The sequence below is a fragment of the Lactuca virosa genome, chromosome 2 (assembly GCF_052849685.1).
Source record: "Lactuca virosa cultivar CGN04683 chromosome 2, Lactuca_virosa_CGN04683_v6, whole genome shotgun sequence".
Taxonomy (NCBI): domain Eukaryota; kingdom Viridiplantae; phylum Streptophyta; class Magnoliopsida; order Asterales; family Asteraceae; genus Lactuca; species Lactuca virosa.
The window spans coordinates 207,163,863-207,235,951 of NC_136427.1; the positions used below are offsets into that span (position 1 = coordinate 207,163,863).

Sequence of the window (72,089 nt, forward strand, 5' to 3'; positions counted from 1 at the left end):
GAAGTCCCGGGAACCTCCTTACCACCTGAAGCAAGCCCCGACGCCCCTAAGTTCTCAATTTTAAGCTGAAACTCTGCCCACGTGAAGCCGACTTTTAATCAAAAACTCTCAGTTTCAGCAAGAAAACTCCTTTCTAAGAAACGAAATGCTGCCCGAATCACCACCTATCAAGTGAGTTTATACCCCTATATTTTCAATATTTTTATAATGTTTTAGGGGGGAAATACAAGTAAAATACAAGGAAATCTTGTATAAATAACAAATTTTATTCAAATAGTTTACGATTGTTATTTTTACTAAAATAAACATACTATTTTACCAGTTCAGGATTTCATATAAAAACAAACATATAAACTATAATAGGTATAGTTTATGAGTCACACATACTTATCAATACAGTTGATGGAACTTACATATTTCTTTTCATATTCAGAATAACTTACGATTACGAAAACAACTATATAAATTATATTAAATATAATTTATGATATATTTACAAAATATCTATTACAAAGATATTTTTCATTATTCTACACGTAACTATCAATATAGAATTTGTGAGACACGCTTCAAGTACTTATTTAAGTATAAAACAAAAGTCCTGAAAATTATAACCAGAGTCTCCTTGATGGAGAGCGTGACACTTGTGTATAGATCTATACGGGACTGATAATCCCGCACCAGAGCTGCTTGCAACAGCTAGGTCGGCAGACCTGTGGTGACAATTGTCGTACCATATTACAACGCCTGAAGAACGTCGTGTTTCAGGCGAGGCTTAGGTCATCAAGCTGATGGGTTTTATACAAAAGAACATCATATGTGCTCATGCAAACCCTAAAGCTTGGATCTAGGTTTCTCTATTGTACATGTAATTCATCCAAGACTTAATAACCCTAGATCTAGCATGTATATTTCGAAAATAAAATATGAAAACAGATCTAGAAGATTACCTCTTCAACAATGGCTTGAATATTCTAGTCTTGGAGCTTAGGGTCACAAATGTCACTCATCTAATGGCTTAAAAACACCACACAAGCAAGAGGATGATATTAGAGAGAGGGGAGAGGCACAATTTCGGCTATGAACTCTTCTAGGGTTTCAAGTGGCCGAAAACTGATGCCCTAGGGGTTCTATTTATACTTGTGCTGCTAGGGTTTCAGTCAAAACCCTAATGGACAGCTTAGGCCTAAAGCAATCCAAGGAAGCTTCTGGAATAGGGCCCTTATGGCCGAAATTAAGATCGACACATCCTTAATTTCGTCCATGCCTAATCCATAAGGCTTCTCAGCCCAATATTCAACTATCACACAATGAAGTTCTTCAACCATATCGCCTCCTTTGACGCTTCCCTCGCCGTTATGTACTATGATTCGCACGTTGAATCAGCTACGGTCTCCTGCTTGGAACTTTTCCAAGTCACTGCTCCTCCATTAAGGGTAAAGACCCAGCCCGACTGCGAACGGTAGTTGTCCCTATCGGTATGAAAAATGGCGTCACTATACCCTCGCACCCTTAATTCATCATTCCCACCAAGGACTAGAAACCATTCCTTGGTCCTCCGAAGGTACTTAAGAATATTCTTGACTGCGGTCCAATGTGCTTTGCCAGGATTCCCTTGATATCTGTTGACCATGCTCAAAGCGAAGGCCACATCAGGGCGAGTACAAGTCATAGCATACATGATTGAGCCAACTGCGGAAGCGTATGGTACTCGGCTCATCTCTGCTATCTCGACTTCGGTACTCGGACTTTGAGTCTTACTCAACTTGGCATTACTTTGGATTGGTAACTCTCCCTTCTTAGAATTCTCCATACTAAAACGTTTTAGTACCTTGTCCATGTAAGTATTCTTACTAAGTCCTATTAGTCTTTTACTTCTGTTTCTCACTATCCTTATACCCAAAATATAGCCAGCCTCTCCGAGGTCCTTCATAGCGAAACACTCCCAAGCCAGGTCTTGACTTCCTGCAGGGTTGGGACGTCGTTTCCTATGAGTAGTATGTCATCGACATACAATACGAGGAACTCACTATACTCCCACTGGCTTTGACATATATACATGCTTCATCCTCGCTTCGCAGAAAACCAAACTCTTTGACTTTCTCGTCGAAACAAAGATTCCATCTGTGAGATGCTTGCTTCAATCCATAAATGGATTTTTCAAGCTTGCACACTATTGGGGTGCTTCGCATCGACAAAACCCTCTGGCTGATTCATGTAAACATCCTCAACCAACTTTCTGTTGAGGAAAGCGGTTTTGACATCCATTTTCCATATCTCATAGTCATGAAATGCAGCGATGGCCAGCATCACCCTAATAGACTTTATCTTCGCAACCGGTGAGAAGGTCTTATCATAGTCAATTCCGGGAGTTTGAGTAAAGCCCTTCGCAACCAATCGCGCTTTATAAGTGTGCACATTCCCATCCATGTCGGTCTTCTTCTTGAAGATCCACTTGCAACCGACCGTCTTACGACCTGGCACATTGTCAACCAAATTCCAAACTTGGTTGTCATACATGGACTGAATCTCGCTGTCCATAGCCTCTTTCCATTTCGCAAACTCCGGGCCTGCCATGGCTTCCTTGTAGTTGTTAGGTTCATCCAAATTTATTAGTGTACTATCACTAATAAACGTATCACCCTCACTCGTTATATGAAAACCATACAACACGGGTGGAACACTCACTCTACTGGAACGTCTAAGAGGTAAGGATTCGTCAATCGGTTCAACCGGAGTTTCCTCCTCCGGTTGAGCTCCAGCGTTAGAGGTTCCTTCATCGGTCGACTCTTGAATCTCTTCAAGATCGATTTGCCTCCCACTGTCCCCTTGGCTTATGAGTTCTCGCTCTTGGAAAATCCCTCTCCTCGCAACGAAGACAACATTGTCACTCGGTTTATAGAAGAGGATCCAAAGGACTTATGCGGGTAGCCGATGAAAATACATCGCTCACTACGAGGTTCGAGCTTGTCGTGAGTCTCTCGTCTTACAAAAGCCTCGCAACCCCAAACCTTGATATGTTCCAACGAGGGAGATTTCCTTGTCCACATCTCGTGAGGTGTTTTGGCAACCTTCTTGGTAGGGACTAAGTTAAGGATATGGGCGGCAGTCTCTAAGGCATACCCCCAGAATGAGATAGGTAGTGAAGCACGACTCATGAAGGAACGAACCATGTCTATCAAGGTTCGATTACGCCTCTCAGCCACACCATTCAACTGCGGTGTGGTAGGTGGCGTCAATTGCGAAACAATTCCGCATTCCTTGAGGTAGTCGTGGAATTCAAGACTTAGGTACTCTCCACCTCGATCGGATCGAAGCATCTTGATTTTCCTGTCCAACTGATTCTCCACTTCTTGTTTGAACTCTTTCAACTTTTCAAAGGTTTCTGACTTATGCCTGATTAAGTAGATATAGCCATATCTGCTATAATCGTCGGTAAAAGTCACGTAGAAGCGGCACGCATCCCTTGTGGTGGATCTAAAGGGCCCACATACATCGGTATGTATGAGATCCAATAAACCCTCACCCCTTTCACAAGAACCGGTGAAGGGTGACTTGGTCATCTTTCCAAGTAAACAAGACTCGCACACGTCATCGTCCCTTAGGTCGAATGACTCCAACACTCCATCCTTTTGGAGTTGGGCTATGCGCTTCTTGTTGACATGTCCATGACGACAATGCCACAAGCATGCTTTATCCAAACTATTGGAAGAATCAATACACAATACATCATTTTCTAAATTATCTACAATCATCACAGTTTCATATATTCAATTACAAGGCAATGCTTCAAAATAGAAAGCACCATTAAGATAAGCATTAATAGAACCCTTTTCATTATCAAATGAATATCTAAATCCTTGTATATATAAACCATGAAAAGAAATGATGTTTCTTGCCATATCTGGCGAATAGCAAAAATTATTTAAATCTAATCCTAATCCATTAGTAAGCACTAAAGAATAAACTCCAATCTTGGTGACAGGCGACGATCTTTTTTTCCCCATGATCAAGTTTATCTTCCCATGCTCCACATCCCTATTTCTTCTTAGGCCCTGCAAATCAGAACAAATGTGAAAACCACATCCTGTATCAAGTACCCAAGAAATAGCATGTGGTGAATCATTAGATTTAATAGTATAAATACCTGCGTAGGACGGCTTGATCTTTCCATCCTTGATATCTTGCAGATATTTCTGGCAGCTTCGTTTCCAATGCCCTATTTCGTGGCAGTAATGGCACTCTGCCTCCTTGGGGTTGGATTTGGGTTTAGCAGAATCAGCCTTGGCTCCACTAGAAGAGGTGCCATCATGGGACTTTCCCTTATGGTGGATCTTTGAGGGAGCCTTCCTCTTCTTACCCTTTCCTTGCCCAATCGCCAAGACTGGGGCAGCAGCAGGATTAGGAGATGATGCAACAGACTTGTCTTTGAGGTTGCTCTCAGCAGTCCTTAGTAAGCCTTGAAGCTTGCTCAAAGAGACCTCCTCATTATTCATGTGGTAGGTCATGCGGAACTGGTTGTAGCATGGAGCCAAGGAGTGAAGGATGATGTCAATTGCCAGATCTTCATAAAAGTTAACATTTAACTTTAGCAGGCGATCAACATATCTCTGCATCTTTTGCAGATGAGCAGTAAGGGACTCTCCATTACCCATTTTGGCAGTGATCATCGAAGTGATGATCTCGTACCTTTCTTGCCTAGCGCTTTGGTGGTACATGTCCAGCAGATCTTGAAGCATCTCATAGGGGTACATGTCCTCATAGGACTTCTGGAGTTCTGCAGTCATAGTCGCCAGCATGATGCAATGGACTTTCATAGCATCACGCTCATGGGCCTCAAAGGCAGCGATCTCTTCAGCAGAGGCAATGTTGATGTTATTTCCTCTAGCTTCTCATCGAGGACATACTCTTTGTCCTCGTAACGAGTGACCATTCGGAAGTTTCGGATCCAATCATTGAAATTGGACCCGTCAAAGATCACTCTCACACACAAGTTCATGAGTGAGAACGAGCCAGAGGAATTTGAGTTGGAAGCGTTGTTCACGTTAGACATCTGAAATAGAAAGAGACAAAGATTGATTAGATAAGAATCCCTAATTAAACACCCAAATGAAAATTTAGGGCTAGGATCCAACACCATTATTTACAACTTAAAAGAGGGATGTTGTAATTTAAATTGCAAATAATTTGAAGGTAAGTGAATGACGATTCACTAATTTCCACCATGAAAAACAAATTAAAATTAAGTTTTAAATGTATTGAAAACTCCTAGATCTTTTGAGATTCATTGAACTTTTCAATGGCATGTTTAAATCTCAATATGCCCCTCAAGTTTGTGACTGGGATGCCGAGGATCACAAAGCGGGTGTGAATAACCATGCAAATGTACATGGTGCCCCCAATGTTACAGTCACTTATTCGATGTGCCGGTTAACCACACACGCTCCATCGAACTATGACAAACATCGAGTCACCATTTTCCACCTTTGCTTAGAGCCCAACTAGTGTGCCGGTTAACCACATGCGCTCCACTAACGTCTTAGCATAGGTACAAAGTGTAATTTCATGGAATTGCATCAATTCACTTTTGCCTAAAGTAACTAAGATTGGGAATTTTTGAAAAAACATTTCGTTACTTTATAAATTCATTATACTTTTAATGAGGAAAAGTTTTCCCTATCCTACCCATTCGGCTAACGACCCTCCACCAATCAAGGAAGCGGTGGGTGAGAGTGGACACCCATTAAACGGCCATTTTATAGGCCATAACTTTATACCCCCTTATAGATCGCCTTCGTGAATGAGGCCTACTAACGGTAAGACTAGCATTTAAGTTATACATATATAATAATTATTCTTATAATATTATAATAGTATAGGGTGAATTTTAAACTTGTAAAATTCTAGGGATTGGAATTTAAATAATTCAAATTAAACTTTTAATTAAAATTTTAAATTCCAAAACTTGAGGGCAAGTTTTGAACTTTTCAAAACACATAGGATCAAATAGCAAATAATTTAAATCAAAATTTAATTTAATGATTATCTAAATTTGACCTATTCCATTTTATTCACAAGATAATTCATCAAATAATTCAAATAATCAAATTTTATCATATAAGGAATTTATTATTCGAATAATTGGTAATTATCTTTTGTTTTGGTAAGGATGATCACATAATAATAATAAAATTTGGATTTTATTAGTCAAAAACAGTTTTGGTAATTATCCTTCAGCAAAACAGCAAGAAATCCCGAGTATCCCTCTGTCTGACTCCCCGACTCGCCGAGTCACTCACTGGAGTCGCCGAGTTGGGCCGACTCGCCGAGTTTAGGTCGGGCAGAGGGTAGAAAAACGATTTTCAGCAAGATGAACATACAAGGCATTAATACAATAGAAACCAATCAAGGCTCTGATACCACTTATGGGTTTTATACAAAAGAACATCCTATGTGCTCATGCAAACCCTAAAGCTTGGATCTAGGTTTCTCTATTGTACATGCAATTCATCCAAGACTTAATAACCCTAGATCTAGCATGTATATTTCGAAAATAACATATGAAAACAGATCTAGAAGATTACCTCTTCAACAATGGCTTGAATCTTCTAGTCTTGGAGCTTAGAGTCACAAATGTCACTCCTCTAATGGCTTACAAACACCACACAAGCAAGAGGATGATATTGGAGAGAGGGGAGAGGCATAATTTCAGCTATGAACTCTTCTAGGGTTTCAAGTGGCCGAAACCTGATGCCTTAGGGGTTCTGTTTATACTTGTGCTGCTAGGGTTTCAGTCAAAACCCTAATGGACAGCTTAGGCCTTAAGCAATCTAAGGAAGCTTCTGGAATAGGGCCCTTATGGCCGAAATTAAGATGGACACATCCTTAATTTCGTCCATGCCTAGTTCATAAGGCTTCTCAGCCCAATATTCAACTATCACACAATTGACAGTTTTAGTCCCCTTTATTTAATTAATGTCTTTTAGTCACAGAATTAATTCTTAATTAATTCTTGTCTAATATTAATTAAACTATATGATTTCTCCTTTAATATAATATATTAATAAACCATAATAACCTCTCTCTTCATAAATCATCTTATCTAGTTGCTTTGGTGAAGGCAACCCAAAAGGACCATGCACAACCGGGTCAAGTACTTACCAAATATAGTTACGGGCTTAGACACTAATCCAACACAAGCATGGTTATGATAACTCACAATTTGGTATTGAATAATGCGTTTAGTGTAAGAATAAGCAAATAACTTCACATAGTTTTATATAAATAAAACTATAAATAGTGAATCTAGATATTTACAACTTCATACAAGTACAAGTACAAATACAGAATACTAGTCTAATATAGAGAAAACTTACTTTTCATAGTTTTATAGGAATTTAAAACTATATCATACTATTTCGGAACATAAATACATATACAACAGAAAATATAGGATTTTCTGGGGAAAACATATTTACATTTTTCGAAGGAACAAATTACAGAATTCAATTACAAACATGATTATGAACTCACCAACTTAATTGTTGACACTCTTTTCAAAACTACTTGTATTTTCAGGGAATCGATAAACAGGTACCCACAAGTTTTGAGGAAGACGCAGTTTCATATAATTGTGTTTTTTAATTATACTTTTTGGTGTCAAATATACAATGATTTGAACACGAATGTAACATTATATTTTATCAATGTCATGAATGTTGTACTTTGATTACTATTGTGCATTGTTGTGATACTACACATGAAGTCATCAATCCCCGAATGTTTCCTCCGTTCCGGTTTGGGGGTGTGCCAGATTGGTATCAGAGCTTTGTTTATAGTGAACTCAGTATATCAATTTATAAAATATATACAACTATAAATACAATGGCACCGTAGTGCTCTGACTACAAGTATACTTTTAAAATATAATTATTCTATAAGAAGTATACTAACACTCACATATACAGAAATAGTATCACAGTAATAACTACATAAAAGTATTTGGATGTTGAACACTGCAGTTAAACCTGGACAGTTATGTAATCATATCTGGGATAAATATAGCCTGATCAACTATATTTATTTGAGATATGATCAACATGTGTTTGAGAGTGATGGTAGTGTTGCGACAAGTCTAAAACTTACCAAACTCTACTCATACAGAAGAACTTTAGAACAGAACACAAATTTAAAATACTATAGGAGTATTTTGTAAAACTACATTATTTCTATGCATCTTACCTTTAACTCATCGTGTAGACTTTATGGCAGGATATCCTCCACCTGGAGATCCCTACTTCCCTAAACAAGGGAATAATGGTTGGGTAGAAGATGATCCTGAAGAGGATCCCGATGAGGATAGTGAAGAAGAAAATTCAGATGGCACAGACTCGGAACCAGAGGTATATAATCCACCGCAAGGAGTAAAACGCCCAGTAGCCAGACAACATGTTCATGGTCCGACCCCAGCATGGGGTGAAGAACTACACAAATGGAGCCACCAACAAGGACAACGCCCTCCATTTGGTATGAACAAAGATTTCTATGACATCGGTAATGGAGGATCGGCTGACAGGGCCCTCCCTGTTATAGTGCGCCATATTTCTCGTCAGGTTGATCAATCCCGGATATCGATCAACCGAATTCTAGAAGTCACAGATGCCTCCCAACAAAATGCCGCAAATATTCATCGTCTAGACGGAGATCACGATGAAACCAGACACCACACAGACATGCTCCATGTAGAAATGATTGCTGCTCAAATCGAAATGAGAGCACTTCAAGAGCGTCAGACTACACTGGAGAGGCGTTTGAGGGAATCAGAACCCCATGTGGCAGAGCCCAGTACTAGGAGTCGTACTCGCCGCAAGTAGTGTTTACACTACTTCTATTTTCTATTTTGTTATAAATTAGGATATTGAATGTATATACTACTTTTTACTATATGTAAAACTTCACCCTACGAATAAGTGAATACACTACTCGTAGGTAGTAATGTTGTCTAATTTCCTCTTTTTTGTTGATGTAACATAGACCTATGTCTAGGTCAAATTTTCCCAACTTCATGTATAAAACAATATATCAATAAAAATGATAAGCATTTTACTTCATTAGGAGTCATTACAAATTTCATAAATATCTTGCTTCATAAATTAAGATATGTCTTATTCAATTTCACCTGACCCACGATATTGTACTTATCACCATTTTCTTAAAACATTATAGATAAAAGATGCCTCCACGAAAATCCAACAGAAAGAACAACAATCCACCAAATCCACCACTGCCGCCACCTCCACAATATGATGATGTTGTCTTTCAAGCAGCAGTAGTTACCGTCGTGGCAGCAGCAATAACACAGATCAATGCCAGTGGCAACAGTGGGGCAGGTACTGGTGCCCATCATTCTAATCATGGAGATAGTCATAATCATATGAAGGAATGTTCACACAAAGATTTTACAAATTCTAAACCTTGATCCATTGATGGCACGGGAGGTGTCATTGCTTTAACTCGTTGGTTCGAGAAAATCGAATCAATATTCGAAATTTGCGCATGCCCCGAGTCTAGCAAAGTGAAATTTGCAGCATGCACTTTTACAGATAGAGCTCTCACTTGGTGGAATAGCCAAGTCAAATCCCTGACTCTTTTGATAGATAACAGTATGGTTTGAAAGAACTAATGCTAGCTGAATACTGCTCAAGGGGCGAAATGAAAAAGCTAGAACAGGAACTCTGGGGTCTGAAAATGAAGGGCTCCGATATCACTGCTTATACTGCTAGGTTCAGTGACCTGGCTCTACTGTGTTCCGGGATGGTCACCCCGGAAAGCAAGAAGGTGGAAAGGTATATATGGGGATTAACTCCTCCGACTCAAGGGAATGTTTTAGCTGCCAATCCCCTTACCTTTGATAGTGTCAAACCTTTGGAACAAACCTTAATAGATCATGGAGTTATTCAAGATTCCATACCGGTTGTTCCTGAAAAGCCCAAAGAAGGAGGCGGTAAAAAGAAATTCTGGAATAAACGAAAGGGGCAGCCATCACAGGAACCATCTAAGAAGCAACAAACTGTGGCAGTACACACTGCTATTGTTCCAACTGTCGTTGCTACTCCTGCATCTACCACTATTTCTGCTACTCCAGCAAACCCGAGTCGATATGCTGGAACTTTGCCAAAGTGCGATAAGTGCAACTTCCATCACACGGGAGTTTGCAAGGAATTGCACTGCAGAAACTGCAACAAGAAGGGGGCATATTGCACGCTTCTGTAAAGCACCAGCACAACTCAAGTCACCGCCACGGGAATTAGTAAAGCTTGTTATGAGTGTGGCGAAATCGGGCATTACAAGAGGAACTGCCCAAAGACGAAGAATGTTGGGGGTACAGGAAGAGTTTTAGCAATTGGCCACGTAGAAGCGATGGCAGATCCTACCGTGGTTACCGGTACGTTTCTTCTCAACAATTCTTACGCATGCATTCTTTTTTATAGCGGTGCGGAGAAAAGTTTTGTGAGCCATGAATTTAAACATCTACTAAAACAAAATCCCAAATTCTTAAAAGACACGTTCACTGTAGAGATGACTAATGGCAAGACCGAGAGCACAAACGATATATACATAGGGTGTACACTTACTTTAAACAGTTATTCATTCCAAATAGACCTTATGCAAGTCTCCATAAAAAGCTTTGACATCATCATCGGCATGGACTGGTTAAGTCCTCATCGTGCCAATTTACCAAATGGTGAATCCCTTGTTATCTATGGCGACAAACCTAGTGCAAAACTTCAAATTATTTCTTGCATCAAGGCCAAGAAGTATCTTCGCAAAGATTACTGTGCCTTCTTAGCTCACGTAGTTGATAAAACACAATAAGTGAAAAACATCAAGGATATTCCTGAAGTCTGTGATTTCCCTGATGTATTCCCTGAAGATCTCTCAGAAGTTCCTCCTGAACGCCAAGTCGAATTCCGAATTGACTTGATCCCTGGAGCTACCCCTGTAGCTAAAGCCCCGTATCGTCTTGCACCTTCAGAAATGCAAGAACTATCCAGCCAGTTGAACGAACTTCTTAGTAAAGGCTTCATTAGACCAAGATTCTCACCCTGGGGAGCACCGGTGTTGTTTGTGAAAAAGAAGGATGGATCGTTTCGCATGTGTATAGACTACCGGGAATTAAACAAACTTACCGTTAAAAACGGATACCCTTTACCACGGATAGATGACCTCTTTGATCAACTCCAAGGAGCTATTTTCTTCTCCAAGATTGACCGGAGATCAGGATACCATCAGCTACGAGTCCAGGAGGCCGATATTCCAAAGACTGCTTTCAGAACTCGCTACGGTCACTACGAATTCGTAGTGATGCCCTTTGGTCTAACGAATGCACCCGCGGTATTCATGAACTTGATGAATCGAGTGTGTCGACCTTACTTAGACAAGTTCGTTATAGTCTTCATTGACGATATACTAGTCTATTCTCAGAGTAAGGAAGAACACAGCCAACACTTGCGACAAGTTTTGGAAACCTTAAGAGTAGAGAAATTGTACGCGAAGTTCTCAAAATGTGAATTCTGTATTCGAAAGGTGGAGTTCCTAGGTCATGTAGTCAGCAAGGATGGGATACATGTTGACCCCTCTAAGATCAAAGTTATCGAAAATTGGACGACCCCACAAACCCCAACAGAAATTCGTCAGTTTCTAGGTCTCGCTGGCTACTACAGGAGATTTATTCAGAACTTTTCAAAAATTGCGAAGCCACTCACCACCTTGACCCAAAAAGGTGTGATATTCAACTGGGAGGAGAAACAAGAAACTGTTTTCCAAAAACTAAAGCAAGCCCTTTGTAGCGCACCGATCTTGTCCCTCCCAGAAGGGACAGAAGATTTTGTAGTTTACTGCGATGCGTATAAAAAAGGGCTAGGTTGTGTTCTGATGCAGCGAGGAAAGGTTATATCCTATGCCTCGAGACAGTTTAAGAACCACGAAGTCAATTATACTACACACGACCTCGAACTGGGAGCAGTGGTTATTGCTCTAAAGATCTGGAGGCATTACCTGTACGGTATTAAATGCACAGTCTTTACTAATCATAAAAGCCTCCAACACATCTTTGATCAGAAAGAACTCAACATGAGACAACGACGATGGGTAGAGCTACTAAATGATTACGAATGTGAGAGTCGTTATCACCCCGGCAAGGCCAATGTGGTAGCAGATGCCCTTAGTCGGAAAGAGTACTCGGGCCACCGAGTAAAGTCTCTAACCATGACCATCCATTCCCACCTATCCACACAGATAAAGGAGGCTCAGCCGGAAGCCTTGAAACCTGAGAACATGACGGGTGAAGCCTTAAGGGGAATGGAAAAGAACTTGGAAATCAAGGGTGACGGAGTTCGTTATCTCATGAATCGGATCTGGACACCGAAGTTTGGTGGTTACAAAGATGTTGTCATGAATGAAGCCCATAAAACTAGATACTCCATTCACCCGGGTTCAGACAAGATATATCTGGACCTTAAGAAACTCTATTGGTGGCCAAACATGAAAGCTGAAATTGCTACTTATGTGGACAAGTGTTTAATTTGTGCCAAAGTCAAAGTAGAATATCAAAAGCCCTCAGGTTTACTTCAACAGTCAGAAATACCTGAGTGGAAGTGGGAGCGGATTACAATGGATTTCATAACCAAGTTACCCAGGACAACGGGTGGTCATGACACCATTTGGGTTATTGTCGATAGATTGACCAAATCCGCACACTTCCTGCCAATAAAAGAAACTGATAAAATGGAGAAGTTAACAAGGACGTACCTTAAAGAGATAGTACGATTACATGGTGTGCCAATATCTATTATCTCTGATCGAGATAGTAGATTTACCTCCCGTTTTGGCAATCAATGCAAAATTCCTTGTGAACCAATCTTGACATGAGTACAGCGTACCATCCTCAGACCGATGGGCAAAGCGAGAGAACCATACAAACACTGGAAGACATGTTAAGAGCTTGTGTGATAGATTTTGGTAAAGCTTGGGACACCTATTTACCATTAGTTGAATTCTCCTACAACAATAGCTATCACGCTAGCATCAAAGTTGCACCCTTTGAAGCTCTCTATGGCCGTAAGTGCAGATCTGCTCTGTGCTGGGCTGAAGTGGGCGATACGCAACTAGCCAAGAACCAAGTAACCGACAGTACTCTAACCGGTCCCGAGATCATTCGAGAAACCATAGAAAAGATTGTACAAATCTGGGAACGATTGAAAGTTTCTAGAGATAGACAGAAGAGTTATGCGGACAAACGACGAAAACCCTTGGAATTCCAGGTTGGTGAACACGTCTTGTTGAAGGTTTCACCCTGGAAATGAATGATATGCTTTGGAAAAAGTGGAAAACTAAGTCCAAGGTACATCGGACCATTTGAGATTCTTTCTAGAATTGGTCCGGTTGCTTACAAACTTAATCTACCGCATGAACTCAGTAACACTCATCCCGTTTTTCATGTCTCAAATCTCAAAAAGTGTTTGTCTGACGAGACTCTTGTTATCCCACTCGATGAAATTGAATTAAACGAGAGTCTACACTTCGTGGAAGAACCACTGGAAATCATGGATAGGGAAATCAAAAGAACAAAACAAAGTCGTATACCAATAATGAAGGTTTGCTGGAATGCCAAGCGAGGACCTGAATTCACTTGGGAACGGGAAGATCAGATGAAACAAAAATATCCAAACCTTTTCCCTAGTCCGATAGTACCACTTTAGAAATAATTTCGGGACAAAATTCCCTCTAACGGGGGATAATGTAACACCCGTTATTTCAAATCAATGTAATAGTATAGATCAATTTGTAGTTCTTTTTAAAATAATAAAGAGAAACTTTTGTATACTATGTGCATTTACATAATCGACCCTCAAAAATGAAATATTAAATAAACTTGATTGGGATGAATAAAGTGGTAGAGATTGTTATAAGGAATCCGAAAATATAAAGAACACCGAAATTCGGGTTATAACGAAGGAGTTATGACCAATCGAAGTTTCGCGACAAAGCCGGCAAAACGCTGTGTAGTGTAAAAAGTGAGTTTACAATAAATGCTTTTTAGCCTTAAACATCTAAATGAAAGTCGTAGAATAATTTAAACCGTGAACACACATAAAAACAACGTCCAAATCTGACTTCGTATGAAGAAGTTATGATTTTTCTAAGTTTCGACACAGCAATACGCAGCCCGAAACTCGAAATTTGGATTGAGCAACTTTTGGCGAAAACAACCTAAATGAGAATTGGAGATCTTATCAAAAGAAATCCAACGGTAAAAAGACAGACGAAAACGGACGTCGGATGAAGAAGTTATGAATTTTTAACGGACTTTTCCTGTCCCGGCCTGTTAAAAATATAACTTCAAAAGTAAAGTCAAAATTAGCCGAAGGAGTTTAAACGAAAGTTGTAGATCATGGTCTCACCTACGCGTGGATATAAAGAACGTCAAAAACGGAGTTCGTGTGCGAAATATATGAATTTTTGAAGTTTGGAAAAAGGAAGTACGCCCCGCATACATGAGTACGCCCAGCATACTCGGAAGCTAGGCCTCGGATTGACCACGTCGCCTCTTTCCTCGTATACGACACGTATCTCGCTCAATCAACACGTCCGAAGCCAGGTGGCCACTACGCGCCCAGCGTAATGGAACTAGCCTCGACGTGTGCCTCGTAGCTTCACCACGTCCGAAGATCGGATAAGGCTCAGACTGGTACGCCCAGCGTACTGAGGTTTTCAGCTGTACGCCCAGCGTACATGAATATTACGCGCAGCATACCGAGGACCAGACCCTCCTATAAATAGAATGCGAGGCCTATGGGTTTTGTTTAGAAATTTGAAATCCTCTCTCCACTTAAACACTCCTTTAATCCTTTCTAAACCCTCCGAAGTCCCGGGAACCTCCTTACCACCTGAAGCAAGCCCCGACACCCCGAAGTTCTCAATTTTAAGCTGAAACTCTGCCCGCGTGAAGCCGACTTTTCATCAAAAACTCTCAGTTTCATCAAGAAAACTCTTTTCTAAGAAACGAAACGCTGCCCGAATCACCACCTATCAAGTGAGTTTATACCCCTATATTTTCAATATTTTTATAATGTTTTAGGGGGTAAATACAAGTAAAATACAAGGAAATCTTTTATAAATAACAAATTTTATTCAAATAGTTTACGATTGTTATTTTTACTAAAATAAACATACTATTTTACCAGTTCAGGATTTCATATAAAAACAAACATATAAACTATAATAGGTATAGTTTATGAATCACACATAATTATCAATACAGTTGATGGAACTTACATATTTCTTTTCATATTCAGAATAACTTACAATTACGAAAACAACTATATAAATTATATTAAATATAATTTATGAGATATTTACAAAATATCTATTACAAAGATATTTTTCATTATTCTACACGTAACTATCAATATAGCATTTGTGAGACACGCTTCAAGTACTTATTTAAATATAAAACAAAATTCCTGAAAATTATATCCACAGTCTCCTTCAGGGAGAGCGTGACACTTGTGTATAGATCTATACGGGACTGACAATCTCGCACCAGAGCTGCTTGCAACAGCTAGGTCGGCAGACTTGTGGTGACAATTTTCGTACCATATTACGAAACCTGAAGAACGTCGTGTTTCAAGCGAGGCTTAGGTCATCAAGCAAGGTTATGATAACTCACAATTTGGTATTGAATAATGTGTTTAGTGTAAGTACAAGCAAATAACTTCACATAGTTTTATATAAATAAAACTATAAATGGTGAATCTAGATATTTACAACTTCATACAAGTACAAGTACAAATATAAAATACTAGTCTAATATAGAGAAAACTTACTTTTCATAGTTTTATGGGAATTTAAAACTATATCGTACTATTTCGGAACACAAATACATATACAACAGAAAATATAGGATTTTCTGGGGAAAACATATTTACATTTTTCGAGGAACAAATTACAGAATTCAATTAAAAACATGATTATGAACTCACCAACTTAATTGTTGACACTCTTTTCAAAACTACTTGTATTTTCAGGGAATCGATAAACAGGTACCCACAAGTTTTGAGGAAGACGCAGTTTCATATAATTATGTCTTTTAATTATACTTTGTGGTGTCAAATATACAATGATTTGAACACGAATGTAACATTATACTTTGATTACTATTGTGCATTGTTGTGATACTACACATGAAGTCATCCATCCCCGAATGTTTCCGCCGTTCCGGTTTGGGGGTGTGACACCACATGAATAATTAATTCATACATACAGTTCGTAGTCATGTGTGTATGAGGTTCCAGCATCTACATCTACAGGTCGGAAGACGCAGTTTCATATAATTATGTCTTTTAATTATACTTTGTGGTGTCAAATATACAATGATTTGAACACGAATGTAACATTATACTTTGATTACTATTGTGCATTGTTGTGATACTACACATGAAGTCATCCATCCCCGAAGTTTTGAGGAAGACGCAGTTTCATATAATTATGTCTTTTAATTATACTTTGTGGTGTCAAATATACAATGATTTGAACACGAATGTAACATTATACTTTGATTACTATTGTGCATTGTTGTGATACTACACATGAAGTCATCCATCCCCGAATGTTTCCGCCGTTCCGGTTTGGGGGTGTGACACCACATGAATAATTAATTCATACATACAGTTCGTAGTCATGTGTGTATGAGGTTCCAGCATCTACATCTACAGGTCGGAGACTGCCCATGTATAGTTTAATAATAACTATAGGTCGTAGACCTGTCCGTGTACGATTCATCAATGCCTACAGGTCATACACATGTCCGTAAAATAATCTATTAACATCTACAGGTTGTAAAACCTATCCGTGTATGGCTTATAAACATCTACAGGTTGCAAGCTTATCCATGTTTGACCCGACTTGTCTAGAATGGTCTGTGGTCATCATCAGTACCCTACTAGGTGTATACAATGCTAGTTTGGTAGTACTTTAAAAGTTTGGGTCTCTCATCATTATTTTTATTTCTCTTTACCCTTCAGTACCCCATATATCATAAGTATGAAAATACATATATGGTTAAATAACACAGAAGGTCTTAATAACAAATAATAGGCATATATAGAACTTAATTATCTAAGTACTTCATATCTATGTGTAAGAACAAAGTAATTATGCACTCACTTGTTAAAACTGGATGACTGGATAGTTGGGCAGTGCTTCACTTCGGCACTTAGATTTCCTTTGATGTGACCTAGGTTCATATCACCAAGTCTTAGTCTTATATTCTCTAACGACGAATGATATTCTAGATTCCTCACTAATCCTAATGTCTACACAAAGATCTATCAAGTAAGGAACAACCAGGTATGATCATATCGGAGGTAGGGTCTGTTTGGTATACAGAGTATACTGTTTGGAAATCGCACTTTAAACATCTCACTAAATCTAACCTAGTCATCATTCCTGTAAGTAGATCAATCAGTATAATGACTTAGATTCACTGATAAATCTTATTTATATGTTCATAATAATGACTATGAACATAAATATAAGTTACACTTGAAATAAAATAAGTGTACCTTAACTTACAGAGATTTTAGCGAAAACTGAGAAATTGCGCGGGCAGATTTCCGACCCGAACACCTATTTTTATCGGATTCCTAGAGCTCAAGAGTTTCTACTAAAATGTTCTAAAAGTTGAGAAGAATATAACTCAAAGGCTAGAGAGTTTTTAGAGATTTTTGAAGTGGATTGCTGAGGGAAACGATCAAAAATCGTAGCATATTTATAGGGTAAGGGGGCACGCCGCGCCTAGAGAGTGAAGTTTCTCCATCAAAATCATGCCACGTGTCGTCGTCTGCTTCGCCCACGCCCTTTCCTTCTAGAAGGTGCCACGTGTCATCACGTGGTGATGCCACGAGTCACGCCAGCGTTGATCCATTTCATCTTATCTCTTGGAGAGGCGGCCTTCCGACATGCCATGTGGCGCACTCCGGTGCTGCCACATCACCCTCAACGGGAATTTTTTCGAATCTTCGTACTGCCATAACTTTCGCATACGAGCTTCGTTTTCGACATTCTATATATGCACACTCTTAGTTTTACGATTACTATGAATTTCGTTTAAATTGATTAGGCTAATAACAAACCTATCTAAAATTTACTTTTTACGACGCGCACAACCATGTCGGTTTAATCGCGAAACTTCGAAGAAGAATAACTTCTTCATACGAAATTGGATTTTAGAGTTATTTATATGTACGGAATCCTTGTCACATATAATATAACTTCGGTTAAGATTATTTATACCGAAAAACCTTCTATCAAAATGTCATTTTATCGCTTATTATATCTTAATTGTCTAGCCCGAATCTACGGGCGTTACACTCAAGAAGGTGATGAAGGCTGAAAATGCCGAAACCCTAGGTTAAATGCTCTTAAATATGTCAAAATACTTAGGACATAAGCCTAGACCCAAATAGGGAGATTCGCATTATGACACCTTAAATGTCGTGTCGAGAAGGTCCCGATCCAGCAAGGCACTCAGCTTAAGTCAAACTGCTTCCAGCCCAAAACTAACCCTTATAGTCTAAAGCCTTATTCTCTTAACCCACAAAACTCATTCCTTTAGGTCCAAAACTTCTTCCATTAAAGCTCGAGACCTTCTTTTGATCAAGTTAAAGTTTGTCTTTCCGAATATGGAAACATCCCAAAACCGGATGTTACAAAAGCATCAAGAAATCTTGGTAAGAACATGATATTACCTTTAATTAGACTTGCCAATATGATACACGATATGATTAACACTATACGAGTTTTCTGTGTGCATGTTTTAGAAATTTGTGTTTCGTGTTGACACGTACTTTAAATTTGTGTATCATGTCTTACACATCTCAAACATGAATTTACATATTTAAACACGTTTAAGACATGAAACAAATTTGTGTCGACATGGGACACCAACTTTAGAATCACAACTCAAGATACAACTAATTTTTGTTTCAACTTAATTCAACAATTCCACCATAATTATAGGGCTTAATCTCATGATTAAAACTAGTTATACTTCACGAATAACTTGTGTATAAGTCTTAATCCATCAATACATAAGCTTAATTTCACTTATCTATCAAATTACCTAAACTAGGGTTTATAGTAATTTTCTCGTTTTCAACTAATTAACCATGAATTTGAAATATAGCCCTTGAAATATGATTACCAAGCCTTATTACAAAAACATCAATATATTTTATTTCCATACAAGAATGGGGTTTCATCACTCTTTCAAATCCCACCATGAAAGCATCAAGTAAGCTTGGTAATAACATGATATTACCTTTAAATAGACCCCGCCATTTTGATATACGACACGATTAACACGATGTGAGTTTACCGTGTACATGTTTTAGAAATTCATGTTTCATGTTTATTCGTGTAGAAATGTATTTTAAATTCTTGTTTCATGTCTTACATGTATCAAACATGAATTTACCTATTTAAATATGTATAAGACACGAAACAAATTTATGTCCACACATGAAACGTATAAATACGTATAAACACATATATTCATGTAAATTCTTGTTTTTTCGTATCGACTGGTGTCACGTATAAACACATACAATAAAAAATAAACTTCTACAGATGATCTCTGAACCCAAAAAGATATGAAAAAAAGTACATTGCTATATCTAGAAAAAATCATGTGTGATAAGTAGACAAAAGAAGTAGAAAAATACTTTGCCATATTATTCAAGTAATCATCATAAATCATATGGCATATCGCTCGTATGTCTCTCCTTAATTTGTGCTTATTAGCATAGTACTTCTGTTTTAACCTTCATAAACAAAATAACATTGAACTAAAATTTAATACTTTTTACAACATTATACTTTTTATTGTGCTTATTATAGTTATGTACTTTAGTTTTTTTCGCTAATCATAACATTCTAATCCAATACATTTTAGTATCAAAAGTAAATGGAAGTGGCAAAAGTGATGCCAAAAAATTATGTGTATTGCATTTAAAGAATTGTTCTTATTATAGCAATGTATTTTAGTTTAGTTTTCATCATAACATTCCAGTTATATACATTTAACTATTTGAACGATATTAAACATTAGCCCATTTAGATAATGTTTTTTGGGGCCCGACTAATACAAAGCAGTGTCATAAAAGTCTCGACTAGTCCCCGATTAATCACTAGGTCGAATGCGGCCGATTCGGTGACACCCAACGATTAATTCATGCCTAGACAATTAGTAAAGTTGTCCAAGCCGATGAACTTTTTAGAATCTTCATCAAAGTTCTATCAAAATAAAAACTATTTAAGGAAGTATCAGTGTTAGATTTGTCATATTAACTAAATTTGTAATGATATTAGTATGTATTTACCTACTTTGTTATACGATTAGTCATATTTACTTTTTTAAAAATTTAGTTGATTTACAATTTAAGGCCATCGACTAATCTCTTGTAGCCAGTCGACCGACATAATACGGCCTACAATTTTTATAGCCCTTTTATTAGCAATAATGGTTGGTGTGCATGCATTAGATGATGTCAAAAGGGATAAATTGCAATCTTTTTCAAAGTGGGACACAAGCTCCACCCCATCTCTCGTATATGCAAAAGTGGTGAATTCTCTTATCATAGAAATTAACAAACTTATTTTTTTGCAAATTTTGAAATTTTAATATGATCTTGCATTCACGAAGACAAAAATAGGTACTTGGATCAACTCGGGATGGCTTTTACAAATAATACAACTACATATTTTGGATAAAGATTGACAAGATAAAACTATGGACTTCTTAACACTACCACATTTTCCCCAAATCCTAATTACTACATATATTTCTATCAAATTTCATTTTTTTCCAACATGTTTTGAAGGTTTTTAGCAATATTTATCCATCACTATTGGGTTCTCTACTTAATTAGGTATTGGTTAATGGGAAGACATGTTTTATCAACAAATTTTAATGGCACAAATAAAATATGGTTTTTACTATTCAAAGATTCAATAAGTAATAGACTAGATGGGATCACGTTGCTATTGATCAACCTAGATGGTATTATATAAAAAATGTCGGGTTTTTTTTTAAAAAAATGTCGCATGAAGGGGAAACTTAAGGGGTGCGAGATGAATAGAAACGAAATATTCATCAATAAATGTAAGGCTAATGAAATTTTACTAATGATTATTTAATATAAGCCGCTGTAGCACAATTCAAACATAACCTTCTAGCAGCTCGGCTCTTCTAGCCCACGAGTCCCATGTTCAAATCCTGGCAGCGGCATCAATTATTTTTTAATTATATATTTCTTGTATATCATTTTCTTTCTTATTTTGTGAATAATAATAAATTATATTGTAAACTATCCCTCTTCCTAATAAAAACCTCTCTAATGTGCCACATCTCCTTCTTATAAAAACCTACATTACACATGTCATTTTCTAAGAAAATTATTCCCGCCCAAACCATTACTAAATAATTAAACAAAAAGGTCAGAACTCGACATCTTCGCCTCCTACTCTTCAATCTTCATTTTCATTCCTGAAAATAAGGAACCAAATATAGCCGGAAATTTGGTATACCACGATCTCATAAAATCAGGGATATAATGAGATTGATTTCTTTCTAAATTGCAAGAAATCAGCAACTAAATTGTATCCAAATTTGTATTTGATGGATTAGGGCTTCAGTACGTCGGACGTGCCGATTTTTTTAATCAAATTTTTTCCACAGATGAAGTGAAGGAAGCTATGAAATAGAGCCCTAAAGACATCAAAAAACTTTAATCCTTCACCATCGCTCCAATATCGGTTATTATTGGTAAGATTTTGATTTTTACTTGATTTCTCTGCTACGATTTCACGATTTTGACGATGTCTGATCTTGATTTCTCCTGCGATTTCACAGTTAATGGGTTTGATTTCAATGATTAGGTATGGATTTCCCAAAAAGTTACATTCTTGGTCTTGTGGCCATTTACACGTCATATGGGTTGTTCTTAGTCAAGCTAAGGATGATCCTGTTGTTCTTATATATGCGTAGGGTGGAAGATCGGAAGGCTTTTCGTTCGCTTTTTCGTGATTTTGGTATATTCCAAATTTTATGAGTTATTGAGGTGTAGCCGAATTTAATTTGGAATTTTCTTTTTTATGCTTTGCATCTTGCAAGCTTTAAGGATTATTGTATCTGAAAGTCTTATTTGTACTTACAAATCCAATATTTTTCTTTTCTTACTATATTTGTAGATCGAATATTCTATTTTTTCCACCGGCTAAACACACAAGGAACTTTCTAGCAGATCCAAGTTGAATATTGATGGTGCAGGTTAGTGTTCCCTTCTACATAGATTCAATCTTCTTTGAGTTGATTGGTTATGTCTACCATGTGTTTTTTTTTCCTGAAGCAATTGATTAATTTAAAATCAAATTTCACTTGTATTAAATGTTTTAGTTTGGCATCTGGTTTATTGGTTTCAAGTTTTCATGGTTAATGATGAATTCATCGAGGTTGAAGAAACAGTCAAACAGGATCCAAAGTTGTACAATAGTACTTTAGATATATGTTTTATATATTTGTTCGAATAAATGAGACAGCAACTTTTAATTATATAGTATATAAATGAAAAAAAAAAACAGATGGTTCCCTATAGAAATTAAATTTTATAATTGCATTATTTTTGTACATCATATTTATCTTTGACTTTTGTTTTTGTATTTCCATTTGTAATTGATTTCCATTTGAAGATGCAACTATATCAGCATAAATGTGTCATATAGCCATGTTGGAAAACACTGCAACTTCATGATGTCAAGCCCTGCAATTATGCAATTACCATAAAGAAAATAGTTTTATTTAGTGGAGGAAGTGATTATCGCCGATGTACGTGTCATAGTTATGTTTCAACATCCGCAGCATCGCTTTATGATTACCAAAAATAAGGTTTGTACCTTTTACACCTCTAAAATTGCGTGGAACTCATTAAAATTTATCTTTTACATGGTGTGAAACCTCTTTCTCTCTGATACTCTTTTTAACACACATACATACACACACACACTGTGAATTCATTTTGTAAAACAAATAAAGCAAGATGTGATTTTTTTTGCAGGTGGCGAGTATGGACCGACGAAAGTTAGTTGGGTATTTGTGGAATGATGTCTTCTTTCTACTCTCTACTCAGCTTCAACAAGCTTTTGAATATTTTTTCTTCTATGTACTAAAGATTGTAGGCTAGGAATCAATCCATACATCCGAATGTATTTCTTTCCCCATTTCATAAGGATGATGTAGTTATCAGACAAGATGAAACCATTCTATTTATTTTCTCTTTTTACTTTTCTTATTTGATGGAATGTGATGAAATTAAATTACTTTTTGTGACTTTGCAGATGCATGACCAAGAAGAGCATGTTATATTTCAATTTTGAGTTTTCTTACTTTGTGTGTTATATTGATATTGTATTCTATTAAAATTCCAACTTGAAAGATTTTGTTGGCAATGAGCCGATGCTCAGCTTCACTACATGTTTGCCATATGTGATAGTTGCAAGAGTACTTGACATAACTTTAATCATCCTGAGCGATATGTTCGGTAGTGGAGAGATATGGGTACCTGATAAGAGTAAATATTTTAATGTGAAATCTCTATCTACTTCCAAGTCATGATGAAAAGACGAAAATACCCCTACAGACTTTTGTCTATTTAACGTTGCACTTCGGGATTAAAATAGAGAACCATAAGAAACTGCTCCTTTTTACATGGTACATGTTTTATGACATACATCTTAAAAATATATGTGCAACCATGGTATTATTCGTGATGATATGACTGGATTGTTTGTATGTAAACATACGATTGTCTTTTATTTTAAATTTCACATCAATATAATCATTTTGTTATTTTGTTGTAAATAACATCTTTGTTAGTTTAATTTCCATCAAATTCATGAATTGATATGTGTTCATATTTTTTATGATTATCCTTAACGCGTGTTCATGTTTTTTGAATATTTACATCACAAATTCTGATATGACTGTGTTATTAAATATTATTATGTGTATTAAGTTTAAAAGTTGTTTTACGTTGCAGACTCGTGTACTATACGGGTTATAACCTAGTTCTTCGATAATTAATATGTTAGATTGTATTTAAAGTATATATTAGGAATGGCGTATGTACGCCGGTATAGTACACTACAAGAAAAATCATGAATAGCTACGGAAAATTTTTACGGAATCAAAATCCGTAGCAATTTTAGTACGGAATATGCTACGGAATGACTTGTCGTAGCTATAATGCTACGGAAACGGTTACAAAATTACATTCCATAGCTAAATCCTAAATAGCTACGTAAAGTTTCTACGGAATCAAGACCCGTCGCTATTCTACTATGAAATATGCTACAAAATGGTTGGTCGTAGCTAATTTGCTACGAAAATAGCTACGAAATTGCATTCCGTAGCTAAATCATGAATACTTGTTACGAAATTGAAACCCGTAGCTATTTTACTATAAAATATGCTACAGAATTTTTGGTTGTAACTAGTTCGTTATGGAACTTGTTATAGAATTCATATTCGTAGCTACTTGGCTAGAAAATTCGCTACGGAATCAAAATTTGTAGCTAGTTAGCTACAAAATTGAAATCCATAGTTATTTTGCTATGAAAATTTGCTACGCAATAAAATTTTGTAGTTAATCTAAAATGAAACTTGTGACGAAAAGATTAATCGTACTTGTTACAAGAACCTCAAATAAGGATCAAATTTGCTTTTTTGGCCTAACATTGCAAAAATAGGCAATACTAAACAAATAAACGTTGCAAAAACCTCAAATACGTTAAAAAGAGCGTCATTAAAGACTGAAATTGCAATAAAACTGTTTTGGGACCAAAATTGCATAAAAATATTATTTAGGTCTAGAAATGTAGTTTATGTAAAGCTGAAAAAATCAATATCTATTTTTGCTGATCCAAACATTTTGTTTGTTTGGGATTTACAGAGGCTGAAAGGCGCAAGAAAGAGGAGGCTGAACGGAGGGCGAAGTTGGATGAAATAGCTGAAAGGCAGAGGAAAAGAGAACAAGAACTTGAAGAAAGAGAGAGGCTTAGGAAGGAAGCTATCTTACGTGGAACATCGCTCGATGACCCAACCAGACCGTTTTGAGCTTCAAAGCTAAGAATCTTAATTGAAAATTTAAATGAAAAATTGCTAATTTCCATACAAGGTAGATGATTTTATTAACATATATAAATATTTTATTATGAGAATTATAAATAATATACTTGCACTAACGGTTGTATTTGACAGAATAGCAAAGATGATGGTTCAGACAACAATTTGATTGGTCAATTTGGTGTGGGATTTTATTATGCCTTCCAAGTTGCTTGATGATAACATTATGTATCAGATAACAATTTATGTTTAATTTGTAGCATTTTGATGTATTGGATATTATTATAGTTTCTATAGAAATACTACTTTTGGTTTTATATTAATTGTATTTTTATAAATTGATATAAATAGTCGAATTCAATAACCGAATTATATAAAATAATGGTACAAAACAATTGCTACGGAATTTGCAATAGAAAAAATATTGGCTACAGAACAATTTCTACGGAATTAGCTATGAAACAATTGCTACGGAATTAACTACGGAACAATTGCTACGGAATTAGCGACGGAAAAATTGCTATAGAATTTGCTAGGGAAAAATTACTACGAAAATTGCTATGGAAAAATTGTTACGGAATTGGCTATGGAAAAATCGCTACGGTATTAGCTACGGAAAAATCGTTATGGAATATGCTACGGAAACATTGCTACGGAATTGGTTACGGAAAAATTGCTACGGAATTTGCTATGGAAAAATGCTACGGAATTTGCTACGGAAATGCTATGGAACTCAAATTGCAACGGATAGATGTCGTAGAAACTATCATAGCAAAATTGCTACGGAATTATAATTTCGTAGCTAAACAGTTTGCTACAAGAAATAAAGCTACGGAGTCTAATTGAAAATTTACGTAGCAAATTCCGTAGTTATTTGGCTTTAGCTACAGAATTTCATGTTTTTGCTATGGAATTTTTCCGTAGCTAAATCGAAATTTTCTTGTAGTGGTATAAATTTTCAACACATTCAATTTATTTTATCTTTTATAGAAAACTTAATACCTTAATTATCCATGACGTTTTAGATATATACCAGTTATATTATTTTAGTTTAATTTTAATAATACTATCTGTTTCAAACAAAGTTCAATACAAAACACATAAATTTATTAATCTATGTATCACAAACAAAAAAAAAAAAAAAAAAAAAACGTTGTACTTATTAAAATGAGCAAAAATATACAAAACTTTTGCTAATAGATAATGTTTCTCCTTACTCCATGTGATTTAAATCACATGTAACAATAAGTTTGGCTTATTATGACATTCTTAGTGAAGGCCAAAAACAATGTGCTATACTCTTGTATGTTTATAACATCTCTTGAGATTACAATTTGTCAAGCAATTGAGTAAAGACAACTCATCAAAAGAAATTTAACAACAAACACACGACATCTGTACCCCCAAAAAAAACGTCAATTTATTGATCGTTGGTTAAAATGAAAACGTTGTTTCCGCTTTATAACTTTTAGTGGATATGTATAATTATGGACGAGTGTTATCAACATACGCCGTTGTAGCACAATCAGCTGAAAGATTTCATCTTTACGGCTCCTCTAACACAGGAGCTCCAGGTTCGAGTCCTGGCAACGGCACCAATATTTTTAATTGATGTTCTGTTTTTTTTTCGTAGAATGCTCTGAGTCTGTATCAAGTTTTTTTCTTTTTTAAATGGACAGTTGGATAAGGTGAATATTTTGTCAAATTGATCCTTGTATATTTTCTTTATATAGTGTTGTATAGTTTGTGTTTTAAGGTTACTCGAAACGATTATATTATCGCATTGATTATCTACTTTTGAATATAACGATTGAGAAGGTCATATCACTACATAATATACATGTCAAATAACTTTTTAAGTTTGAGTTAATATCTCAAAAGAAATTATATTTTGACTAAACAACTATATTTCACCTGCTACAATCTTTAAGCATCCTGAAATTAAAAATTTTGATTTACATTTTGCCAACAGATTTTAAAATTTAACATTACAAAATCTTTTACTTGAACACAAATCCAACCACAAGGAAATAAAAAGTTATCAACTGTGATACAATACAACATATAAAATTTAACATGACAAAAATAATTTCATTCCTTTTGGTACTCAAAATCACATCTATATTTTGTATCTACTTTTCCAACATTTCATAAAAGAACAAAAAAAAAAAAAAAAATCATGGCTAGGAATCTAGAACAACTTCACTATCATCTTCTAGTTTATCAGATGAGTCTGTATTTGATGTCTCTGGGAAGAATTCATCATCAGGGTACAACTTCTTAAACAGCTGTTACATTTATATATGCCACAAATATACAACCCCAGTGAGAAAAATCAAAATTTTCTAGCTTATTTAATTTTCACATATCCTATTTTCTGAAAATGATAAGATGAAGATACCTTTGAAGTTGCATCAAGAAGATCATTGTAGTTTAAATTTCCATCTGGAGTAGGTGTCATAACAACAGGTCCCACTGAACCCTAAAATCAAAACAAAACAAACTTTCAATCAACTGCATAACAATTAACAATATAAAAATAACAACAAAAACACACCTCGATTAAATCTTGGATATACAATGCACTCCAAAGCAAAGTGGGCTTCAATTCTTTACTTTCACTTTCATCAGAGTGTAATGAGAAAAGGTCATCAATGGCAGCTTGTAGAGACTTTTTTCCTTCAAGGGCATTATCACATACAACTGAAATGTAGAAAACAAACCTAAAAGGTAAAAAATGAAGTAAGATAAGGCATCTGTCAATAATAGAAGTAATAAAATTTTAAATTTTTATTTAAAAAACTTACTTCCCAGAAGGAGAAACAGCTAAACTGCTCCCAAGTTGGAGAACTCGGATTGAAGTAGCCTGATCAGGGTATAAAGCTAAAGAGAGAGAATTAATCTTATTCAGATTGAATCTTGAAGTTTTCATAAATAAATAAGAATAGAGATCTTACATCTAGGAGGATATATAACCAGACAACTGGATATATCAGGTTTTAAAGCACTATTTGTGATGCATATTCCTCTAGCCAATTTAGAAACATTTGAAGGAGAATTTGAAGATGTTATGGTGAAAGATGGATCCATTACTAGTTTATCACTGGTTAATTCCTGCCCAGATACCAATTTCACACCTTTATAATTCCCATTATCCTGCAAATTCCATCAACCAAATGTTATAATATAACTCAGCGATCTGAGTTTTGCATGATGATGACAATAGTTAATTCTTGTATAGAGTAGAAACCTTGTTCAGATGTACAGATATCACTGGCATTCTCAAAACCTGTAAAATAAACAGAAGTTGAGTCAAAGTCTGTAGAATGAAGAAAGTTCAGTGAGCAAAGATTAAAGAAATTACATAAAGACACCCTTTGACAGCAGCACGTCTGCAAAAGGCTTGTGGCAATTCTCCTTGGCCATAGATGGGGTAAATCAATGCTCCAAGTGCATTTGGAAACCTAAATTGCCATATAATAATACATTATATGTTGATGAATTAAATGATACAACAAGCAGAGTGAGAAGAAACCTTCCAACTGATGAGTGGTAAAGGGCTAAACGATCTATCCCATCTTTTGTCTTGAGAATATCTTTACAGGATTCTCCAGCATCTTGATCATAATCAACCATGGCTATTGCATAGAGGATGATCCTATAAAGAAAAAGAGAAGGAAGTAATCAAATTAACTTCGTAGAGTTTAAGTAAAATGCTTACATGGATCACCAAGATAGAGGGAGAGACGCATTACGATTTTATTTTTGGAGGCAACTTCATCTTGTCCAAGAACACAACAAATGGGCTTTCTAAATCTTCATCCGAAATGATCTTCTCATCATCAACTGCAACGTCAACAGATTTAACAGCTTCAAGATGTCCCTGCACCAGCTTAAAGAAACTATTCAACTGATTCTTCTCACTGTACTTCATTGTTTTATCCTTGAATACAGCACTCTTCGAATCTGGCACATTCATTAGATTACCATTTCCATCACCTATGTAGCTCGCATCAATATTCTTAAACTCAACATACTGATTAGCAGATGACTTGAGGAGTAAGTTCACAGCACTGTCAGCACAGAACAAAACCCTAGGTCCTGCCAAGTCCAAATTGAACTTCCTGGAATGTTCTTCGAGAGAATCATCGTAAGAAGAGATCTCGACGTCCGAGTAGAGGGGGCGGGGGTTAACATCGAGAGTAGTGGTGTCATCCGATTGGGGGGGATTGATTTTAGGGATTTCGGAGTGGGAGCGGAGGAAGGATGTGAGGTCTTGGAGAGTAAGGGAAGAGTAGTGGGAGCCGTAGAAGGGGTTATGATCAAGATGGAGTACAGTTTTTCCGGCTGCGGAGGCTGCGGCGGCGATGATGGATTCAGGCAGGCCGGTGCCGACGACGATGAGATCAAAGTTTGTTGGGTCGATCGGGGGGTAGGATTCCGTCTCCGCCATTAACGATTCTTTCTCGGCGGCTATCGCTGGCCGACCACTTTAGTTTCTTATTTTCAGTCAAAATCGGGTCAAACAATCGGGCAAAATGCAAAAAAGACCCGACCAATTACATGTATACGTACAAAAACTTTTATATTATTGTTATCTTCAAGAAAACCCTTATATTAATAGTTACCATTCGAAAAAGACCAAAATACGGGTTTTTAAGAGAAATTGACAACTAAAAATCTAATGTTTCTTATATTTTTATATTTTTAATACGACATTGTTTTTAATTTTGGATAAAAACGATTAGTTAAGAAGAGAAAAATCAATCATATAGATAACACAATCGAGTGAAAGTAATCTAAATGTATGTCGATTTGACATGTTTTTTGCATACAATCGAAGAAATATAAGGTATATGTATATCATATCATATTTTTAGCCGGTCATTTCTCTTAAAAATTTACAATTTGGTTTTATTTGAAACGTAAATAATAATATTAGAGTTTTTCTGAACATAAAAATAATATAAGGGTTTTTCTGCATATACATTTATAATTGGTTGGGCTTTTTTGTAATTTTCCTAACAATCTTTGGGTGAATTGCTAGAAATTACCCCTTTTTACAATTACATATCAAGATTTTGTTTTTTATTTTTTTATTTTTTATTTTAAAAGTCGGGAGTTTTGGGACATGTATTAGACTTGAAAAAACAAAATATATATTAAAGGGGTGTTTGGGGTTGTTTTTAGAATGACTTTTGGGTTCTAACTTTTCCAAAAAGTCAAAAAAATAAACAAAAGATGTTTGGGTAATAGAAAAATCCTTTTGAAAATGACTTTTGCATAGAGGAATATAAGGGCTTTCAAAAAGTCACAAAAACCTGATTTTTTGTGACTTTTCATGTAAAAGTTAACACAAAAGTCATTTTGCTAATTCAAACACATTTTAAAGAGCTTCTTTTGTAAAAAATCATTTTATAAAAAGTCCTTTTATAAAAAGGAGTTTTAATGTTCAAAAGTAATCCCAAACACCCCTAATACTAGTATCTTGTTGTGATTGGATTATTTTTATACATGGTTAGTTGTATACATCACAAATCATAAGAAACCTCATACAGCACTGTGATCTTGTGTAGTTGTATACAATCACAAAGACCTTGGTTTCTTTTTTTTATTTCAAATCCATTCTACTTTTTATGAAAACTCTTTAAAAAGTTAAAATTAATTTTATCAATTCAATATCTTAACCAACATCAAGTTATAACAAATACAACATCAAGTTATAACAAATACCGAAAAACAAAACTTTACAACCAAATTTTATTGATTCGATATCTTATTCTTTGTTATAAATACATTTTATCCGGAGTCCATCTTTCGATCAACCTTGCTTTGCACGTATATGCTTTGCGCATATTACAAAATTGTAATTTTATTTCTTATTATCACACTAATATGCTATATTAAATCTACATACTTTTAACAATATCATTCAAATACATATAAAAAACTTTTTACTTTTAACACAACCATGTTTTAATTTCATCATACAACACAACAACACACGATCCATGTGAAACAAAACATCTAACAAAACAAAACAAAAACATTTCAGCAAACCATAATATCCATCGCCCAATAACTAAAACAAATCTACCAATTACCAAAATATACCCACAATATATAACCAAATCATCAATATCCAACAAAAACATCATCAAAAAAAAACCTAAAAAAAAAAAAAAAAAAACACAATCTTTTCACTAATTATTACTGCCTTGACCTAGACTCAGCTCTTCTAGCTTCATCATGAGTAGAAGGAAACAACTCGACATATCTTGACCCAATCATCTTCTTATCTTTGACCATAACAGCTTCCTTAGCTTCCTCAATTGTCTCAAACTCCACGTAAGCTTCCCCTGTCGCCTTCCCATCTGGCCTACAAGCAATAAACACTTTCCCTTCCACAACCTTAAAATCCTTAAAAAACTCAAAAATCTCAGATTTCTTCACAGAAAACGGCAGCCCTCTTAACTTCAATATCTCAGTATACTCCATTTCATCCTTCATCTTATCTTGAAGAAACCTCTTAGAAGACCTCGATGGTGGTGGTGGTGAGCTTCCATGGCCATAATAATCATCATAAGCATAACCACCACCACCGCCGCCGCCTTCATATCTCACCTCACTAGCCACCGCATTGTAGTAATCCTGTTTCTTGCATTTAAAAACCTCCACGTATCGCCGCCCCATGTTCTGGCGGTCTTTCTGTAAGGCCATCTCAGCCTGCATGGGGCGGCTGAACACCACAAAGGCCTCGCCGGAAAACCGGCCGGATTTGTTGACCAATAGCACATCGAGGATTTCGAGGCCGGAAAAGAACTTGAAGATGTCAGTGTCTGTGCAGTTGAATGGGAGACCTCTCAGGCGGACCACTGGAAAAGATGATGGGTGGAAGGTGGTGGTGGCGTAGTTGTATGGGTGGTGGTGGCTGTAGGCGGTGGAACTGGAAACTGCAAAGTAGGGATTGGATTCCATGATTCTTGGTCTTTTTGAGCCGATTTCGTATGCATCTGATAACCCCCCGCTCCCATACATTGCCCTTCAATTATTCATACCCAAAGAGAAAAGAAAAAAACATTCCCCACTTAATAAAACCATACCCGACCCATGTTTCTTTTCCTATTTTACTACTTTTTTTCTTTATTAATTCTCATAAGTTTAACCCTCTAATATCAAATTCTCATACGTTATATCATTCCATTCTATTGTTAAGTGCAAGAACCAGAAACAACCAGCAATTCAAACTTATGAACTGGTAAAAATATATATACAGGAGCGGAGAGTCGCTGTTAAATCTACATTTTTAATTTGTTAATCGAATTGAATTGAAAAGAAAGAGAAAGAGTGGCATGTGGAAAGAATTGATAAAGATTAATCCCCAAATCTAATCAGCATGAATACTCAAAAATGGAAAAATCAAGATTAATCCCCAAATCTATCACCTTTATTTTCAATTTTTATGGTGAATTTCATTTCTATGGAAACGCCAATTGAACAATCAAATTCACCCCGATTCAGATACTGGGATAACAAGGATATTGAACCGGAAAAACCCATGATATTCATTGAAAGAAACTTAACATATGCGCAAGCCACTAAGCTGAAACTGATTCATATAACAAAAAAAGGATAAAATTTGTTGTTGAGAGAACTTACCCCCTCGATCCGTACATGCTTTTGCCTCCAAAAGGATTCTGACACAAAGCTCTAACTGAATAACAGAAGGATAGAAAATGAATCGAACTTAATTGGCAGATGTATTGTCGACGATGAAATTGAAAACCCTAGCTAGGGTTGGAAACGACTAACGGAAGTTTGACTCTGATATACGATGGTCTATTGTCTCCCCTTGGTTTGGTTAATGGTTCGCTTTTTTCTTATATTTTTTTTGGGTACATGAACGATGAGGCTCCCTTTTCATTTTGCATCAAAATGGACCGTTTATTATTAGTATTATTTTTTTTTTTAGATATTACGAAAACGGTCCGACACATGGCGTCAAAAAACTGCTGTTAAATTGTTGTAAAATGATATTTTTACCTTTTTTATATATTTTATTATTATTTTTAGACAAAACTGCACACATGGTCCCTGTGGTTAGCTGAAAATTGTCACTTTGGTCCAAAAAAGTTTGGACTAGCACCAGAGGTCCAAACTTTTCATTTTGTTGCAAGTTTGGTCCGATTTGCTTTGAACTTTTTTATAAAGACGATTTTGCCCCTTACTATTTAATTTTTCATTTTTTTATTACAACAATTAAAATTAATTAAAACTAAAAGAAAAATAAAATACTCTCTCTCTCTCTCTCTCTCTCTCTCTCTCTCTCTCTCTCTCTCTCTCTCTCTCTCTCTCTCTCTCTCTCTCTCTCTCTCTCTCTCTCTCTCTCTCTCGTTAATGCCCATTCCTTTTTCATTACTTTACCTTTACAAAAGCTCTTTAATGGTTTCTTCCTCAAAAATTCATCAAGAACATCAAATTAGATACAAGAATTTGCCATCAGAACCAGAACAACACCAGATCTTATTTCAAGCTTTTTCCAACAAAACCCAGATCTCATGTCAAACTTCTTTTGGTGAACCTCCAAAGATACGGCTCCCGCTCATCCGTTCCTCAAAACCATCGAGACCTGCAAAATTACTCACCACTTCCATCGCCCACACCACACCACCAGTTGCTTCACCTGAAACCACAAACCATGAAATCAGATTTCTTCCTTTGTTGGGTCCATCTGGGTTTCCCCAAAATCTATCAATTCGTTGATGGGTTTTGGGGGTGAATCTAAATGGGTTACATCAGTTCAAAACATGTTGCCATCGCTACTCTTTCCCCTATTCATGATTCTTCCTGATGATGGTAAACTCGCCAGGCATTTTCCGGATCCTAATAAGAATCAGGATTATGGATTATGGGGAAGATCAAATAGGATACAAAAGACGATGTTGAAGATGGAGGATGTAAAAGATGAAGTGGGTTACTGTGTTACCAGTTCATCATCTCATAACTGGTTCATCATTCAGGGGAGATTTGGTGTTGTTGGTGGTTGTGTTTGTTCACCACCGTAACCCACCTCCTTTGGTAAATGTAACACCCATAATATTCAGACCAATTTAAAACATTTTGACCCATTCAAAAACCATTAAGTTATTACAAATCGTTTTCAAAATAGTTTAGACATCAGAGTATCCCCAGAACCAAATCGCAAAATCATGAAATATGAGGAGCGGTACGATCACGCCTTTGCCTTGCCACGATCACCTGATGTACCTGAAACAATAAACTGAAAACCGTAAGCTCGAAAGCTTAGTGAGTTCCCCCACAATACCCATACACACATAACCATACACATACAGCAATGAACAGCATACTATGGGTTCAATCAACCATCAGGTTGGAATACCCCAGGCCCTTAACCGTCGGGTTGGAATGCCAACATACTACGAGTCCAATCATCCTCGGGATGGAATACTCTCGGCCCACAACCATCAGGTTAGAATGCCCACACACCTATACATACAGTAACTACTATGGGTCCAATCATCCCTCGGGATGGAATACCCCAGGCCCTCAACCAGCAGGTTGGAATGCCCACCTACTATGAGTCCAATCATCCTACCGGGATGGAATACTCCTGGCCCTCAACCATCGGGTTGGAATGCCCACATACTAGCAAACATGTACACCTATCAAATAACCATATAACAGTCTACAAAGACAACATACTAGGGCCCTATCATCCTACCGGGATGGAATACCCTCTACTACTGCTCAACACATGCACATATAACAGGTAATCTCTTACCAGCATACAGACAGTCAGACCAACTACAGGTCACTAAGCATAGCCACATCCAATCTACCAGAATACCAATCTAACAGAGCATACCATCATATAGCCATCCTATCTACTAGGATGCCAACTAACAGAACATATCATCATAAAGTCATCCTATCTACCATGATGCTAACTAACATATCACAGCAGTAACTAACTCAAATAACAAATCAAAGGGCCGGCCTTGGTGCCTTAGACCCTTGGGTATAGTGAGGATAACTCACCTTGCAACTACCGAACCGAACCACGAAAGCACAATCCCGAAGCACTGCCCCAAACTCCAACACCTATAGCCATCAATGATCCATTGACATAAATATCCAAATTACCATAATACCCTTGAAGGTCAAACTGGTCAAAGTCAAAGTCCTGGACAAGGTCAACTTTCCTTATTGACCCTACTCGCCGAGTCAACCCGCTGACTCGCCGAGTTCCCAACTTCAGAAAACTCTTATATCACAACTCGACTCGCCGAGTCACTCCATGACTCGTCGAGTTCAACAATCTCTGAGTCCTAATGTCCAACTCACTGACTCACCACTCAACTCGTTGATCTGAGTCTTAACCAGAAGAGGTTGGGGTCTTGCGTTCTGACTCGCCGAGTCCAAGAACAGACTCGCCGAGTCCACGGCAATCTTCAACAGACTCGCCGAGTTGTTCCTCCAACTCGTCGAGTTCATGCCTATCTTCAACAGACTCGCCGAGTCCAAGAACAGACTCGCCGAGTCCCTTCATTCCTTTATTCATACAGAGGCTTTTCGAGTCATGCGGGGGCTCCAAACTGTAGATCCACTCTTCTAGGGCATGACTCTCACGTAAAGTTGCAAACTTTACGTGGAAACAAGGAGCTATAAGCCCAAATCACTCTAGGGCTAAGGTTTAAGACAAGGATGCTTCACCAACAAACCAAGGGCTGATACTTTGTGAGTTTCTGGACCAAGACAAGTCTAGATCTGAAGTAGCAACCTCAGATCTAGACCCCTAACCCGAAATAGATCCTTAACATGCCAAAATGGCCCAAAATCTCATTCTTGAATAAATATAAATGCAATAGAGTCAAGGTAACATCTTGTTACCTCCAAAATGTGCCCAAGCTGAAGTAGATTCTGGATTTACACCAAACCCTTGATGCTAGCCTCTTGATCTTCAAGCTTCCTTCTCAATATTCCTCCTCCAAAGCTCAAATCTCTTTAACAATGGAAGCTCACACGATTTTTAGGGTTTACTGACTCTCAAGGGCAATAAGGAGGCTGAAGGGAGGACATATGGTCCTTTAAATAGGGTGCAACCCTTAAGATTAGGGTTTTCTCTTTTCAGCGCCAACTCCTCGAGTCCAGCTGCCGACTCGGCGAGTTGGTCACTTAACTCGCGACCAGAACCCGCTCCGACTCGACGAGTAAGCGTACCTACTCGTCGAGTACCTTCTTCAATTTACACTTAATTCCTTCAATCATACTTCTAAATTTTGGGATGTTACAGTAAACAAACCCCACCAACCACCATCGTCACCTTCTTCTATGGAAACTACTACCAACATTCAGTTTTGGGGTTTTTGAAGAGATTTAGGGTTGATTCAATTTTCGGCTTCATGCCTCGTTTATTGGATGTCGAATTTGTCAAGAAAGAAAGATGAAGATATGCAGCTTATTTAGTTTGTTCGTGTCGGAAAAACCTTAAGGCAATGACGCCATTGATGAATGAACCAAAGCTTATCTGATGGTGATAGGGTTCCGATTTTGTCAAGAAGATGATCAGAATAGGGGTTTTCGGATGGTATCGACTATGAGAATAGTGATAGTGGGTGATTGTGGTGTTGGTGACTGATTTGTCGTGGCTGGAAGGAGAAACATATCTAGAAGAAGGAACAATGGTGAGGAGTAGAATGTGGGTTTTGAAGAAGATGTTATATCTTCTGGGTATTAAAACGAAGAGAGAGAGAGAGAGAGAGAGAGCGAGAGAGAGAGAGAGTATTTTAGTTTTCTTTTATTTTTAATTAATTTTAATTGTTGTAATAAAAGAAAAATGAAAAATTAAATAGTAAGGGGCAAAATCGTCTTTATAAAAAAGTTCAAAGCAAATCGGACCAAACTCGCAACAAAATAAAAAGTTTGGACCTTTGGTGCTAGTCCAAAGTTTTTTGGACCAAAGTGGCAATTTTCAGCTAACCACAGGGACCATTTGTGCAGTTTTGTCTAACTTTTATAAACTATATGGACCATTTATGTAAATTTCTATAGCTATTAACCTAAACACCACTGGATACACCTTCATCGGAAAACTCAACATCCCTTATGCGTCTATGTATCTTGTTCTCGTATGTGTAAATCGGATACCACCAAGAAACAAGACCACTCCTCCTTTCTGATTTGCAAGTTTGAATGAAAAATTCAAGAGCATAGGTACTAGGATTAAAAATGATGAACATTATTTTACTGGTGTAAATCACGACAACGAATAGTGATTCTCTTCTTCTTCTGCATGTCTATTCTTTTTCTCTATGTGTATTTTGGAAGATGAGTTTATGATCATAATATCGGATGATGGTGGTGTCGTGGTGAGAAAAAGATGATCAGTAGGTTTAATTTGGAATTGGGAGGAAGATGAAGATTGATTGAAAACATCAAGTGCAATGTTCTAAAAAGCTCGTCATGACTTCAAGGCTTGTACCTACCGCCAAGTTTTACCAAAATGTCGTCTTAACTCATATATGTGTTGATGTGTGTAAAATGCACTAGTTTTTAATCCTAATACTTCAAACACAAATAAAGACATGAAAGGCAGTGTACCTGTAACTTCCACAAAGGTCGAGCCAATTTAAAACTTTTTAAATCATTTAAAACCATTCAGTTATTACAATTTGTTTTCAAAATAGTTTAAACATCAGAGTTCCCAGAAATCATAATCATCAATCGAGGAAGTCTACGGTCACGTCTTCGCCTTCTCGCGGTCATCCGCTGAACCTGAAACAATAATATGAAACTGTAAGCTCGAAGGCTTAGTGAGTTACCCCCTAAATACCAACGCCATACCGATATAACCATATCATATAAACATATAAGCAAACAGAACAGCCATGCATCTCGAGTCTACAGTGTGACTGGTCCGCCCGCACCGGGACTTCAGTCCACCTGGTCCACCCTCTGAGTCTACAGTATGACTGGACCGCCCGTACCGTGTGATATCCCCTAATTTCTCGGCCAGAAAAGACTGATTTAATTTATGCTTTTAAAATAAAGTCAGAGAAATCCTTTTAAAAGATGTTGCGGAATTGGTCCCCAAAACAAAACATGATAAAAGTTTATCAAAACCTTTCTTTAAGAAATATATATTTTCATTATATATCAAAACCTCGGGATGTCATGTTCCGATACAGATCAAAAGCAAAAACAAGACATTATAAGCCTTACAACAGTTATTTACAACTACTGGCCTATAATCCAAAAATCTCTCATCATCATCCGACTATGCTCGGGGTCCACTACCTGTAATATAAAAAGCTTAGTGGGTCAGGCTTGGGAGCCTGGTGAGCATATAGGGTTTTCAACCCACAATAATAATAAACTTATTAAGTTCATCAATCAACAATAACCCTGATTACCCATTCCCATTATCCTCACTTTACGTCCCTAAACACCTATCACAAGGGACCTAGCCTAAGGAATATCATTGGGATGGACACTACTGCTAAGGGGACTCCTCAGCCATACATGTCCTAAAGGCAACCATGAGGGGGATGGAGTACGCCAATGAACATATAGTTCACCAACACCTACAAGTTGCGAACCTTCTAGTGTTCCACTGGACTGTCTAGAAAGGTCCGTGGTCGTCATCTATACTCCGCTAGACGACTACAACAACAACAACAACAACATCGAGGCTTCTCATCATTTTAACACACATCGACTATTTCGTCTACCCATGTTTTACCCAACATATTTGTAGATAAAATACATATACAGTTTAAAACTTGTATAAAACATCTATTCAACAGTCACCTCAAATAAACAATTAATATAATTACACATATCACGTATTTTAAAGAAAATACTTCATATCTATCTGTAAGGTGAAAGTGACTACACACTCACCTGATATAATGATAATCGGGCAGCACTTCGTTTCCTAAAATGATCGTTTCTAATAAAACCGGGAATTTTATTGAGAAACCGGGCTCTGCGAGGGTTGGGCTTCAAAACCGAAAAGATAAATTTCTCGGGCTTCTCGGGCACTTCGGGACGTGTTTCGGGTGTTTGGTATAATACCGGGGCTTTGGGGGAAGTTGGAATGGAAGAAATATTGTTTAAGGGTTGAAAAATGACACTTTTCCAAAATATACCCGGGAGGTCTCGCACCCTTCTATTTATAGGGGCGAGGCTTCTGATCCGAGGGCTGAGAAGCGAACAGGTGTCAGCAGATGCGAGGAGCAGGTGGCACACACGTGCGAGGCTCCAGGTGGCTGCTTCTGATTGGACCGGGGTCTAGGGTCTGAGGGGTGGAGAGGTGGCGCGCCTGCGAGACTCGGACACGCAAGGAGGGCACGCGTCGGACGGAGGCAAGGCGGCTTCGGACGGCTCTCCGGATTCGGACACGCGTCTGCCAGCTGCTCGGATGACTCATCAGAACGGACACGCGGCATGCTGCGAGCGAGGGTTACGTGGCCGAATACCAGCCATGCGAAATTCCTCGGATTTAGCATTTTTTCTCGATTTTTGTGCCAAAACTTTTAAAATCCATAACTTTCGCATACGGGCTCTGTTTTTGACGTTCTTTATATGCACGCGTAGATAAAATTACGCTATACAACTTTCGTTTAGACTTCGTCAGCTAATTTTTACTTTAATTTTAATATTATTATTTTTAACAGTCCGGGACAAGAAATCCGTAAAAAAATTCATAACTTCTTCATCCGACGTCCGTTTTCGTCTGTCTTTTTACCGTTGTACTACTATTAACGAGACCTTCGATTCTCTTTTAGGTTGTGTCGGCTAAAAATCACTCGATCTAAAATTCGAGTTTTTAGTTGTCTACTGATAAGCTGAAACTTAGAAAAATCATAACTTCCTCATACGAAGTCAGATTTGGACGTTCTTTTTATACATACTCTCGGTTTAACGAACACTACGACTTTCATTTAGATCACTAAGGCTAAAAAGTAGTTTATCAAAAACTCACTTTTTACGTCATTCGGCACCGTGCTGGTTTTGTCGCGGAACTTTGACAGGTCATAACTTCTTCGTTATAACTCGAATTTCGGTATTCTTTATATATCTGGAATCCTTGTCACGACCACTACAACTTTCTTAATAGATATCGTGTAACATCCCAAAAATACAGGCCAAAAGTTTCATTTTTAAATACATTATTATAAAACCAACAGTATAAGAAAACATCCATAATATCATGTCATGTCAAAACCCAAGTAGAAATAATCAAAACATGTTATCATAAAACAATATCAGAGTGTAATCCCAAAGATCTCGTGTGCGGAAAACCATAGTGTGATGCGCTGCGATCAAGTCGGCTCCTTTCCTTCAAAAACGAAGTTGTTGAAACCAAAACTGAAAACTGTAAGCACAAAGCTTAGTGAGTTCCCCCATCATACCACATACCATACAATCACATAGCATACATACTGCCGGGCACCGACCTACCCGATACGGCCATTCTGGGGTGCCGACCTACCCGGTACGGCCATTCTGGGGTGCCGACCTACCCGTGTCAAGCCATTCTGGTGTGTTGACCTACCCGTGTCAAGCCATTATGTGGTGCTGACCTACCCATGTCAAGCCATTATGGGGTGCTGACCTACCCATCGGTCCTAACAACCGACCCTCAGGGACTATTCCACCCCTACTGCTACTATCACATATATCATAACATAAACATACTATCAGACATATCTGGGGTGTCCGAACTACCCTTCGGTCCTAACAACCGAACTTGGGGACTATTCCCCTCCTACTACCACTATCACATATAACATATCATGCCAGCATATAAACATATCATCACATACTGTCAGACATATCTGGGGTGTCTGACCTACCCTTCGGTCCTAACAACCGAACTCTACTACTATCACATATAGCATATCATGCCAGCATATAACATATCAGGTAGTAGCAAACCTAGATGATATCACAAAGACAATCATCTAACATACAACTCCTACTGGTGGGCCGGCATTGTGGCCGTAGACCCACCGCTACTGGAAGGTAACTCACCTCACACTGCTGAAGTCTCGTAGACACAATCCCACACTGCTGAAGTCGCGCAAACTCAACCCCAACTGCTGGCTGACAGATTCCCGAACTGTCAACACCAAAATAACACCCAATTAATAATTGGGTTCCACTACATAACCATAAGTACATACTTTGGATAATTACTACATTACCCCGTGCTAGGCTTTATTCAAGCCCAAGGCCCACTCCAAGGCCCAAAAGTCCAACTATGGCTCAAAGCCCAACATATGGCCCAATTTTCCAAATTGGGCCCAAACCCTTACAAGGTCTTACCATAAGGCCCAACCATTTAGTCCAGTCCAACAGTCAACATTCTAATGGCCCAATATCACATAGTCATAAAGGCCCAAACTATGGCCCATCTATGGCCCAATTTTCCAAATTGGGCCCAACTCCTCATATGGGCCTTACCTCAAAGCCCATTAATTATTCTAGTCCATTTGCTTGATCTTGGATGGCCCACTAATAACTCAATCATCAAGGCCCAATAGAAAGGCCCAACAATAAACCCAAGTGAAATTAGGGTTTCACATCAAATGACGATTAGGGTTAAGTTTTCCTACTTAACCCATTAGGGACTTAATCCACTAAGGACTTAATCCATTAAGTCTAATATTGCTTAGATTAGTTTTGCCAATGATTATTATTTAATATCTCCAGCTATTAAATAATTCCCGTGTGTCCCGATTAATTCCCTAAATTAGGGTTTTATTGGCATAATGGTTTTCCAAACCCTACTTAGGGTTTCCAACCCAAATACTAGCTCATTTATCAATTTGTTGGGATTTTAGGTCAATTAGGGCTTTATTGGGCCCATTAGGCCCACAAGAATATCATTAAGCCCATTAGGGTTTTATTGGGCCAATTAGAGTCCATTAGACCCATTAGGGTTTTCACTAAGCCCATTAGGCTTCATTGGGCCCATTAGGGTTTCAAGCACCCTAAACGAATCAATCTCACAAGGCAAGCGCACCGCCACCCGACACGGCGGCCGGTGGCGGCAGCCACCACCCTACGGTGGTGGTTTGGGTTTCTTTTCATTATACTTTAGCTAATTACAGTTTACAATGCCTTAACCAAGAATAAACACACACACTAACTACATCAACACGCACCCATGGCGGCTTATGGTGGCAGCCACCACCTCACGGTGGTGGCAGCGGCTTTTCCGGCCAACAAGCTACACACAACACATGCTATAGAAATAACAAATACCCACACTCTTTTCTTGCTTGCAAACATGTCCAGCCACCCTCCTGGTGGCGGTTGTAGACGGCGGAAGTACAAAACCACGGCAGCAGCGGTGGCACCACTGGTGGTCATCGTGCTTGGCAGAAACCCACATCAGTGGTGGCGTACATGCTCGGTGGTACTGATGGGGTGTATGGACGACAGGGCAGAGGAGGAAGGAGGTGGCGACACCCACCGGAACAGCAGCAATGACGTCCGCAGACGCTCCTCCGACTTCTCGCTGTCACGGCGTTTGGCTCGTCGGCTTCAGTTCACGTCGGCAGTAGTGGCAGAAGACGGCGTCGAGAGAGAAGGAAGGAGAAGGACGAAGGATATTTGGTGGTCCTTGGCGGCGTAGCAGCAGCGAACGGCAACAGTAAAGATCCATTGCAGCCTCTTGACGACCTTGCTTGCTTCCGACGTAGAGGTTGGCTCCGGCGGCTGGAGATGGGGAGCCGGCAATACAGCAACGGCTTGGTGGTCGGAGGAGCAAGGGTGGCCGGTGGTGGGAGGCATAAGGGAGGAAAAAGAGGGCGACGGCTGCACATGTCCTTAGGGTTAGGGTTTACTTGACCCTTTATACCCGATTCCCTTAAGATCTATCCCATAATCGCATAAATGGTCCCTCTTTCCATTATTCTTTCCAACTAACATCCGAAATTTACGATTTAGCCCCTCCAGCTAGAAATTATTTCAAAGTAAATCCCATATTTACCTTTTAAACCTTGTCCCGGAAAATCTTTACTAATTAAGTCTGAGATTTACAAAACAACCCCTTGCTTGACAGATTCTTTTCAATTAAGGTTAAGAATTTACCATTTAGTCCCCGCCTTCATAAATACTTACAAAATCAGTCCGAAACTACACTTTTAACCCTCAACTTCCAGATTATGACAATTAGCTCTGGGAGACCATCCTTTTACATGTAATTATTTATTTTAGGGCTACTATTCGCTCATTAATTTATTTATTTATTAAATAAATAAACAGGGTGTTACATATCGGCTTTATCTAATATTTATTTTCGACGCTTATTTTTATTCTTAATTAATTAAACCCTAATAATTAAACATAAAACACATAATTCACATAATTCCTTTTCATTTCTTCAAAATGAGTTACAAAGGTTAACCTAGACTATTATGTCAATATCAATGCCTAGCCTAGAAACATGGGCGTTACAATTCTCTCCCCCTTAGGATGATTCCGTCCCCGGAATCACACATCAGCAAACAAATGCGGGTAGCGACTCATCATGTCACTCTCCGTTTCCCAGGTGAGATTTGGCCCATTCGTATGTTTCCATCGTACAAGCACTAAATCGACCATCTTGCGTCGCAACTTCTTAGTCTTACGGTCAACGATTGCCTCTCGTTCTTCAATTAACCTCTTGTTTTCATCCAACCTTCATTCAGAAATGGGAATTATGTCGGGCACATCTCCCGTGAACTTTCTCAAATAACACACATGAAAGGTGTTATGAATACCCTCTAGTTCTTCCGGTAATTCTAGCTTGTAAGCTTGATTCCCGATCCTCTAAAGAACTTTAAACGGTCCAATAAACCTTGGACTCAATTTTCCCCTTTTACCAAATCTTATAAGTCCCTTCCACGGCGAGACTTTAAGTAAAACCGAATCTCCAACTTCGAATGATATCGGTTGTCTTTTCTTGTCAGCATAGCTCTTTTGTCGATCTTGAGCTGCTAACATCCTTTCCCTAATCACTTTCAACTTTTCAGCAGTCTGATGGACTATTTCAGGTCCCATAAACTGCTTTTCCCCAGCTTCCAGCCAACATGACGGCGTTTGACACTTTTCTCCATACAAAGCGTGATAAGGTGCCATCTTGATGCTCGAGTGGAAACTATTATTATAGGAAAATTCTACCAGAGGTACATGTTCATCCCAGTTACCTTGGAATTCCAGGGTACATGCTCTCAGCATATCCTCCAATGTTTGAATTGTTCGTTCGCTCTGACCATCGGTTTGCGGATGGTAAGCTGTACTAAAACACAACTTGGTACCCAATTCCTCTTGTAGACTCCTCCAAAACCTTGATTTAAAACGGATGTCACGATCTGATACAGTCGTTAACGGAACACTGTGAAGCCTCACAATTTCCTTTACGTAAGAATTCGCAAGTTTATCCATAGACCATTTCTCGTTGGCTGCTATGAAATGCGCACTCTTAGTGAAGCGATCAACGACTACCCAAATCATGTCGTGACCGTTCCTTGTTCTGGGCAGTTTAGTCACAAAATCCATGGTGATGTCTTCCCATTTACCCATGGGTACAGGCAAAGGTTCTAAACTCCCATACGGTTTCTGATGTTGTGTCTTAACCCTAGCACATGTTACACACTCGGCCACATACTTAGCAACATCGAGCTTCATCGTCGGCCACCAGTAATAGGGTTTTAGATCCCTATACATTTTTGTACTGCCGGGATGAATCGAGTACATGGTCTTGTGAGCTTCTTCCATCAGAAGATCTCTTACTCCTCCCGTCTTAGGTACCCAAATCCTATCTTTGAATACCTTCAGTCCTTGACCGTTTGTATCAAACACTAACGTTTTGCCCAAACGTTCTTCCTTTCGGTCATTTTTCTCTAAAGCTTCCTCTTGAGCTTTCTTTATACTTTCCACAATTGTCCAGACAACTTCAATTCTCAACGCTCTTGGCCTTTTCTTTTCAAGATTTACTTTCCGACTGAGAGCATCAGCAACAACATTTGCTTTACCGGGGGTGGTAAAGTATCTCACAGTCGTAGTCCTTGAGTAACTCTAGCCGGCGCCGTTGCCTCATGTTCAATTCCTTCTGATTAAAGAGATATTGAAGACTCTTATGATCAGTGAAAAGTTTGCATTTAGTGCCATAAAGATAGTGCCTCCATATCTTTAAGGCGAATACTACCGCTGCCAACTCCAGATCATGAGTGGGGTAGTTCTTTTCATGCTCTTTCAATTGCCTCGATGCATACGCTATCACTTTATCCCTTTGGGTCAGAACACAACCTAACCCGACTCCAGAGGCATAACTATAAACTGCAAAGTCATCAACTCCTTCAGTTAACGAAAGAATTGGTGCTTCACACAATCTCTTCTTTAACTTCTCAAAAGCTTCCTTATGCTTCTCATTCCAAGTATAAGTAGCTCCTTTGTGGGTCAAAGCTGTTAATGGAGTCGCGATCGAATAAAAGCCTTGGATAAATCTTCGATAATATCCGGCTAATCCTAAAAAGCTTTGGATCTCTGTAGGACTTTTCGGTTGTTCCCACTTCATCACAGCTTCAATCTTTGCTGGGTCAACCATTATCCCTTCTTGGTTAACCACATGACCCAAAAATTGGACTTCTTGAATCCAAAATTCACATTTGGAGAACTTTGCATACAACTTCTCCTTTTTCAAAACTTCTAGCACTTCACGCAAATGCTTGTCATGCTCCTGCTTGCTTTTTGAATAAATCAAGATATCATCTATGAACACTATCACGGATTTATCAAGGTATGGTTTACAAACCCTGTTCATCAAATCCATGAAAGCCGCTGGAGCATTGGTTAGTCCGAACGACATAACCAAAAACTCATAGTGTCCATATCTTGTTCTGAACGCAATCTTCTCAATATCCTGCTCTCTTACCTTTAGCTGATGATATCCTGACCTAAGATCGATCTTCGAAAAATAGCTTGAACCTTGCAACTGATCGAACAGGTCATCAATCCTCGGCAACGGGTACTTGTTCTTTATTGTCGCTTTATTCAACTCTCTGTAATCGATGCACATTCTCATGCTCCCGTCCTTTTTCTTTAAAAATAACACTAGGGCTCCCCAGGGTGATGAACTAGGTCGAATAAAACATTTGTCCAATAACTCCTGAAGTTGTGTCATAAGCTCTTTCATCTCTATTGGTGCTAATCGATACGGTGCTTTTGCTATTGGCGTCGTTCCTGGTAACAAGTCGATACGGGATTCTACTTGATGATCAGGGGGCAATCCGGGAAGATCTTCGGGAAAGACTTCCGGATAGTCACACACCACCGTAATATTCTGCACCTCCTTCTTTTCCTTCTTAGCATCGATCACGAATGCTAGATATGATGTACATCCCTTGACCAAACACTTTCTGGCTTTCATTAGGGAAATGATTCCTCCATACACCATAAACGACTCCTTCCCTGGCGGTTTTACTTTTACTATCTTCTTCCTACATAATATTTCGGCATCATTGGCGCTAAGCCAATCCATTCCTAAAACTATGTCGAAACATTTAACTCAATAGGTAATAATTCGTCGTGGAACTTATTCCCATTCAAGTCAATGAGGATGTTTTTCATACGATAGCTAACATGTATAAACTTGCCACTAGCAACCTCGACTATTAAAGCATTAACTAGTCTATCAACAGGCAAAGCTAGTTTTCTACCAAATTCATGCGAAATAAAGGAGTAATTGGCTCCAGAATCAAACAAAATTTAGGCAGGCAATTCGTTTAAGATAAAGGTACCTGAAGCGACATCGACTTCTTCTTTCGCAGCTTCAAGTGTCAACTGAAAGGCTCTCGCCTTCGGCTTTGGTGGAAGATTGGGGTTTGCTGCATTCTTCTTCTTCGGGAAATCCTTCAAAATATGCCCTTCTTCATTGCACCCAAAACAGACGTTCTTATTGAAGGTGCATTCATTGGCATAATGCCCATGCTTTCCACATTTGTAACAAGTGACTCCTCGCTGCATTTCCCAACATGTTTCTTCTTACACTTGTCACACCACTTGGCTTCGGCTCCTCCTCCGAATTTCCTCGAACTAGTCTTCGAGAATTTATTCTTTTTATTGGAACCTGAAGTTCCTTTAAACTTTCTTTTTTCACCAACTTCAACCTTGCCGGCGGCTCTCCCCTTAATCATATCTTCAACAGACTTGGCAGCCCAGACAGCTGCCTCCAATGTAAGTGCCTGACGTACTGGCACCGCGTACTCCCATGGAAGTCCCTTTGCGTATCTGTTAATTTTTGTCAGCTCATCTGGGACAATACGCAAAGCAAACTCCATTTTGTCTGTGAATCTATTTGTGTATTCATCAACAGTCATACTTCCCTTCTTCAACGTCAGAAATTGGTTTTCTAGCTCAAGCACATTTTGGGCCGAGCAGTACTTGCGCTTGAAGTGCACCAAGAACTCTTCCCAAGTCAGTTGCAGTGGCTCATTAGGGCTTAGGGTTTTCCCAGAGTGTTCCACCAACGAGCAGCGCTACCCCTGAACTGACGCACTGCAAATGTGGTTTGTAACTTGCCTTGGCAACCACATGTCATGAAAGCCAATTCCATTTTCGAGATCCAATCCATTACTCCGACGGGATCTTCTTTTCCAGTGAAGGTTGATGGCTTGCAAGTCATAAAGTCTTTATACTTGCATCCATTTCTCTCCACTCTATCCTCGTGGTTATTTCTCCCAACCACAAGTGGTTCACTATGACCAACAGATCTACTGTTGTTTCCTTCTTCAAATTGATCGTCATTTAATTCAGGTTGTTCAACAGGAACTAAAGGTTCATCCCTGTTGTTCAGCAATATTTGCCTCATTTCCTCCCTTTGTTCAGCCATCATTGACTGAATCATGGTTCGTACTCCAGCCATGGTGATGGGTTCTGGTGCAGCTCCTGCTATAGGCACCTGCTCCACCACTTGGGGTTGAGGTTATTGGTTCCTGTTTGCATTTCCCGCTCCACTTCGGGTTCTTGCCATTATAATCTATATACCGAATAAGGTGAATTTAGATCTTTATCCTCGATAGATATTTCAATTCCCTTATCACTCCGAAACATTTATATGTTAGTTCTAATATCGCAATCGTACGCTTAGAATCCTACACACATAAGGTTTCCAGATCCGGTCGGCAACAGACCATAGATCCGAACAAATAATGGCATATATGGCAAACATATAGCATTTAGCACATAAAAGCATTTTAGGCATCTTTCCTAAAATATACTAGTGCTCGTGTCTAAAATATACTAGACACTCATCTCACAATCATCACTTAGCATTCTAAGTTTAAGTCTAGAAATCCTACAAATTCCTAGTTCGCTTAAACTAATGCTCTGATACCAACTGTGACATCCCCTAATTTCTCGGCCAGAAAAGACCGATTTAATTTATGCTTTTAAAATAAAGTCAGAGAAATCCTTTTAAAAGATGTTGCGGAATTGGTCCCCAAAACAAAACATGATAAAAGTTTATCAAAACCTCTCTTTAAGAAATATATATTTTCATTATATATCAAAACCTCGGGATGTCATGTTCCGATACAGATCAAAAGCATAAACAAGACATTATAAGCCTTACAACAGTTATTTACAACTACTGGCCTATAATCCAAAAATCTCTCATCATCATCCGACTATGCTCGGGGTCCACTACCTGTAATATAAAAAGCTGAGTGGGTCAGGCTTGGGAGTCTGGTGAGCATATAGGGTTTTCAACCCACAATAATAATAACTTATTAAGTTCATCAATCAACAATAACCCTGATTACCCATTCCCGTTATCCTCACTTTACGTCCCTAAACACCTATCACAAGGGACCTAGCCTAAGGAATATCATCGGGATGGACACTACTGCTAAGGGGAATCCTCAACCATACATGTCCTAAAGGCAACCATGAGGGGGATGGAGTACGCCAATGAACATATAGTTCACCAACACCTACAAGTTGCGAACCTGCTAGTGTTCCACTAGACTGTCTAGAAAGGTCCGTGGTCGTCATCTATACTCCGCTAGACGACTACAACAACAACAACAACAACATCGAGGCTTCTCATCATTTTAACACACATCGACTATTTCGTCTACCCATGTTTTACCCAACATATTTGTAGATAAAATACATATACAGTTTAAAACTTGTATAAAACATCTATTCAACAGTCACCTCAAATAAACAATTAATATAATTACACATATCACGTATTTTAAAGAAAATACTTCATATCTATCTGTAAGGTGAAAGTGACTACACACTCACCTGATATAATGATAATCGGCCAGCACTTCGTTTCCTAAAATGATCGTTTCTAATAAAACCGGGAATTTTATTGAGAAACCGGGCTCTGCGAGGGTTGGGCTTCAAAACCGAAAAGATAAATTTCTCGGGCTTCTCGGGCACTTCGGGACGTGTTTCGGGTGTTTGGTATAATACCGGGGCTTTGGGGGAAGTTGGAATGAAAGAAATATTGTTTAAGGGTTGAAAAATGACACTTTTCCAAAATATACCCGGGAGGTCTTGCACCCTTCTATTTATAAGGGCGAGGCTTCTGATCCGAGGGCTGAGAAGCGAACATGTGTCAGCAGATGCGAGGGGCAGGTGGCACACACGTGCGAGGCTCCAGGTGGCTGCTTCTGATTGGACCGAGGTCTAGGGTCCGAGGGGTGGAGAGGTGGCGCGCCTGCGAGACTCGGACACGCAAGGAGGGCACGCGTCGGACGGAGGCAAGGCGGCTTCGGACGGCTCTCCGGATTCGGACACGCGTCTGCCAGCTGCTCGGATGACTCATCAGATCGGACACGCGGCATGCTGCGAGCGAGGGTGACGTGGCCGAACACCAGCCATGCGAAATTCCTCGGTTTTAGCATTTTTTTCTCGATTTTTGTGCCAAAACTTCTAAAATCCATAACTTTCGCATACAGGCTCCGTTTTTGACGTTCTTTATGTGCACGCGTAGGTAAAATTACGATGTACAACTTTCGTTTAGACTTTGTCGGCTAATTTTGAATTTAATTTTAATATTATTATTTTTAACAGAAAGGGACAGCAAATCCGTTAAAAATTCATAACTTCTTCATCCGACGTCCGTTTTCGTCTGTCTTTTTACCGTTGTACTACTATTGACGAGACCTTCGATTCTCGTTTAGGTTGTGTCGGCTAAAAATCACACGATCTAAAATTCGAGTTTTTAGCTGTCTACTACTAAGCTGAAACTTAGAAAAATCATAACTTCGTCATACGAAGTCAGATTTGGACGTTCTTTTTATACATACTCTCGGTTTAACGAACACTACGACTTTCATTTAGATCACTAAGGCTAAAAAGTAGTTTATCAAAAACTCACTTTTTACGTCATTCGGCACCGTGCCGGTTTTGTCGCGGAGCTTTGACAGGTCATAACTTCTTCGTTATAACTCGGATTTCGGTATTCTTTATATATCCGGAATCCTTGTCACGACCACTACAACTTTCTTAACAGATATCGGCTTTATCTAATATTTATTTTCGACGCTTATTTTTATTCTTAATTAATTAAACCCTAATAATTAAGCATAAAACACATAATTCACATAATATTCACATAATTCCTTTTCATTTCTTCAAAATGAGTTACAAAGGTTAATCTAGACTATTATGTCAATATTAATTCCTAGCCTAGAAACACGGGCCTTCAGTCTGTCTGGCCCACTCTCCGAGCCTCGGCATGTCTGGACCGCCTTCTCGGGGCCTTCAGCCTATCCGGACCGCTCGCCGGGCCTTCGACCTGACTAGGTGCCCTCCTGGGCCTGCAGTCTATCCGGTCCGCCCTGGGTATGTTGGCCTACAGCACGAAGCAGGACCCGCCTCAACCCAACCCGCATACCAATCAAACAATCATGTGTACATAAATATAATACGCTAGCATGTATGTAACAAATAATCATATCGATCTAACAAATCACTAACACAGCAACCATCCTATAACCAGGATACCGACCTAACCGGTCACTAACATAACATCATCCTATATACCAGGATACCGACCTAAACCGGGTCACTAACATAACATCATCCTATATACCAGGATACCGACCTAAACCACGTCACTAACATAATACCATCCTAACTACCAGGATGCAGATCTAGCAGATCAATAAACATAACAAGCGAATACCTGGATACAAATTCGATAAAGGGTCGGCCTTGGTGCCTTAGACCCTGTTGATATAGTGAGAATAATTCACCTCGCAATGCCGATCCGTAATGAAGAAACGAACTCCCGAACCGCTATCTCACCGGAAATCCCGAACTATCACATATAAATACAAAGTCATTACACAACATAGAAATCTTGACTACGGGGTCCATATAATCTATCATGTCCATTCTCTTTATTGACCAATGCCCAATGCCAATTCCATAACCTTGAAAGTCCTTATGCGAAACCCATTATTGGCCCAATTTACCAAATTGGGCCCAACTCCCTAATTGGGCCAAATTCCAAGATCCATTATCAACACTTGGCCCAAAACATAATATTCATAAAGTCCAACAAAGGCCCAAATCCAACTAGCCCACAAACAGCCCAAAACCCGAAGCCCAATTCTCAAAGGCCTAACATAGGACGTACGCGGAGCATACTCCTCTGGTACGTGGGGCGTACTCGTCCTGATATTGACCACCATCGGGGTGGTTGACCCAGTATGCTGGGCGTACTGGATGTACGCTGGGTTTCACCAAAACCCTAATAAGTGCTTAATGGCTTAAGCACTTAATCCCAAACTCCAGATCCATCGACCAAATGTGCCATAGGACTATAAAGTCTCGAACTTTATCACTTTGGACGTCCAGAAAGTTTTTAACACATGGTCTTAATCCATTAATACCTTCCTACTTCATGCATGAGACAAATTTAGCTATTGGGACACCATTTTTATTACTTAGGACCTCTTCTAAGGTCTGAAAGGACAACTCATTTCGTCCAAATCATAACATGCACCATTTTGGGACTTTTGGGACAAGAATGCTTCCATAAAGCTATAATGACTAGATCTATCTCATACAAGTATAAAGTTCCAAGCTTTTTACCTTCTGGAGCTTCTAGGGCACAAACCAACTTCAGATCTACAAGCTTGATCTTCTTCTCCAACTCCTTGATCTTCTTAAAACACTCAATAAACACTCAAAAAGCTCAAACACTTAAGGAAATGGCTAGGGTTTGGGGAAAACGACTCTAAGCAGTGGAGGCTGGGGTAAGGGAGGGTCTTGTGCTCATAATGTTGCTTATATAGTCCCCAAACCCTAAATATTAGGGTTTCCTTCTGCCATGAGTACGCCCAACGTACTAGGGGGCGCCTAGTACGCTCAGCGTACCCTTATGTACGCGCAACATACTCCTCCTGATCCCAATAATTGCAATTTAGCCCTTAGACTTTCATGGCTTCACCCTTCTATCCTGAGGGACTATAAATGAAAAATCTTGGGATGTTATAGTACCTATCGTTTAGCAATATAGTTCAAGCAAGCAGGGTATCAAACATAGGAAATGGTAACAATTAAGCTAACTACTAGAATTATCTAATTAAAAACATACAATAGAAAGAAGGTTTTTCTCTAGTTTTGCAAGACTAGAAACTTAAACAATTAACTAACACTCAACCTAAGATAACTAACGACTAAAGCAAATAAGAAGTAATTAGATTCAATATTAAAAGAGACTTCTGTTCAGGTTCGATTCACTTGTTTCTATAGTTGATTTTATGGCAAGTGCAATGGATTATTTTGTCATTGGCTACCGATTAATGTGATTTGATTCATGTTCACTATTACTAATCCTTAGAAAACAAATTAATTTAAACAGTGACCAATTGGTTAAACTAATGGATTTCCTAGTATTTTGATTCGGGTTAAGTAAGACTTGTAGTTGTAGCTAATTAAATTACTAATTCAATCAACATCTTATATGGTTGTTCATCACACAACCTTACACATTAACTTACCTATTTTCTAATTAATCCTAGGTTCATATTCACTAATACTAGGCATATAATATTGTTTTCACATAAATCATATGAAGCAAGCAATTAAGAGGATGTTCATGTAACTTAATAGACTTGATAATTAACAGAAAATAGTTATTGTCAACATATATCGATCGTTTACAAGCTTAACAAAACAATTTTACCAAATCAAATAATCCATGCCATAAATTCAATCCATATTAACAAGCTAATCTACCCAAAACAGAAGTAATGAGTTTTTTAGCTCATATCTACAGCAAGTAATATCTCAAAAACGAAATCCATAAGTAAAAACATAGTTTTGTGCAATAGATTAAGAAAAATAGAATATATGTTGCCTTTGATTTCTTCTAAATCGATCTATAGGGTTGATCTTCAAATTACAGAGCTTCAATAACCTTCCAATCGCAGATAAGTCGCCAAAAGATCCACAGAAAAGTCCTTGTCTCGGGAATTAGTGCCCTTTATATAGTTTTCTGAAAACAAGGGCAACTCATCGAATCCAAAAATTGACTCGACGAGTCCATCACTTAAATCTCGTGCACGGTAAGGCATCTGATGGTTCGCGAATATTCCTATCCACTCGACGAGTTGAGGACCAACTCGCCGAGTCCTTCAGCTTTTTGGCTTAATTTCTTCTTTCTTCAATTCCCGAGCTTCCGATTGCTAATCTCGCTTCCTTTTTAACTCGAGCATGTCTTTTAGGCTGAAAATACAATTTAAACATAATTAAGTATATTTTGTCCAATAATCTAGACAAAATAGCCAAAAAGTATTAAGATATTAGACAAAATATATGACCAAATATGCACATATCATGTGTATAAAAATAAATAATAGTTGAAAATACATATAAAAATATTAATTACCTACAAAATTGTCGTCTTAAGTCACGCCTTACAAACGACGTGACTCGCCAATGCTTGGAAAAGCTTGAGGTTTGACATTGCCGCCAAGTCACGCCTTACATTATTTAGAACCTTGATCAAGCGTTTAACTTTTGTGTGTGAAATGTGTATGAACACAAGTGATTGTACCATTTCCTTCTTCTTATTTCTTTTTAAAACTCACGCACATCTTAAAAAAATATTTGTGAAAACAAGTGATAGTACCATTGTTACTGCAAATGGTATAATTAAAAGCTTCTTTGCAAAATTTCCAATTATTGAGGAGGGTTTTAAAACTATAAACCTTCATTACCAATTATAATGTTGGGTTTTAGAACAGGAATACGGAGGGGGTATTGTCCATATTGTCTTTTTCATCTTCCTGTAAGCTTTCTTGGAGATGGAGAGGAGAAACAATGTATGTGAATGTGTATAAAAGAAAGGTAATTCCCCCATAATATCTTCGATTTTAAGAATAGATTTGTAGGTATAGAGGTATAAAAAAACGAAGAACATTAATGCTTTCTTTGAAATTCGATTTTTAGCTTGGTATGAAATAAAGAACAAGGTTTGAGTCTGTATTTCTTTCCCTCTTCACGCAGGTCAAAGAGCATCGACTCTTCAGTCCCGCCCCCTTTGATTTTCTAAAATCAATTCAAGAAGGGGAGATGTCGTCATGGTTTCATCTTCCGTCCTGATTACTGGTGGCCCTGCATGAAGCGGAATGTAGCCTGGTACGTCGGGAGGTGCTTGACCTGCAGGAAGGTCAACGCCGAACACCAGAGACCTCACAGCAAGACGTATCCGTTGGATATCCCTGTGTGGAAATGGGATGATATTACCATGGACTTCATTACGAAGTTACCTCGGACGTCGCGTGGAGTTGACGCGATATGGGTCATCATGGATCGGTTGACCAAAAGCGCCCATTTCATACCGATTCAGGAGAGTATTTCGGCCAAGAAGCTGGAAGACATCTACATCAGATAGGTAGTAGCTCGACACGGGGTGTCGGTTTCTGTGATTTATGACAGGGATGTGCGGTTCACTTCCAGATTCTGGAAGAAATTTCCTGACGAGTTGGGTACTCGTCTGCACTTCAGCATAACTTTCCACCCGCAAATGGATGGTCAGAGCGAGAGGACCATCCAGACTTTGGAGGATATGATGCGGGCGTGTGTTTTAGACTTCAGTGGTAGCTGGGATACCTACCTTCTGTGACATCCCCATTTTCACGACCAGAAAAGACCGATTTTGTTTATGCTTTATAAAAATCAGAGTATCTCTTTTAATAAAAATGTTGCGGAATTTGTTCCTAGAAAAACATGATAAATACATTATCAAAGCATTTCCGAAGAAATGTATTTTTATTCATTTTTAAAACATTTGGGATGTCATCGTCAATACAGAAACATAAGCATAAACAGAACTTACATTCATTTACACTAGTGATCTACATCTCTTTTAAATCTCTCAGTGTAAAGTAGCTTCATATCGACACGTGTGATACAAATAAGCTTGAGTGGGTCAGGTTGGGAAACCTGGTGAGTACATAGGGTTTTCAACCCACAATAATATAATTATTATGTTTAAACATCAAACATTCAACCCAATTACCCATCCCAATTATCTTCTTTACTCTTAAGGATCTACCCTAAAAATTAGCTATTTCTCGTTCATTTATTCCTAAGGATTATCCTAAGGAATGGTACGAAGTCCGTCGTTGTCAATGACACGGCTGTCAAGCACAACTGCTAATATTATCATCTATGAGTAGCTGCCAGAATTTTGAGATTCTTTATTAGGCGCAGCTGCCGATATTGTCCTTTGGGCGCAGCTGCTAGGGTTATGATGCTCTCTATTAGGCGCAACTGCTGATACTATCCTTAGAGCGCAGCTGCTAGGATGTTTAGAGTAGATCAAAACATCTACAGATTGTGGCGCAGCTGCCAATGCTCATCTATAGGGTGCTAGGTCCATTGTTGCCAATGCTCACCTATAGGGCACTATGTCCATACTGTCAATGTTCCTCTATATTAGCTTTCATCCCTCATCATTCATCTACCCATGTTTTACCCAACATATTTTGTAGATATAAAATACATATACAGTTTAAATCATTTAAAACATGTATAAACTCGTTCATCCAGCGTAGATAACAAGTATACAGATAATATGCACACATAGCACATGATTTATATAAAATACTTCATATCTATGTGTAAGATGAAAGTAACTATGCACTCACAGCACGTAATTTATATTAAATACTTCATATCTATGTGTAAGATGAAAGGGACTATGCACTCACTTGTTAAAGTGATGATTCCAAACTCGGGCAGCGCTTCGCTTTTAACGATTCTATTTTCCTTCAACGAAACCTAACATTATTATCGCTAAGTTTTAGTCTAATATTTATTGAGACTAATTATTAGTCTAGATTCATCATTAACTCAAAGTCTACTTCATGATCTATCAAGTAAGGATCAGCCAGGCAGGACAGCTGGGAGGCAGGACCGTTTCGGCATATAGCTTTTCTGAAATCCAACAACCAAACCCAACGTGACCATTCTAGACACCTCTCCCGTAAGTAGTTCAATCAGTATAATGACTTTGAATCACTGATAAATCTTATTTATAGGTTCATAATAACGATATTATATTTATATATAAGCTATATTTAAAGTATGGTAGGCGTAGCTCACTTACAACGGGTTTTTCTCAAAACCGGGCTCCGCCAAAGCAGAGTTTCTGAGCCGAAGGCTCTTCTTTTCGGAGCCATCAGGCGCTCCGGGGCTTCCGCCTCGTGCTAGGGAGTTACCCTAGGCTTTGTGGGGTTAGGGAGGCTTAGAGAGAGTTTCTAGAGAGAGAAAGAAGGGTTTGAAGGTGTGAGAAATGAGCTTCACCCGACACCTCTACTTATAGGCTGGAAAACAACTCTACTCGTCGAGTAGGAGGACCTACTCGTCGAGTCAATGCCACATGTCACCTTCTGGTGGCTAGCCTTAGGGATGAGCAAAAACCAAATCGATAACAAAAAAAACCGAGGAAACCGCAACAAACCGCAACCGAAAAACCGAAACCGATGCAAAAACCGAGAATGCGAATTTTATTTTCAAAAAAACCGAAGTTATTGGTGCGGTGCAGTTTTTATCTAGAAACCGGTCCATGAAAACCGAACCGCACCGAAGGCGTATAAACAATAAATCACTAATTTATATCATATACATATTATTTAAAAGACTAATATATACTATATGTTGAATACATATTATTTAAAAGACTAATATATACTATATGTTGAATATGATGGCACTTAGATTTAGCGATTAAACTTTAATATATTTAATTTCTCATAAGTCATAACATTATTTAACATTTGTGTTTGTGTAACCACATGTGGGCAGTAAGTAAAAATGAAATAGAAAAAAATAAGTTTGGGGCACAAATTAATCAACTTCAAAAACTCAAAATCAAACAAGCGACAAAATATTCAACCAAACAACACAAAATTAAATGAACGTCAAAACTTTTAACGGTTCAAAATAAAACCATATCAGTGAATATAAAAAATCGCACCATATGCTTTACTCGGTTTAAAACCGACACTGAACCGATACAAACCGAAACCGCATTTAAAAACCGCAAAACCAAACCATTGAAAAACCGCACCCAACGGTTTTTAAAATACAAAAACCGCATGCGGTTTGTGGTTTGGTTTGGCTCTAAAACCACACCAAACCGCACCATACTCACCCCTACCTAGCCTTGGGGAGGATGCAATGGTCAGGATTGTGCTACGTCACCCGATTTCGCACAGCAGCCTCCCGACTTAGAAAATAATAACTCTCGCATACGAGCTCCGTTTTCGACCTTTTTTATATCCATGCGTAGGTAAAAACAAGATATACAACTTTAATGTAGACTCTGTCGGCTAATTCTCGACCGATCTTAAATTTAACAGTAGGAGGAGATTAGACTGTTAAATGACCGCAAAGAATTCGTAACTCCTTCATACGGACTCCGTTTTCGTCTGTATTTTTATCGTTGAGTTCCTACTAATGAGATCTTCAACTCTCATTCAGGTCGCGTAGCCCAAAAACCGCTCAAACTAAAATTCGAGTTTCGGGTCGTGCACTGCTATGCCAAATCTTAGAAAATTCATAACTTCCTCATACGAAGTCAGATTTGGGCGTTCTTTTTTTGTATGTTCTCGGTTTAACGTATACTACAACTTTTGTTTAGATCACTAAGGATAAAAAGTACTCTATCGTAAATTCACTATTTACGTCTCCCGGTGTTGTGCCGGTTCCGTCGCGAAACTTCGACGAGTCATAACTTCTTCGCTATAACTCGGATTTCGGCGTTCTTTATATGTACGAAACCCTTGTAACATATACTACCACTTGGTTAAGATTACTCATTCTAAATAATCTTCCATCAAAAAGTCATTTTTGACGCTTATTGTCTTTAAATTGACTAGCCTGAATCTGCAGGCGTTACACCTTCCCTTGGCAGAGTTTTCCTATTATAATAACTACCACGCCAGTATCGACTGGCCTCCCTTTGAGATGCTTTACGGGAGGAAGTGCAGGACCCCAATATGTTGGGGTGAGGTTGGCCAGAGGGTCATAGGGAGTACCGAGGTGGTACTCAAGACGACGGAGAAGATCCAGCAGGTCCGGAGTAGACTCCAGACGGCCCAGAGTCGGTAGAAGAGCTACGCCGACCGATGCCAATCGAACTTGGGGTTTCAGGTCGGGGATATGGTCCTTCTGAAGGTGTCACCTTGGAAAGGTGTCATCCGTTTTAGAAAACAGGCCAAGTTGGGCCTCATGTATATCGGACCTTTTAGTGTGGTAGTCCGGGTGGGCAAGGTAGCATATCAGTTGGAACTTCCGGAAGAGCTTAGACAGATGCACAACACTTTTCATGTTTCACAGCTGCGGAAGTGCATAGCCGATGATTCCGCGGTGGTTCCTTTGGAGGACATTCAGGTGGATGACAACCTGAACTACATCGAGAGACCAATAGCCATTCTCGACAGGAAGATGAAGGATCTGAGGAACAAGAGGGTAGAGTTGGTGAAGGTGCAGTGGCAACACCGCAAGGGCTCATAATGGACGTGGGAGTCCGAGGACGAGATGATGGAGCACTACCCAGAGCTACTTCCAGCTGCAACAGACTTCGAGGACGAAGTCTAATTCAAGTGGGGGATATTTGTAACGCCCATGATTTGTCAGGTATTATGTTTCTTTCTATTCAAGTTATAATTATGATATGTTGGAATTTTGGGGTGAAGCGTATGTTGGGCGTACAGGGTGTACACACGGCGTACATATATGAGGCGTGGATCAGGGAGTCCCCATGCGTACTCTGGGCGTAGGTTGATTAGATGCAAACCCTAAAATTTAGGGTTTTCACCATATTTAAACAACTTATAACCCTCCAAACCCTTATCCTTTCAGCCTCCCTTGTCCACACAGTGCCCAACTCGAACCTTAACTCCATTGCATGTATCTTGAGCTTACTTTGAGCATTTTGGTGTTGTTTTGGTGGGTTTGAAGAGAAAGGAGTTTGAAGAAGGAGTAAGAACTTGAAGAGAGTTTGTAGATCCAGAAGTTTGGCATCTTTTTTGGCTTGTTTGAGGTATCAAGTTCCAACCTTGACCATTGCATGCTTAGATGTAGTTTTGGGGTGTTTTATGTCACATTTTGGTCTCATACTTGAGGTCCTTTGAGTTTTGGAAGAATATGTCCATAAGAGTTGTCCTTTTGAGCTCTTGGAAGCATTTAGGACCATAAAAATCAGATCTTGATGGTTTAGCCCCAACCATGCAAGTGATAGATGGCCATAAAGTGAGCTTATGGACTTAATGAGTGTCTTAATCCCTATCCATGCATGCAAAAGCATAAAGTTCATAACATTATGGTTAAGGACGTTGTTAGGAGACTAGATCTATGTTCTGGACGTTGGGGCTTAATGGATTAAGTCAAAAGAAGGACTTTAGGGTGACTGGAAGGAACGTTGGGCGTATCCCCTAGTACACTGCGCGTTCTGGGTCAGTTTCCCGCTTCTGGTCAAGGCTAGCGTACGTTGGTCGTACGTGCCAGGTACGCCGCGCGTACGCATACAAAGTGGTTAATGTGGTTTTTTGGGCCTTGGGTGATTGGGCCCGGATTTGTTGGGCCTCATGGCCCACTGTGGAGTAAGGCATCTGGGCCTAGGACTGGGATTTATGGTGTTGGGTCTTTTGGGCCTTCTTGGGCTTTTATTGGACTTTATAGCTTAAAGTAATGGACTTGGGCCTTAAATTGATTATGGATTGGACCTTTGGGGAAAAGGCCCATTAGAGCAAGGACTAGGGGACCTTGCCTTGGGACATGAATTAGAAGTTGGGCCATAAGGGAGTCATACTTGGACCCAATAACTAACTAGGGGACTTGTTATGCTTTAGGGAGAGGAGTCCCGAGCCATCCGAGGAGTACGATTTCGGCACACACAGTTGAGGTGAGTTACTTTCCCAGCATAAGTAGGTCGAAGGCACCAATGTCGGCCCACTAGTAGTTGTTTACAGTAGAGATGATTGTCTTTGTGATAATTGTCTGGTTTGCCACTATCTGTTGAGATTTATGTGCCTGTATGCTATGTTATTACGCGGTAGTGGTAGGGGTGAAGTAAACCCCATAACTGGTCGAAAAGAGGCCGAAGGGGTAGGCCAGCACCCATATATTCTAGGGTGTATGCGATTTATATGCTTATATGCTAGGATATTATGTGGTAGTGATAGGGGTGAAATAGACCCGTAACCAGTTGAAAGAGACCGAAGGGGTAGGATAGCACCCAGATATGCTAGGCGGTTACCAGTTGAAAGAGACTGAAATGACAGGCCAACACCCTGATATGCTAGGCAGTACCGGTTGAAAGAGACCAAAAGGGTAGGCCAACACCCTGATATGTTAGGCAGTACCGGTTGAAAGAGACCGAAGGGGTAGGCTAGCACCCGTATATGCTAGGTAGTATGTTTATTGTATGATATGTGGTACGATGGGGGAACTCACTAAGCTTCATGCTTACAGTTTTCAGTTTTGGTTTCAGGTACTTCTTATTCGAAAGGAAAGAAGCCGACATGATCGCAGCGCATCACACTATGATTTTCCGCACATGAGATCTTTGGGGGTTGTACTCTGATGATTTTTTTCTTATGACATGTTTTGGTTATTGAAATATTGGTTTTTGTTTGTGATATGGGATGACACTACTGATGTTTTCAGACTATCGTTTTTATGAATTACTTAATTAAAAACAAAATTTTTGGTCTTAACTTTTGGGATGTTACAACTTATAAGATTTAATTGTAATGTGCAGCCAAAATGAGCAATCTTGAGGAATAAGGACCAAAAGAGACAAGGATCGGAACTTAGGAGGATTGGAGCTTAAAAGATGAATTTTTCAGCCAAAAGACGACCTCTCGACGTGAGGAATAATATCTCGCGACGTGAGTGATAACTTTCTAGAAGATAATCATCTGGATGCCAGAATCCGTGTTCAATACGGATTATGACTGAGCTCACGACGTGAAAAGCCTTGTCTCACGACGTGACCAAGGTAATTCTCAAAATCTATATAAATCCTTGGTACTTATGAATTTAAAGAGACTTCTGGAGATTGAAGGGTTTAGAAGATGATTTTTGGAGGAGTTTAAGGTAGAGAAATTGAGTATTAACATCCAATGAAGAAGAAGTGATTAAAGATCATAAACTTTTACCTCTAGTTGGTATATTCAAACATGTTTTTATTTATTGAGTTTGTGTGTTTGAATTCAGCCATGAGTAGCCGAATCTAGTTACTTCTGTTTAGTTAGATGAAACTTCAACTCATAGATTAGTTTATTAGTCATGGATTTTGCTAGTTGGTTAAATGCTTGTGTTTGATTGTTAATACCTAGCATGCTAATATTTTATACTTCAATTTCTTGAAATCATGTTTCTGTATAGCATAGTGAATATTAAATTGCATGAACTTGACACCTAGTAATTTAGTGGCCATTAGATTACTAGAGCTAGGATCGAACCAATCTTAGATAAGTAATTAAAATTATTAAATTTGGCTGTGCTGGAGAACATATACTGTGACTATAATTGTGTTTGTTTAATCAATCTTACATAGCACCATTCATAATTCATAATTGATTATGTGTTAAATTATGTGTGACCATGCATAGTTCTACATGAATTAGTTAAACATTAGTATATTTGGACTTAAATTACTAATAATATAAATATAGGTAACCAACGCGAATTATCCATAATTAGTAGCTAACCATTGAGGAGAAGTGGATTCAAACTAAACATGAATGTTTTAGTCATTGATTGAATTTGATAATTAGGTGATTAAGTTTGTCTGAACTTGTAAAATCAGATAAAAACCAATTTAACTTTCGCTTTTCTTAAATTAATTTTTAGTAGATAAATTAGTTAACTAAAACCGTTCTCTGTGATCGATACCCGACTGTTCGTGCTATACTATTTGCAAAAATGTACAATGTCTTTAGTCAAATATCTAGTTAAATAGTAGGTTAAATTAGGTGTAGTAATATTTTGACATCAATCGCACACTGAAGCTGCTGCTAACACAACTCCTCACATTAAACATAACTCAATAACAACCATAATTAATAATCAAGGTTTAACTCACGAATAATGGTCCAAAACATAGTTTACCCTACCAAGGACAAAAAACCATTTTTCCCTTTCACGTATGGTCCAAACACCAAAGTCCAAAACTCCCTAGTGACCCAAGGCCCAAAATGGCCCAAAAAGGTTTTCTTGAACGTACGCCTTGTTACGCTCAGTGTACAGCTTGATCACGGAAGACTTACGGGGTTGCAACCCAATACGCCCAACGTACTCTGGGTTACGCCCAACGTACTCAACGGGTGTCCAAAACTCGATTAAGGTCTTAATCCCTTAAAACTTAACGTCCAAACTTCACATCCAAATCTAATGAACGTCTAGAATCATAAAGTTGCAAAATTTATGCCTTTGCATGGCTACAAGGAGTCCAAAATTATATTCTAAGTCTTATTCATGACCAAAAGGCTTAATAGATCCATCATGCATGATTGGGAAAGACCAATATCCCATTTTTAATGAACCACAATGCTCTTAAATTAGAGGAAACACTCCTCATTAGGTCTGGAGTTGCTCAAACTCTCAAGATCTAAGGCTAGGGGGACCAATAATGAACAAATCTTACTATATAACTAGATCTAAAGAAATATGCATTAAGGTTGGAGCTTTATACCTCCAGAAGATGCACAATGATGAGTAATTGCTGGATCCAAAGGCTTGAGTGCAACACCACAACTGCAAGTGTCTTCCTTCGCCACCAAGAACACCAAATGGCACTCCAAAGCTTCAAAATTCACACACACAATTAGGGTTTCGAAATGGAGGCTAAGAGAAGTGGAGGCTGGAGTTAAGAAAGAGTTTGAGGTCATAATATTCTTTAAATAGGGTCCAAACCCTAACAATTAGGGTTTGCCCTCTGCAACAGTCCACCCAATGTACCTATGCATATGCTCAGCGTACGCAGGGGATCAACGATCATCATTTAAATGCCTACGCTTGGCGTACCTATCTCGTATGCACAACATATGGATCAAATTTGCAAATTTTTAAGGAAATGAACCACAAATGAAAATACATGAAACACTGGTGTTACAAATCTCACTGGTGTTCCAATAGGTTAACTTTAGGTGTAGTTTTGGCGTTTGTAAATGGACCGATTGGGCATGTTGTCTTTTTAGCATTTTGTAATCTTTTTTCCCGTGTCCTTTTTCTCGTTGGCATGGTTTCTTATGTTTTTTATAAAATTTCTCACCGTTTCCAACAAAAATCAACTAAGATTACCTTAACTTCATTTATTTTCCTAGATTAAATTAACTAGAGCAAGTGCGAGTTGATAATGACTAGTGTTTTTTATAGATTGGTGATGGATTATGTGAAATTATAGATGATCAGTGGTTTTTTTTATAGCTTGATAATGGGTTATTACTTATTAACACCAATAGTTATTATTTATTAAAACACAACATGTGAAGAACCATTACCTTTTTAGTTATTATTATTATTATTATTATTATTATTGAAACCGACAACGAAAAAAAACTTAAACTTTAATGGTTATATATTTAATTTTTTTTTGAAGTAATGCTTTATAAACCGTTTTTAAAGTCACGATTAAGTTGGAGATTATTGCATATGATTCTTTTGTACAAAGATTATTGCATATGTTTCTTTTGTACAGGATATTAAAGTATTCATATTAATTTTTTTGAGCAACCATCAAATTTATATTAATGATATAGTGATTGTTACATATGGTTCTTTCGAATAAAATGCATTCTTCATTTGTTTAGATAGCACTGATTTTATCTAAAAAAATAATTGTAATCCTTCAAAATCCTAAAAAAGATTTGAAAGACTTTAGCGATCAGGACAATTAATATTCTGAATTAAAATTTTAGAAAATTAAAATATTATGAGAAAAACATTGAGTTTTTCATATACTTTTAAAGATAGTAAAAATAAGTTACATTATAGTTAATAAAATATTTTAACGAAGCCACTAATTTTTTTAGACAAAATAAAATTTTAGAATTAAACTTGTTATTTATGTCAAAGCATAGAGACAAAAACTTTTTATATGATTCACATCAAAAAAGGGTTATTCAAGCAATTACACAAAAGTAGATGGGTGAAAGTGAAATAAATGTTGGATGATTCATCAAAAACGATACAATTAAATCACATACTTTGAGTTTGAAACAGTGTATTGTCAATTGTGTATGTGTGTGTGTGAAGTGTGACTGTGTGTGAAGAGGCTTTCACCTTTCTCTCTCTTCTCTTGGAAGTGACACAAAACGGACCTCATGCAAAAGCAAAACCCCTTCTTCCCCTCATAAAACCCTCCTGAAGTTATGCCTTCTGCTCTTCAATGGCGTCTCCCTCACAACAATCTCCCCCTCCTCCTGCTACTCATCCTCATTCCCTGAAAGCCCTTGTCGCCTTCCGCAACCTCATCTGTCCAGGTAACAGCAATGCCGTTCAAACTTTCAGATTCTTTGGTTTAGTAGCTTAGCAACACATTCGATTAATCTCGAAATCGGTTTCTGTAAGCTTCAATTTTTTCTAGACTGTGCGTTTGTGCGTTTTTCAGACACAAAACACAAAAAGTATACGATTGTCGTCAACCGATGCTAAATGCTATTCCAATTTTTTAACCCTCGACCGAGGGTTCTCAAGTTGGGTGTCAGTTTCTATTTTCAGTTGCAATTAGATAAGTTATACTTTAGATTAATGATTTTGTGCCCGATTTTGTTGATTACAGAGCTGATTAGGACGGTGCATCTGTATCGATCGGAGGAAGGCGGGGAAGAATCGGAGCTGGAAAGAGAGTATGTGTTTCATAAGGAGAAGGATTACGAGGAGATTAGCTTCTGTAAAGTGTTTACCTTGAAGAAATTTGAAGTTTCGTCACATTTTGAAGGGCTTGTGAATGGTGTGTGGCTCTGCATTTATGTCTTCGACGCCTCCTGTTGGTCTCCTGCTGATGTCGACCGACTCCCTACTGTTCTTACAATCTCCAGGTAAACTCATTTCTGCTATTATTACTTATTCCCAAAATTAAAGTTAACCTTTTTTTTACTTTAAAGTTGGTAACATTTGTTGATTGCTATGATTACAAAGAGGAAAGTCGTAATTACAGTAGAATCACTAGAATGAACTACCAAAAGCACAAAAAGGGAAAACTTTCAAGCTAAGTTACCAAAAATACCAATGTAAAATTGATTTGAAATACATCAAGATTTGATTTTTAAAATGAAAGAGTGGCTTAGATTCCTTTCCTGTATTGAAAATCTTTTTTTGTCTTTTGTCTGTGGTCTTCTGTAGTTCTGTTTTGTTTTGGTTTGTCAGCTCTAGTCAGCATAGTGGGATTTTGTTCATGTTTCTTTTGTTTGGTTCTTTCTCTATTTAATAATATATTGACCATTTCATAAAGAAAATTTCTATCCTTTGATTCCTTTCAATATATTGACACTTGCTTTTCTAAGGTAGCATTTAGAAATTGAACAAACATATACATATACTTGTCTGTTAAACATGAGAAAAAGCTATACATTGCAGGAGTAGCCAATGAGGCAAATCATTTCAGTTAGAATAAGAGATTACAGAAATATTACTTTTTTGATGTTAAAGTAAACTACTTGTTTATCCTTGATTGACAATATAACATTATTCTTCACTATTTCCAGGAATCACAAGCTGGAGTCAATCCCAACATTGGCTAATGACTTACAAACAATTAATCAGCTCAGTTGTGAAATGGGGAGGTTTAAACATTGTAAAGGAGAATCTGAGGAAGATGGGGAAGAAGACAAAGATAATCGGTATAAGAATCATCACATGTGTGATGTGGATCTTAATTCTCTTCCTTATGGACTTTCAGAAAATGATGAAAGTGATCAAAGTGCCACAGGTTTTATTTCTCAAAATACAAACTTATTTCTATAACAAGTGTCTTTATTAAAAAAAAACAAAGTTATATTAACAAGTTGAAATCTGTATTGTAAAGATGTTTCAGGGAAGAAGAAAAGAAGGGCAGCAACAAAAGACATAGCTAGCCTTAATCTAGAGGATCTATCCAAGTACTTTGACCTTCCCATCATTGAAGCTTCAAAAAACTTAAAAGTCGGACTCACTGTACTCAAAAAGAAATGCCGTGAGTTTGGCATTCCCCGTTGGCCACACCGAAAGATCAAATCACTTGACGGTCTCATTTCTGATCTCCAGGTTCTGTCTGTCTGTTACCAGTTCTCATGGGATCCAGTGCATTAATATTACTGTATTAGAGTGTTGGTACTGATAAAATATAATTTACATGATAGGAAGAGGTAAAGCGACAGCAAGAGGAGGACAAGGGCGGCGGTGGGGGTGGTGGTGCCGCCCTGGCGGTGGTGGAAAGGCAAAAAATGATAGAAAGTGAAAAGGAAACGATAGAGAAGAAACCGTTCATGGATATCCAAAGAGAGACCAAGAAATTCAGACAAGATATTTTTAAGAAAAGGCATAGGGCTAGACTTCTTGAAACCCAATGCCGAACCTTGCCTTTGTTTTAGTTTTTTTTTTTTTTCATCTCAAATGACTTTAACAATCCAAATAAAACTCTACTTTGTTTTTTTCTTTGTTACTCTTTAAGAATTTGAGTTTTATGAGTGTTTTCGTATCTTGTGTTCCATTTGTTTCAACAAAAAATTACATTTTTTTTTATCAATTGACAATGGCTTTGGTCCTAGTTAAACAAATCTTTAACATGCATCTCTATGAGTACTTACAGTTGGACTTGGACTTGTTAGCGGATCTTAGTGTAGCCCATATTGTTTTGTATAATTGGCCAAAGGCCCATATGATGTATTTTTTGTATAGATATGTTATAAATAAGTTTTCATGGGGAATTATTGGATTAACAGGACTCTCTCAAAAAAAAAAGGTGAAAGGGTTAATTGAAAACCAAATAACTATCGAAAATGTCACTTCAGTTTCTCATAAAGTTATATAATTATTGAAGTCATTCAACTTATCTTTTTTTATGAGAATAGACAAAAATGCCCCTCCCTTACAAAATGAACCGGTATAAAATGCATTTTGAAATCTCACTCGACCTAATTTGAAAACCCGATCTAGATTCAAATTTCGTAACATACAGGAAATAACTCAAAGTTTTTATATTTGAAGCTACATCAGACAACCACAAAGTGAGTAGTACAAAATTAAATTCAACTTTATTGCTTCCATAGATATATACTACATATATTAGTCTTTTACTTCACAAGTCTCCCACAATCTGTTTTTAAGATGTGTTGAAGTTGAGTTAGTTTCAAAGTTGCGACATGCTAAGGGAATCGTTGTTCTACACTTGGTAATAAAATACATTGGTTATCACAATTATGATTCAAGTACGTGTTGTCTATCGAAACAATTTCTCAAGTTTCTAACTTATATCATGTTTTAGGTGGTGCCCTCGATCCTATAATGTAGGTCCTATAATTATATAATGGGTTATTATAGCGTTGCTTTAACATCCTTTTTAGCTTGTATTTTTTTTTTATATATATTGATCTATTGGACTGTTTTATATAAAGGGTGTCTTATTAATTTAATATTTATTTTGATGTTAGAATGATACATATTTAATCATTTGAGGCATGAAAACGTTGCAATATGTGTATTTGGTGTTATATATAGTCATATAATGATATCATTGATAGAAGAAATATTTTTTTAGCCTTTTGGTCACACAGGTGAATGCGAGTTTTCTTGGAAAAACAAAAGTTTTGTATTACCAAAGTTTACATGCAAACCGAATAAACGAGGCAAATAGAAAAAATTGAAGAATATAAATTTTTTTAAATAGACAATTAGATTTAAACCGAAATTTTTTGGTATTTTATGTAATAAACCCTTTGAGGAGAACATGACATGTGTTCCTAAAGAGTATTTAGTTATTTAAATAAACAAATAAAAAAAACTTTTAAGGCACATGACGTCGCAAAGAGTATTTAACTTTTGAAAGGGCCACACACACTTTCGTCACACAATAAATTGTCAGTCGTGACGCTAGTGACACAACCACATGTTGTAGTGGAATTAATCTGGTTATTTTTATTAAGATTTTTAAGCGATGACCATAATTATAAAATAATAAATATTTAATTAATATTCATTATACTTTTCATGTCTGCACTTGTTCATTACAAAATTATTTATTTTTACCCGATTTTGAATATTTTAAAAAGAGTAAATTACACAAATGGTCCCTATGGTTTAGGGTAACTTACGCGTTTGGTCCCTAACTTATTTTTTTAACTCGGAAGGTCCCTACTGTTTATTTTTGTTACACGCTTGGTCCCTATCTTACCTAAAAAAACTATTTTGCCCTTGATTTTTTAAAATATTTAAATAAACACACCTCAAGCGCGTAACAAAAATAAACAGTAGGGACTTTCCGAGTTAAAAAATAAGTTAGAGACCAAACGCACAATTACCCCAAATCATAGGGACCATTCGTGTAATTTACTCTTTTAAAAATAACATTCATAGTATAGTTTACATTTCATCACGATAAAATGAGCGCAATATTTTATTATTTAATTACGTAAGGAAAAAATACTTATGATGTGCAAAGTTAAAAAATGGTTTAGATTTTAGAATAAAATAAAAGAAAAAATATAAACCAAAAGAAAATGATGAAAAACGTTGGATGACAAAGAAACATGGAAACCACCAATTAGAAATTAAAAAAAAAAGAAAAAAAAAGATAAAAGATACTACCATAATATAACACTTTTAAAAAATATATATACTAATTAGATATATCGATAACTAATTCATCTATTACTAATTTTCATAGAATATTTTTAATGCAATTTGCAAAATAGTATCTAGTTACGTTTTGATAACAATTCCCAAAACGTTGAACATTTTACAAAGTGGTGCAATTCACATGTTATCGTGTATTTTCTAGTTAGGGTTTTCTCCAATATATTAAAAACCGATTTGAACCGGCCGGTCGAATCGGTTGGACCGGAAACCAGAGAAATGAACAGTTCATATAGCATCGGTTTTATGTCTATTTCTGAACCGAAATGAATGAGGTTTTTTACAAAAACTCGGTTCAACCCGTTAAATTAAACCTGTTGAACCGGTTAAAATAAATAAAAACGCATAGAAACGAATCATTTTTGCATAACAAACTTTAATGTTTTTTTTCACTATCTATTTAGATTTCTTTGAATGTCTTTGTAAGGTTTTTGTATTCATCTAATACTATATTTGTTTTCCGTATTATATTATTTTCTTTTTGATGTACGTATATTGATGTAAAACTTATAGTTATATTGGACTGATCTACTACTTTTATTTATGTGTATTTTTAATGTTTAAACTTGTAGATGTCTATGGATGTTTAAGAAAATAGGAAAAATATGAAAATTATAGAAACCGATTGAACAAGCGGTCAAACCGGAAACCGGTCACCATATTGGTTCAACTAAAAAAGTTTTTAAAACATTAGTTTTATCACATTCTTGGTCAATGTTGTGGTATATTAAGTTAAAAAGATTGGTTATTTTTGAAAATTTGGAAAGTTTGTGTTTCATAAAAAGAGAATAAATTCGCAAAACTTTAAAACGTTTTTTGTAATATGATGTTATACAACGTTATTCTATGTTTTCTTACCTATACTTTGAGTTATAAAATTTAGCACTTCGTTTATTCAAACAAGATTTTCAGTTACTTAGTTAAACGATCCAACACAAACAATAGTTTTGTTCGTTCATTTATCTCCATGAACATTTCTTTAAGTTTGGATATCTATATTCGTTCGTTTATTTTCGATCACAATATTACATTATATATATATATATATATATATATATATATATATATATATATATATATATATATAATAATATTATAAAACTGATAAGAGTTAAAGTGAAGCTTTTAAGAATGGTTTAAGTTTTACGTTTCTAGATTTTGTAAAATATCAGAAGTGACACCGGTAAGTACCACCAACATATAAGAAGTGTTAATGGTTAACTTTTATGGTTCTTTTCATTTATGTTTGTTTATGTTCATATTTGTTTTATATATTTGTTCGTTAATGACCGTTTAACACCTTAACGAACATAAATGAATGAACACGAACGAAGTAATTTGTAAAACAAACGAACACGATCAACAAAATTTGTTCATTAACCGTTTATATTTGTTCGTTTTTTCAGTTAACTTAAACGAACGAACATGAACAAGCATTTGTTCGTGTTCTTTCAAATTGTTTACAACCTATTGTTAATAACTTCATGTGATATTTTTTTCTACACTGATACGAAACAAATAGAAAGTAAATGATAAAATTCAAATAATTAAATATAATACAAATGATTTATATCAAATATTTTAATTAATGATTAATCAATGAGATCAAGATTGTGTTTGGTGCGTAATATCTAACTTATTTTTTGAATTTTTTAAGTTGTTATATTTGACAAACCAAAAAGTAACTTATAAACTAGTTTCGTAAAAAAACTACTTTGACTAACTTTTTAGAAGCTTTTTAAATTTTTTTTTTCCAAATATACCCTTAACTAAATTTAATATATATATATATATATATATATATATATATATATATATATTAAATGTCTAATTATGTCATTTTATATATTTCAGCTAGTTGAAAACTAGTTTTTATGTTATAAGCTAGTTTATCAATAAATTATCTCAAATAATTTATCAAAAGATAGCTTATAAGCTTGTTTATAACTATGTTTGACACTAGCTGAAAAAATAAATTTTAATTTAAAAGCTAGCTTTTTTTTTTTTTTTGTCAAAAATCTAGTTTATAAGATACAATATATTATTTTTGTGGTCATACCAAAAACTAAATTGCAATAAGCTCAAAAAAATAAACTAACTTATACACTACAAACATAGTCTATATGTTATGATAAGACACTTTTATGGTCTCACATCCTCAGTAATACTAAATTGCAATAAACTAACTTATGTTTGTCAAAGATAGTTTTGTTTGGCATGCATAAACTGTCTTATTATTGTTTATTTAATTTTGTGTTTATTCCAATCAAGTATTTGTTGAGACTACAAAAATAGTTTTCCAAATGCCTAGGGCATTAAGAGGGAAAAGGGAGTAGAACGAGATATGACTAAAATGGTTAAGCAATTGTCGAGGACAATCTGAGGTTTACCAAAGATTGGTTGCTTATGGACAGTTGGAAGTATATTGTAAATTATGGAAAGGACCATATTG

At 37.4% G+C, this 72,089-nt stretch overlaps 3 protein-coding genes and 1 long non-coding RNA gene across 9 annotated transcripts; 2 read left to right on the forward strand and 2 right to left on the reverse strand.

Annotated features, from left to right (window-relative positions):
- The first annotated feature begins 21,523 nt into the window (after positions 1–21,523).
- Positions 21,524–23,436, forward strand: LOC145156748 (uncharacterized). Of its 4 annotated transcripts, XR_013736901.1 has the most exons (6): positions 21,524–21,557; positions 21,749–21,886; positions 22,000–22,152; positions 22,312–22,390; positions 22,810–23,005; positions 23,175–23,436. It is a non-coding gene; the product is annotated as an uncharacterized LOC145156748 (long non-coding RNA). The 4 variants fall into 4 exon arrangements; XR_013736900.1 differs by lacking the exon at positions 21,524–21,557 and having other exon boundaries at positions 21,571–21,886; positions 21,974–22,152; XR_013736902.1 differs by lacking the exon at positions 21,524–21,557 and having other exon boundaries at positions 21,571–21,886; positions 22,000–22,181.
- Positions 23,437–27,305: 3,869 nt separating this feature from the next.
- Positions 27,306–29,747, reverse strand: REP (Rab escort protein). The gene is made up of 9 exons (XM_079079183.1): positions 28,996–29,747; positions 28,776–28,898; positions 28,605–28,704; positions 28,491–28,529; positions 28,198–28,396; positions 28,048–28,123; positions 27,798–27,963; positions 27,642–27,722; positions 27,306–27,528 (listed from the first exon to the last, which is right to left on the reverse strand). Exons 1-9 carry the CDS (start codon positions 29,691–29,693, stop codon positions 27,424–27,426), a joined length of 1,587 nt encoding a protein of 528 aa, XP_078935309.1. The 5' UTR covers positions 29,694–29,747; the 3' UTR covers positions 27,306–27,423.
- A 1,593-nt stretch (positions 29,748–31,340) lies between these two features.
- LOC145160085 (RNA-binding (RRM/RBD/RNP motifs) family protein) lies at positions 31,341–33,131 on the reverse strand. 2 transcript variants are annotated; one of them, XM_079079186.1, is made up of 2 exons: positions 32,900–33,131; positions 31,341–32,193 (listed from the first exon to the last, which is right to left on the reverse strand). In XM_079079186.1, the coding sequence occupies exon 2, from the start codon at positions 31,970–31,972 to the stop codon at positions 31,451–31,453; it is 522 nt and encodes a 173-aa protein (XP_078935312.1). In that variant the 5' UTR covers positions 31,973–32,193; positions 32,900–33,131; the 3' UTR covers positions 31,341–31,450. The 2 variants fall into 2 exon arrangements, with proteins under 2 accessions (XP_078935312.1, XP_078935311.1); XM_079079185.1 differs by having other exon boundaries at positions 31,341–32,282.
- A 31,902-nt stretch (positions 33,132–65,033) lies between these two features.
- Positions 65,034–67,484, forward strand: RKD5 (RWP-RK domain-containing protein). 2 transcript variants are annotated; one of them, XM_079079187.1, is made up of 5 exons: positions 65,034–65,289; positions 65,589–65,847; positions 66,514–66,737; positions 66,834–67,051; positions 67,147–67,484. In XM_079079187.1, the coding sequence occupies exons 1-5, from the start codon at positions 65,196–65,198 to the stop codon at positions 67,375–67,377; spliced, it is 1,026 nt and encodes a 341-aa protein (XP_078935313.1). In that variant the 5' UTR covers positions 65,034–65,195; the 3' UTR covers positions 67,378–67,484. The 2 variants fall into 2 exon arrangements, with proteins under 2 accessions (XP_078935313.1, XP_078935314.1); XM_079079188.1 differs by having other exon boundaries at positions 66,843–67,051.
- Positions 67,485–72,089: the final 4,605 nt, after the last annotated feature.

What these genes read in the sequence shown, in the direction of transcription:
- REP (XM_079079183.1), bottom strand. Translation starts at nt 29,693, where the DNA reads ATGGCGGAGACGGAATCCTACCCCCCGATCGACCCAACAAACTTTGAT. An exon ending in CTGTCAAAGGGTGTCTTTAT is followed by an intron (nt 28,530 to 28,604) that starts GTAATTTCTTTA and finishes TTTATTTTACAG; the next exon opens with GTTTTGAGAATGCCAGTGAT. An exon ending in TTCTTGATGCAACTTCAAAG is followed by an intron (nt 27,529 to 27,641) that starts GTATCTTCATCT and finishes TAAATGTAACAG; the next exon opens with CTGTTTAAGAAGTTGTACCC.
- RKD5 (XM_079079187.1), top strand. Translation starts at nt 65,196, where the DNA reads ATGGCGTCTCCCTCACAACAATCTCCCCCTCCTCCTGCTACTCATCCT. An exon ending in CCGCAACCTCATCTGTCCAG is followed by an intron (nt 65,290 to 65,588) that starts GTAACAGCAATG and finishes TGTTGATTACAG; the next exon opens with AGCTGATTAGGACGGTGCAT. An exon ending in AAGTGATCAAAGTGCCACAG is followed by an intron (nt 66,738 to 66,833) that starts GTTTTATTTCTC and finishes TGTATTGTAAAG; the next exon opens with ATGTTTCAGGGAAGAAGAAA.